General features: G+C 42.7%; 1 protein-coding gene and 4 pseudogenes across 1 annotated transcript; all 5 read left to right on the top strand.

Annotated features, from left to right (window-relative positions):
- The first annotated feature begins 1,104 nt into the window (after positions 1 to 1,104).
- Positions 1,105 to 4,484, top strand: LOC149276425 (proprotein convertase subtilisin/kexin type 4 pseudogene; annotated as a pseudogene).
- An 8,293-nt stretch (positions 4,485 to 12,777) lies between these two features.
- On the top strand, positions 12,778 to 17,668 carry LOC149276424 (proprotein convertase subtilisin/kexin type 4-like). Its single transcript, XM_089503684.1, has 3 exons — positions 12,778 to 13,907; positions 14,118 to 14,386; positions 17,607 to 17,668. The coding sequence occupies exons 1-3, from the start codon at positions 12,778 to 12,780 to the stop codon at positions 17,666 to 17,668; spliced, it is 1,461 nt and encodes a 486-aa protein (XP_089359810.1).
- A 6,782-nt stretch (positions 17,669 to 24,450) lies between these two features.
- LOC149276423 (proprotein convertase subtilisin/kexin type 4 pseudogene) lies at positions 24,451 to 27,830 on the top strand (annotated as a pseudogene).
- Positions 27,831 to 41,279: 13,449 nt separating this feature from the next.
- On the top strand, positions 41,280 to 44,607 carry LOC149276422 (proprotein convertase subtilisin/kexin type 4 pseudogene; annotated as a pseudogene).
- A 13,520-nt stretch (positions 44,608 to 58,127) lies between these two features.
- The window catches only part of LOC149276421 (proprotein convertase subtilisin/kexin type 4 pseudogene), a 3,084-nt pseudogene continuing 263 nt past the window's right edge, over positions 58,128 to 60,948 (top strand).

Raw genomic sequence — 60,948 nt, 5'->3', positions numbered from 1 at the left:
ATCATGGAGGACATCCTTATTGATCCCACAGGTCCCCCCAGGGTTATATACGTGTGTATGCATTTGCTAACACTGTGGGTATCACACTGGGAAAAAAAGGGATCATTAAAACATATTTCACTTTGTACATGAAACATAGCAATGGGAATCAAAAAAAAAAAGAAACATAGGAATAGAGTTTGACTGCAGACTCGCATCTTCACTCAGGAGTCGGGATAACAATATGCCGATCCCATTCATATCTATATTCCCTTACTGTGTTAACCGCCACCACTCAGTCAGGACATACAGCTACATGCCATGGATTTGATGTTTTTATATCCGGAGCCATCTTGGTCAGTGGCGTAAGTACAGGGGCCGACCCTGCGACTGCTTGTCTTCTCGTGCCTTTTTTACACCATTTTGAACCCTTAATCACGTCGCTTCTTTAAATGTCACTTTATTACTCTGTTAGATTATCTTGATTAGAGTCCCCAAGGGTTTTGTTTATACTTGGCGTTCTCTTGGCAATATATATATATATATATATATATAATTATATATATATATACTCTACCATTCAAAAGTACGAGGTCACATAGATCTGTCTCTCTTTTTGTAAGAAAACGAATGTTGTCTATTAAAATGACATGAAATGCATCAGAAATACAGCACAGGCATCATTAATGTTATAAATGACTGAATGATTGTAGCTGCGTTCCAACGGCACGTTGTGTTTAATCCAAGTTTAAATTTAAAAGGCTAATCAATAATTAGAAAACCCCTTTTGCAATTGTTACAGCTAGACATTTATTTTCCAAGTGACCCCACATTTTAGAATGGTAGTCTGTGTGTGATATATATATATGTGTGTGTGTGTGTGTATATACCGTGTATATATATATATATATATATATATATATAATCACACACTACTGTTTCAGAATTATATATTGACATCATAACTGTAAGCGTTGTCTAGCCGGCTTGTCGCTGAGAGTTCCGAGCCCCGCCCTGCTATTGTGATGTAACAGATGTGCCACGCCCTTCTACTGTGACATAGTGTAGGTTATAAAAGCACTGGCCGTTAGGCCAACAGATGCTTTTGTAAGCTGACAGTACAAGATGAGGAGCATAGCTCTGGTTTTCGTTGTTACTGTTCTGATCCATGTGATCTTTACTTTGGAGATTTACACAAATAGCTGGGCTGTGCACATACCTGATGGCTCTGTAGAGGCAGAACGTATTGCACAGAAATTCGGTTTCATCAACCTTGGCCAGGTGGTGCTTGGCAGTGATTTCTACCATTTATCTCATCGTGGCATTCAAAGGAAATCCTTCAGCCCTCACTGGGGTAGAAATATTCAACTGAAAAAAGAACCCAAGGTTAGCTGGTTTGAGCAGCAGACGCTGAGGAGAAGGGAGAAAAGACAGCCTAGTATGGTTCCCACAGACCCCCTCTTCAGCTTGCAGTGGTACCTGGGTAAAAATCTTGACTTAGGCGTCCAGACTGCTTGGAACCGTGGATATACCGGACGAGGCGTGGTGGTGACCGTTCTGGATGAAGGGCTTGAAAAGGACCACCCCGATCTCGCATTAAACTATGATCCGGAAGCGAGTTATGATTTTAATGACGACGATCCTGACCCTCAGCCCCGATATAACTCATCTAATGAGACCAACCACGGGACCCGCTGTGCAGGCGAGGTGGCTGCGGTTGCCAATAATGATATCTGCGGCGCTGGAGTAGCATACAACGCTAGAATAGGAGGTGTGCGAATGCTGGATGGGATAGTCACAGACTTTGTTGAAGCTCAGTCGTTGAGTTTGAACCCACAGCATATTGACATTTATAGCGCCAGCTGGGGTCCCACTGATGATGGAAAGATACTGGATGGACCAGGAGTGTTGTCTTCTGAGGCTTTTTACAAAGGAATACTAAATGGCCGCCGTGGCCTTGGATCTATCTTTGTTTGGGCATCTGGAAACGGTGGCAGGAATGACAACTGCAACAGTGACGGCTACTCCAACAGTATCTACACTGTTGCTGTTGGGGGTGTCACAAATCATGGAACAGTCCCTTGGTACAGTGAGGCGTGTGCATGCAAACTTACAAGCACTTACAGCAGCGGTGGTGGTGAGGAAGAGACTTTTATCACCACTGATATACGCCACACGTGTACAGATAAACACACCGGGACTTCAGCCGCCACTCCACTTGCTGCCGGGATCCTTGCTTTGGCATTGGAGGCAAACCCAGCTCTTACATGGAGGGATATACAACATATCGTGGTAAGAGCGTCCAGTCCTGCCCACCTAATGGCTGACGATTGGGTCATAAATGGAGTGGGAAGAAAAGTGAGCCACTTTTTCGGCTACGGACTCTTGCATGCTGGACGAGTAGTGGAGCTGGCCGAAACATGGGAGACAACGCAGCCTCAAAGAAAGTGCCTCATAACAATTGTGAGCACCCCTAAAAGAGTGCATTCAGATCTGATTTTGACTTACAATGTCACTGCCTGTTCTGGGTCCCCCAATCACATAACATCCCTTGAGCATGTCCAAGCCCAAATGACCCTCAGCTACAGTCGCAGAGGTGACCTGGAAATCTATCTTACCAGTCCTATGGGCACCCGTTCTGTGCTGATGGGCAAGAGACCACATGATACCAGCACTGATGGGTACAGAGATTGGTCCTTCATGACCACACAATCTTGGGATGAAAATCCATTGGGCCTTTGGACCTTAGAATTTAGGAACAGAGGAAGCTACACCAACCACGGATTTCTACATCACGTCACGTTGATTTTGTACGGGACAGATGAACACATGATGTCCAGGAAAATCAAGAAGTCTGTCATGAGAAAGTGTCTGAGGCGGGATAGAAATGGGTCGTGCATAGAATGTTTGGCACCATATTATACCTTTGGAAAGCTCTGTCTATCTTACTGCCCTGCCAAATACTTTAAGTCTACGCAGAGAGCGGAGGTGTCAGAGCCCAGCAGCTTTCACCTTGTTCGTTCTTGTGCCGCTTGCCACCCATCCTGCTTTACGTGTAAAGGGTCGTCTGCCAATAATTGCACTTCCTGTTCCCCTTTATACGAATATAATGGAAAAGACAACTCATGCGTAAGATCTGACTCCCCAAGTGTAGACTTACAGAACGCCTCATTCATCCGGATCCCTCAAACAACATTAGTGGCAGTGATAATGAGTGCGGCCATTGTAATGGTTATGGGACCGCTGGTGGTTTTCATTCACTGGTATCTACGAAAAAGATCACGAGTAGACCCCAGTCCCGTCTGATGGGCAACCACCGTGCTCTAAATCAGATCTGGAATCTGCGCAGGGAGGAGATTTCCTTTGCTTTTGAACACTGATGAGGACAAATTCAACAAGGGAGAGTAGAGACCCAACCTGACGCGGATAGCACTGTTACACCAATAAAATTCCTTTTACTATTTGGCAAAAATACCTTTTCCTTGCTATATTTTACAAATTTAGATTTTAAGTACCTGGAAATTTTATGTTGAATAATAAAACAATTAAACCGTGCTCGCATGCTTGAAGGAAAAGCTTAGACCGATCTCAGATTTCATATCTTGTGTGGATTCCAAAACAAGAATCAAGCATTCTATAGCAATGCACATTGATTAAAGATTGGAAATACATCATTTTTATGTGACTTAATGTCACCACTGACATGTTTGGTTTTATTTTGCATTTAAGTGACTTAAAAGTTATGTAATACCCCAGATCCTTACATCACAATATAGAACGGAAAAGAAACACCTTCACGAGTGGGTAGGTCTTAAAAAATGAATATGAAATAAATTACAGTACCCTACAAATCTTGCTGCTCCCGCAGATCAACACTCCTCATAAGTGTTATAACAAATGATGTATAGGCAAAGGTCGGGGCGCATAGATATGTGGGAAAAAATAAAACAAATATAGTGTAATAAGTTAATACGAAAAAAATAAAAATAGAGATGTTTGTTGCACTCACAAGTGTATTAGAAATAGAAAGCTCGTCAAAAATCCATACTTTCTTTCGTCTTAGGAGCTTCTGTGTAGAAGATAAGAAACGAAATAGTGCAATAAAAAAGATATTGTTTAATGAATATAGATTAAAAACTTACAAACAAGTAGGCATAACAACTGGGTTATGCGTAAGAGCAGTGTCCTTTATAAAGATAAGTGGATGATCATCAAGTCCATGTAAAGTCCAGGTTTTCAATAGTTGTAAAGTTTTCCAAAATATCTCAACGCGTTTCACCAATTCTGGCTTCCTCAGGAGAAAATTTAAGAAATCAATCTGTATCCTGTCTGTGTTTTCGCGGTTCTTTTAAAGGTCCCGGCTCGCCGTCTTGTTCTATTTGCGTCATTTCGACGTCATCACGTTTAGTCTTTTTTCTTTTTTCTTTTCTTTTTTAATTCCTCAGGATGAAATAACGGCAGATGTTGTGGAACCCTCTGTTTCATTCTGTCAACGGGACTCGTAGTCGGCAGTATTCGTAAATCGGTAAGTGTGTAAAATAGATTTATACAGTTAAAAACATGACATATAGAATGTTTTTCATTTAACTATCTTTTCTAGTTACAGGGATATATCGGCAGAGCATCAAGGGACCAACAGAAGGAAAGACAGACAGGCTGATTCAAGATAGAAGACATCTGTGTATGTGGTTTGGCATCCGTCCAAACCTCAATAGGCAAGTGAAACAATGTAGCAACTTAGTAACAATATTAATTGGTACCAATTTACAGTGAATGTATTTTTATTTTCTTAGGAATCTATCCTGTTGGACAGAACTCCCACACGAAAGAAGACATAAGAGAGAGATGTAGAAGAAAGTATTCTGATTGTACTCTCGCTAATTGATTAATTGAATGCTGTCACGATTATGTTACTGATATCCATCTGTTCTGTGGTTGAACAATTAACCTTCAGATGGAACAAACATGGTGTAAAAATGATGTTATTAAAAGAGAGAAATCTTGTAAAAATATTGTTTAAAAATCATGTGTATAAAATCGTGTATATAAAAAGTATATGAATAAAAACGCTTATATGCAATTTTAATTAGTATGTGTGATAAAATATGTTGTAAATAAAAACTTAATAAAATAAATATAATTTAAAAAAGAAAAAATAAATTTTGATTGTTTGAAAAGGGAATTAATACACAAAAAATGAATGGATTCACAAAAAAATGGATATATCGAATTCTACATTCAATCCGTCTTTCTTGTAGGTTTGAAATTTATATATCCATTCAGTTTCTTTTCTTGATAGCATATCTTTTACATCTCCTCCCCGCCAGTGGGGGGATACTAAATCTATCCCTATTACTTTAAAATCGGAAAACGAGAATTTATTACATTTTATACAGTGTCTTGGGACATCTATATTCATTAAACAATATCGTTTTTATTGCACTATTTCGTTTCTTATCTTCTACACAGAAGCTCCTAAGACGAAAGAAAGTATGGATTTTTGACGAGCTTTCTATTTCTAATACACTTGTGAGTGCAACAAACATCTCTATTTTTATTTTTATCCTTACATCACATACAGAAAAATATTTTGTTATATCTTACAGAAAATATATTTTGAGCATGAATGTCTATGTGTAAGGGTGAGTGAGCATTGATAAAGTATTATATATTGGAAACAATATTTATTTTATTCAACAATCGTTTTGCTTCAGATAATAAACATATAGACAGTGTTATGAGAATCCACACGAATTCCGTACACAAAACAGATAAATGAAAAAGCGACAGATCACGAACAGTAGCGTAATCGCTGCCAGGAATAAAGATGGCGGGTGCGCATTGCTATTGGGAGGACGTGTCATCAGTTCTGACCAATAATGAGCGAGCATTCAGCCGCTAGAATGCGTGGACCAATCCCAGCGCTCTTTTCTCGCCAGTTGAGCAGGAAGCAGGAAGCGACGTTGTGTCAGAATGCTGTGAGGGACTCCGGTACGAGTGACAGGACATGAACCCGCTCCTGCTCCCTGTGTGTTTGGGGTTCGTGGTCGCCCCGCCGGTACAGAATGCCAAGGAGAGCCGGTTTAGTGAGCAGGTGACCGCATGCCTTTATGTTTAAATGGGCCGGTGTTGGGGCTCTTGGAAGTCTGTAGTACCGCCAAATACCTTTATTCTGCATCCGCGCTACCGGCTGTCACAGGTTTCACCTGCACATTCACACTCATTTGTAATGTTCGTGTTTGCGTGAATTAGTAATTATATGGCGTCATTAGAGCTCATTTATGTCATAAGAGAACTGAAACATGGTACATGCTAACAGGGAGGATAAAAAGGAAGGCCGTAGGCCGTAGACTATAATAAAAGGGGCATAAAAAGTGATTTTTTTTTGAATTTTTATAAACCCTACATCTTAAAGTTTTAAGACTATTACATTCCTCTTAGGATGTCCTCCTTCTAATAGGAATGTTTTGCTATAATTCTTGTGTCCCGGAGTAACACGAGCACTTTGTATGGTCAGGAGATTGTTGTGTACACCCGTGTAGTTTACGGTGTTGCCGTGTTGTTACTGTTATGTCGGCCGTGTGGAGATGTATGCGGGTCCGCGCCTGTGTGCGCCGCTGGAGATAGCGGTTTGTGTGATCATTAGAGGAGGTTCTGGGTCCCTGACCGTTATTCACAGTTAGTGTGCCAGAAGGGGTCCGCGATGTGTCTGTTCCAGATATTCTATGATTGCTTGTTTTTTTTTCCTTCTTTTAAGGATCGACATTATTATGTATCTCCAGTGCTGAGTGTACTTTTGTTTTGTTTTACTATGTTCTGTGGTCAGTATGGCTAGCAGGTAATCTCTTTAGTGCCGACAGATTATACTTCCAGGAGGTCTGCCCTTTCCCATCTTTCTCTGGGTTTAGATGAAGAGCTGGTATTCTTTTTTGGTGATTTTTAATGGAATAACTCTTGAGGCTCTTTATCTCACCCATCTTTCCTGCGTTCCAACGGCACGTTGTGTTTGCTAATCCAAGTTTAAAAGGCTAATCAATCGTTAAAAAAACCTTTTGCAATTGATACATGAAAGTGACCCCACATTTTGGGTCTTCTAATCGGGGTCGTCTTCTAATCAGACCTCAAATAGAGGTCTGATTATGAGACTAAGATCCAGATCCCCCGCACCGCTGCAGGGGACCTGGATCCTCCTGTCTCCCCCCCCATACACACACTTACCGGTGCTTCCTGCTGTGTTGCCGGGGCAGCGATCCGCGTACACAACGTCCGCTGCAGCCGGAAGGAGGTGTGGCTAGCAGCGGGGGTTGTCTGCGTCCGTCGCGTATACCTTCCCCGGCTGTCAGAGATCAGAGTTCCTCGCACCGGTGCGGGGAACTCTGATCTCTGACAGCCAGGGAAGCTATATGAGACGGACGCAGACAAACCCCGCTGCCAACAAACCCCGCTGCAGCGGAAGGAGATGTTAACCCGCTGCCCCGGCAAAACAGCAGGAAATTGGAAGCACCGGTAAGTAAGTAAGTGTGTGTGTGTGTGTGTGTGTGTGTGTTAAATGGGGGCATAGGGCATTTCTGGAATGCCTTATACCCCTATATGCCACTCTGGCACTTAGGGGGTTAAAAAGCATATTATGGGGCAGAGTGGCATATAGGGAGGTATAAGGCATTTCACCTCCCTATATGCCACTCTGCCCCATAATATGCCTTTTAACCCCCTAAATGCCAGAGTGGCATATAGGGGTATAAGGCATTTCTGGAGGCAGAGTGCTCTATACAATGCCTTTTAACTCCCTTAATTCCACTCTGCCTCCTGGAATGCCTTATACCTCCCTATATGCCACTCTGCCCCATAATATGCATTTTAACCCCCTAAATGCCAGAGTGGCATTTAGGGGTATAAGGCATTTCTGGAGGCAGAGTGGCACATAGGGGGTCAAAAGGCATACCATGGGGCACAGTGGCATATAGAGGGTTAAAAGGCATATCATGGGCCACAGTGCCATATTGGAGTGGCAAGCCTGGGGGCAGATGTGCGTAACTGGGGGACAGGTTGGAAAATACAAGGAAATAAAAACAAAAAAAATATTTTTCTCAATCATAGCTTTATAAAAAAAATAGTTTACATGAATTAACATTTTCTGGTAAAACTTTTTTCCTTTAGGGTCGTCTTATATTCAGGCTTTTTCTTTTTTTCCTAAATTAATATTCAGATTTGGGGGGTCGTCTTATAATCAGGGTCGTCTTATAATCGAGCAAATGCGGTAGTTAGATTAGATGGAATTATTATTACCCTTTATCTGTTCAGAGAAAGAAATTAAGATGCGCTGTACAATTAAATTGGAGCAGTTAACACATTAGTAGTTGAGAACCCTGCATGTGAGCCATTATCACCCTTTATAGCATTTTAAACAATTGCTGTGTTTTAGGGAGTGACAGATGAATGATTAAATGTTAAATGGTTAAATGTCCAATGTAATAAGATGTTTTGTGTTTTTTTCTGGAGTCAAACTAAGTGAAATTATATCTTTTTTTTTTTCCCCTACGGAATGACAGCACTGGGTCAGTGTTCATAGGAATAAAACGTAGATTTTGGTACACACATACTTAGTACAGTCACAGGTTCTAAGAGTCAGATTAAGTGAAAATATAGCTGTGTGCTAGAGAATGACAGATGAATCCCTATAGGGTATAATAAGAGAAAATAAGTTGTTTCACTGCCGAAACGCTGTGGCATATCCTATAGGTCGTCAGCACACATTTTCCCATTAATCTCTTCCGTGTCCCCATCTTCTTTCTTGGTCATCTTCTTCCTGATTTCTGCTCAGCTATGCTGGCTGGCGAAAAAGGTATGAGGACATTGAGAGTGTGATAGTGAATGGAGCACTAATAATAATAATAATAATAATAATAATAATAATAATAATAATAAAAAACAAAAAACAAAAAAAAAACCCTGAATCTCATCCAAACCGAAAGGTGCAGGAAAGGAAAAATTGAAATTGTGTCCAAATCATTTTTGGTCCATGTACTCAAGTCTAGTTAAACATTCAGTGATTAATATGCCCCCTTTAACTGCCTTGTATTGTATTATAAAAAATACAGCATGCTTTTTTTGGATGAGGCTGGCAGAGATAGTTTGAGTTTGGTAGAATTATGAATATTATGTGTTTTATTAATTTCATTATAAAATAAAAAATTATACCCCCTATATTATAACAGAAAAGTGTTAATTGGTTCTCTGCCTTAATAATCTTATTATTATTATTATTATCTTTTATTTATATAGCGCCAACAGTTTACGCAGCGCTTAATACAATACATAAATTCAAGGGGTCTGACGAGATAAACCGATACATTTGGTGGAGAGGACCCTGCAAGCTTACAATCTTGAGGGAATGGGGTGACAAACATAAGGCACAGAGGAAGGGTGAGAGGTGGTGTGGGGGTATCAGTGATGGGGTGAGAGGTAGTATGGTGGTCATGTCAATGACAAGGAAGTTCTAGAAGCTAAGATGGTAGATGGTAGTAGAAGTGTGGATCAGGGGGTCGCGGTGGATGGAATCTACTTGGTTTTTGCCAAGGCGTTTGACTCGGTTCCACACAATAGGTTAGTATTCAAACTGAAGGAAATTGGCCTAGATGCAAATTCTTGTTCTTGGGTAGAACATCGGCTTAGAGGTAGAGAACAGAGAGTTGTTATAAATGGTAAATTTTCAAGCTGGTCAAAAGTGGTAAGTGGTGTCCCTCAGGGTTCTGTTCTGGGACCAATTTTATTCAACATATTTATAAATGACCTGGCAGGAGGCATTGAAAGTCATGTTTCTGTGTTTGCAGATGACACAAAACTAGGTAAAGTTATACAGGGCGAGCAGGATATTAATGTGCTGCAGAGGGATCTAGATAGACTGGGGGACTGGGCACTCAAATGGCAGATGAAATTCAATGTAGATAAATGTAAAGTTATGCACTTCGGGGTAGCGAATGCACAAGCAACCTACACCCTAAACGGTAGTGAATTAGGGGTAATGACAAATGAGAAGGATTTGGGAATTGTTATAGACAACAAACTAGGCAACAATGTGCAGTGTCAGTCTGCGGTTGCTAAGGCCAGTAAGGTATTGTCGTGTATAAAAAGGGGCATCAAGTCGCGGAATAAAGATATAATTTTGCCTCTGTATAAATCAATGGTAAGGCCGCACCTTGAATATGCTGTGCAATTTTGGGCGCCTTTTCTAAAGAAGGATATCATAGCACTAGAAAGGGTGCAGAGGCGGGCTACAAAATTAATAAAAGGAATGGAGCAATATAGTTATGAAGAAAGGTTAACTAATTTAAATCTGTTTAGTTTAGAAAAACGTCGCCTCAGAGGGGATATGATAGCATTATATAAATATATTCGGGGCCAATACAAACCATTGTGTGGAAATCTGTTCATAAACAGGACTATGCATAGGACACGTGGTCATGCATTTAGACTGGAAGAAAGGAGATTTAGACTAAAGCAGAGGAAAGGGTTTTTTACAGTAAGGGCAGTAAGGATGTGGAATTCTCTGCCTGCAGAGGTAGTTTTATCAGAGTCTGTACAGACGTTTAAACTGCAACTGGATGGATACCTGGAAAAACATAATATTCAGGGATATAATCTTTAATTATGGGGAAACAGCTTATTGATCCAAGGAGAAATCTGACTGCCATTTTGGGGTCAAGAAGGAATTTTTTTCCCTGGTTAGTGCAAAATTGGAAAGAGCGAAGCCAGGGTTTTTTGCCTTCTTTTGGATCAAACAGCAACAAATTAACAGATATAGGAAAGGCTGAACTTGATGGACGCATGTCTTTTTTCAGCCTATGTAACTATGTAACTATGTAACCGGAGCAAAAGTGGTAGATGTGTTAATTTTTGCGTTTTAATCTAGGATGGTGGCCATTGAATCGAAATATCCTCTAGACTGTAAGTTTACGGACCGGTCTCTATTTACTTAACGTAAATGATCGTTTTTAATCTGTCAGTTCTAGTTTTGTCAGACTCTGAATGTATGGACTATAGGAATATATTCTAAATATATATTATATTATAAATAAAAGATAATATTCTTGATGTTTTTCAGCACGGAAACACGATCAGCACGGTCAAAGTGACAGTGTCCAGCTTACCGTGGAATGAGGAGAACTCTGGTCTCGTATATATATAAAGCTTCCGCATGAAGAGGACGTGTTGGCGGGTCACCGCCTGTTACCAGCCGCACTAAACATGTCGGTGTTTTAGCAGCAATCAAACGAGGGACTGGATTATAAACAAAACCGAACAACAAATACAGTGGGTTTTTTTTTACGTATTTATTTCATGCTTCTAGTGCCGTTCTGTACACCCAGTGCCCTCCGTGCGGTCTCCCATCTGTACCTCATCTCAAGGAGCTGCCGTGTTTGTGAGGGCGAAATGTTCACCATAAGCAGACATGGAAGTAGTTAACCCATTAAAACGGATAGTCGGCATAGAAAGTATAAATCAAGCTATTATGTGGCTTTTGTTTATATTATGACTAAAGATCTGAACAGTTTTCAATTATTACAGATTAAATGGAATATATGTATGTACTACATGTCTGTGCATAGATGTATAATAAATGTATGAAACGGATCAGGATTTTGTGTAGTTTTTCTCCTTAATAAAATTCCATGAACCCTGGTTGTGCCTCTCTCATCATGGAGGACATCCTTATTGATCCCACAGGTTCCCCCCAGGGTTATATACGTGTGTATGCATTTGCTAACACTGTGGGTATCACACTGGGAAAAAAAGGGATCATTAAAACATATTTCACTTTGTACATGAAACATAGCAATGGGAATCAAAAAAAAAAAGAAACATAGGAATAGAGTTTGACTGCAGACTCGCATCTTCACTCAGGAGTCGGGATAACAATATGCCGATCCCATTCATATCTATATTCCCTTACTGTGTTAACCGCCACCACTCAGTCAGGACATACAGCTACATGCCATGGATTTGATGTTTTTATATCCGGAGCCATCTTGGTCAGTGGCGTAAGTACAGGGGCCGACCCTGCGACTGCTTGTCTTCTCGTGCCTTTTTTACACCATTTTGAACCCTTAATCACGTCGCTTCTTTAAATGTCACTTTATTACTCTGTTAGATTATCTTGATTAGAGTCCCCAAGGGTTTTGTTTATACTTGGCGTTCTCTTGGCAATATATATATATATATATATATATATATATAATTATAATTATATATATATATACTCTACCATTCAAAAGTACGAGGTCACATAGATCTGTCTCTCTTTTTGTAAGAAAACGAATGTTGTCTATTAAAATGACATGAAATGCATCAGAAATACAGCACAGGCATCATTAATGTTATAAATGACTGAATGATTGTAGCTGCGTTCCAACGGCACGTTGTGTTTAATCCAAGTTTAAATTTAAAAGGCTAATCAATAATTAGAAAACCCCTTTTGCAATTGTTACAGCTAGACATTTATTTTTCAAGTGACCCCACATTTTAGAATGGTAGTCTGTGTGTGATATATATATATGTGTGTGTGTGTATATACCGTATATATATATATATATATATATAATCACACACTACTGTTTCAGAATTATATATTGACATCATAACTGTAAGCGTTGTCTAGCCGGCTTGTCGCTGAGAGTTCCGAGCCCCGCCCTGCTATTGTGATGTAACAGATGTGCCACGCCCTTCTACTGTGACATAGTGTAGGTTATAAAAGCACTGGCCGTTAGGCCAACAGATGCTTTTGTAAGCTGACAGTACAAGATGAGGAGCATAGCTCTGGTTTTCGTTGTTACTGTTCTGATCCATGTGATCTTTACTTTGGAGATTTACACAAATAGCTGGGCTGTGCACATACCTGATGGCTCTGTAGAGGCAGAACGTATTGCACAGAAATTCGGTTTCATCAACCTTGGCCAGGTGGTGCTTGGCAGTGATTTCTACCATTTATCTCATCGTGGCATTCAAAGGAAATCCTTCAGCCCTCACTGGGGTAGAAATATTCAACTGAAAAAAGAACCCAAGGTTAGCTGGTTTGAGCAGCAGACGCTGAGGAGAAGGGAGAAAAGACAGCCTAGTATGGTTCCCACAGACCCCCTCTTCAGCTTGCAGTGGTACCTGGGTAAAAATCTTGACTTAGGCATCCAGACTGCTTGGAACCGTGGATATACCGGACGAGGCGTGGTGGTGACCGTTCTGGATGAAGGGCTTGAAAAGGACCACCCCGATCTCGCATTAAACTATGATCCGGAAGCGAGTTATGATTTTAATGACGACGATCCTGACCCTCAGCCCCGATATAACTCATCTAATGAGACCAACCACGGGACCCGCTGTGCAGGCGAGGTGGCTGCGGTTGCCAATAATGATATCTGCGGCGCTGGAGTAGCATACAACGCTAGAATAGGAGGTGTGCGAATGCTGGATGGGATAGTCACAGACTTTGTTGAAGCTCAGTCGTTGAGTTTGAACCCACAGCATATTGACATTTATAGTGCCAGCTGGGGTCCCACTGATGATGGAAAGATACTGGATGGACCAGGAGTGTTGTCTTCTGAGGCTTTTTACAAAGGAATACTAAATGGCCGCCGTGGCCTTGGATCTATCTTTGTTTGGGCATCTGGAAACGGTGGCAGGAATGACAACTGCAACAGTGACGGCTACTCCAACAGTATCTACACTGTTGCTGTTGGGGGTGTCACAAATCATGGAACAGTCCCTTGGTACAGTGAGGCGTGTGCATGCAAACTTACAAGCACTTACAGCAGCGGTGGTGGTGAGGAAGAGACTTTTATCACCACTGATATACGCCACACGTGTACAGATAAACACACCGGGACTTCAGCCGCCACTCCACTTGCTGCCGGGATCCTTGCTTTGGCATTGGAGGCAAACCCAGCTCTTACATGGAGGGATATACAACATATCGTGGTAAGAGCGTCCAGTCCTGCCCACCTAATGGCTGACGATTGGGTCATAAATGGAGTGGGAAGAAAAGTGAGCCACTTTTTCGGCTACGGACTCTTGCATGCTGGACGAGTAGTGGAGCTGGCCGAAACATGGGAGACAACGCAGCCTCAAAGAAAGTGCCTCATAACAATTGTGAGCACCCCTAAAAGAGTGCATTCAGATCTGATTTTGACTTACAATGTCACTGCCTGTTCTGGGTCCCCCAATCACATAACATCCCTTGAGCATGTCCAAGCCCAAATGACCCTCAGCTACAGTCGCAGAGGTGACCTGGAAATCTATCTTACCAGTCCTATGGGCACCCGTTCTGTGCTGATGGGCAAGAGACCACATGATACCAGCACTGATGGGTACAGAGATTGGTCCTTCATGACCACACAATCTTGGGATGAAAATCCATTGGGCCTTTGGACCTTAGAATTTAGGAACAGAGGAAGCTACACCAACCACGGATTTCTACATCACGTCACGTTGATTTTGTACGGGACAGATGAACACATGATGTCCAGGAAAATCAAGAAGTCTGTCATGAGAAAGTGTCTGAGGCGGGATAGAAATGGGTCGTGCATAGAATGTTTGGCACCATATTATACCTTTGGAAAGCTCTGTCTATCTTACTGCCCTGCCAAATACTTTAAGTCTACGCAGAGAGCGGAGGTGTCAGAGCCCAGCAGCTTTCACCTTGTTCGTTCTTGTGCCGCTTGCCACCCATCCTGCTTTACGTGTAAAGGGTCGTCTGCCAATAATTGCACTTCCTGTTCCCCTTTATACGAATATAATGGAAAAGACAACTCATGCGTAAGATCTGACTCCCCAAGTGTAGACTTACAGAACGCCTCATTCATCCGGATCCCTCAAACAACATTAGTGGCAGTGATAATGAGTGCGGCCATTGTAATGGTTATGGGACCGCTGGTGGTTTTCATTCACTGGTATCTACGAAAAAGATCACGAGTAGACCCCAGTCCCGTCTGATGGGCAACCACCGTGCTCTAAATCAGATCTGGAATCTGCGCAGGGAGGAGATTTCCTTTGCTTTTGAACACTGATGAGGACAAATTCAACAAGGGAGAGTAGAGACCCAACCTGACGCGGATAGCACTGTTACACCAATAAAATTCCTTTTACTATTTGGCAAAAATACCTTTTCCTTGCTATATTTTACAAATTTAGATTTTAAGTACCTGGAAATTTTATGTTGAATAATAAAACAATTAAACCGTGCTCGCATGCTTGAAGGAAAAGCTTAGACCGATCTCAGATTTCATATCTTGTGTGGATTCCAAAACAAGAATCAAGCATTCTATAGCAATGCACATTGATTAAAGATTGGAAATACATCATTTTTATGTGACTTAATGTCACCACTGACATGTTTGGTTTTATTTTGCATTTAAGTGACTTAAAAGTTATGTAATACCCCAGATCCTTACATCACAATATACAACGGAAAAGAAACACCTTCACGAGTGGGTAGGTCTTAAAAAATGAATATGAAATAAATTACAGTACCCTACAAATCTTGCTGCTCCCGCAGATCAACACTCCTCATAAGTGTTATAACAAATGATGTATAGGCAAAGGTCGGGGCGCATAGATATGTGGGAAAAAATAAAACAAATATAGTGTAATAAGTTAATACGAAAAAAATAAAAATAGAGATGTTTGTTGCACTCACAAGTGTATTAGAAATAGAAAGCTCGTCAAAAATCCATACTTTCTTTCGTCTTAGGAGCTTCTGTGTAGAAGATAAGAAACGAAATAGTGCAATAAAAAAGATATTGTTTAATGAATATAGATTAAAAACTTACAAACAAGTAGGCATAACAACTGGGTTATGCGTAAGAGCAGTGTCCTTTATAAAGATAAGTGGATGATCATCAAGTCCATGTAAAGTCCAGGTTTTCAATAGTTGTAAAGTTTTCCAAAATATCTCAACGCGTTTCACCAATTCTGGCTTCCTCAGGAGAAAATTTAAGAAATCAATCTGTATCCTGTCTGTGTTTTCGCGGTTCTTTTAAAGGTCCCGGCTCGCCGTCTTGTTCTATTTGCGTCATTTCGACGTCATCACGTTTAGTCTTTTTTCTTTTTTCTTTTCTTTTTTAATTCCTCAGGATGAAATAACGGCAGATGTTGTGGAACCCTCTGTTTCATTCTGTCAACGGGACTCGTAGTCGGCAGTATTCGTAAATCGGTAAGTGTGTAAAATAGATTTATACAGTTAAAAACATGACATATAGAATGTTTTTCATTTAACTATCTTTTCTAGTTACAGGGATATATCGGCAGAGCATCAAGGGACCAACAGAAGGAAAGACAGACAGGCTGATTCAAGATAGAAGACATCTGTGTATGTGGTTTGGCATCCGTCCAAACCTCAATAGGCAAGTGAAACAATGTAGCAACTTAGTAACAATATTAATTGGTACCAATTTAAAGATCCAATGTATTCAGTGAATGTATTTTTATTTTCTTAGGAATCTATCCTGTTGGACAGAACTCCCACACGAAAGAAGACATAAGAGAGAGATGTAGAAGAAAGTATTCTGATTGTACTCTCGCTAATTGATTAATTGAATGCTGTCACGATTATGTTACTGATATCCATCTGTTCTGTGGTTGAACAATTAACCTTCAGATGGAACAAACATGGTGTAAAAATGATGTTATTAAAAGAGAGAAATCTTGTAAAAATATTGTTTAAAAATCATGTGTATAAAATCGTGTATATAAAAAGTATATGAATAAAAACGCTTATATGCAATTTTAATTAGTATGTGTGATAAAATATGTTGTAAATAAAAACTTAATAAAATAAATATAATTTAAAAAAGAAAAAATAAATTTTGATTGTTTGAAAAGGGAATTAATACACAAAAAATGAATGGATTCACAAAAAAATGGATATATCGAATTCTACATTCAATCCGTCTTTCTTGTAGGTTTGAAATTTATATATCCATTCAGTTTCTTTTCTTGATAGCATATCTTTTACATCTCCTCCCCGCCAGTGGGGGGATACTAAATCTATCCCTATTACTTTAAAATCGGAAAACGAGAATTTATTACATTTTATACAGTGTCTTGGGACATCTATATTCATTAAACAATATCGTTTTTATTGCACTATTTCGTTTCTTATCTTCTACACAGAAGCTCCTAAGACGAAAGAAAGTATGGATTTTTGACGAGCTTTCTATTTCTAATACACTTGTGAGTGCAACAAACATCTCTATTTTTATTTTTATCCTTACATCACATACAGAAAAATATTTTGTTATATCTTACAGAAAATATATTTTGAGCATGAATGTCTATGTGTAAGGGTGAGTGAGCATTGATAAAGTATTATATATTGGAAACAATATTTATTTTATTCAACAATCGTTTTGCTTCAGATAATAAACATATAGACAGTGTTATGAGAATCCACACGAATTCCGTACACAAAACAGATAAATGAAAAAGCGACAGATCACGAACAGTAGCGTAATCGCTGCCAGGAATAAAGATGGCGGGTGCGCATTGCTATTGGGAGGACGTGTCATCAGTTCTGACCAATAATGAGCGAGCATTCAGCCGCTAGAATGCGTGGACCAATCCCAGCGCTCTTTTCTCGCCAGTTGAGCAGGAAGCAGGAAGCGACGTTGTGTCAGAATGCTGTGAGGGACTCCGGTACGAGTGACAGGACATGAACCCGCTCCTGCTCCCTGTGTGTTTGGGGTTCGTGGTCGCCCCGCCGGTACAGAATGCCAAGGAGAGCCGGTTTAGTGAGCAGGTGACCGCATGCCTTTATGTTTAAATGGGCCGGTGTTGGGGCTCTTGGAAGTCTGTAGTACCGCCAAATACCTTTATTCTGCATCCGCGCTACCGGCTGTCACAGGTTTCACCTGCACATTCACACTCATTTGTAATGTTCGTGTTTGCGTGAATTAGTAATTATATGGCGTCATTAGAGCTCATTTATGTCATAAGAGAACTGAAACATGGTACATGCTAACAGGGAGGATAAAAAGGAAGGCCGTAGGCCGTAGACTATAATAAAAGGGGCATAAAAAGTGATTTTTTTTTGAATTTTTATAAACCCTACATCTTAAAGTTTTAAGACTATTACATTCCTCTTAGGATGTCCTCCTTCTAATAGGAATGTTTTGCTATAATTCTTGTGTCCCGGAGTAACACGAGCACTTTGTATGGTCAGGAGATTGTTGTGTACACCCGTGTAGTTTACGGTGTTGCCGTGTTGTTACTGTTATGTCGGCCGTGTGGAGATGTATGCGGGTCCGCGCCTGTGTGCGCCGCTGGAGATAGCGGTTTGTGTGATCATTAGAGGAGGTTCTGGGTTCCTGACCGTTATTCACAGTTAGTGTGCCAGAAGGGGTCCGCGATGTGTCTGTTCCAGATATTCTATGATAGTGCTTGTTTTTTTTTCCTTCTTTTAAGGATCGACATTATTATGTATCTCCAGTGCTGAGTGTACTTTTGTTTTGTTTTACTATGTTCTGTGGTCAGTATGGCTAGCAGGTAATCTCTTTAGTGCCGACAGATTATACTTCCAGGAGGTCTGCCCTTTCCCATCTTTCTCTGGGTTTAGATGAAGAGCTGGTATTCTTTTTTGGTGATTTTTAATGGAATAACTCTTGAGGCTCTTTATCTCACCCATCTTTCCTGCGTTCCAACGGCACGTTGTGTTTGCTAATCCAAGTTTAAAAGGCTAATCAATCGTTAAAAAAACCTTTTGCAATTGATACATGAAAGTGACCCCACATTTTGGGTCTTCTAATCGGGGTCGTCTTCTAATCAGACCTCAAATAGAGGTCTGATTATGAGACTAAGATCCAGATCCCCCGCACCGCTGCAGGGGACCTGGATCCTCCTGTCTCCCCCCCCATACACACACTTACCGGTGCTTCCTGCTGTGTTGCCGGGGCAGCGATCCGCGTACACAACGTCCGCTGCAGCCGGAAGGAGGTGTGGCTAGCAGCGGGGGTTGTCTGCGTCCGTCGCGTATACCTTCCCCGGCTGTCAGAGATCAGAGTTCCTCGCACCGGTGCGGGGAACTCTGATCTCTGACAGCCAGGGAAGCTATATGAGACGGACGCAGACAAACCCCGCTGCCAACAAACCCCGCTGCAGCGGAAGGAGATGTTAACCCGCTGCCCCGGCAAAACAGCAGGAAATTGGAAGCACCGGTAAGTAAGTAAGTGTGTGTGTGTGTGTGTGTGTGTGTGTGTGTTAAATGGGGGCATAGGGCATTTCTGGAATGCCTTATACCCCTATATGCCACTCTGGCACTTAGGGGGTTAAAAAGCATATTATGGGGCAGAGTGGCATATAGGGAGGTATAAGGCATTTCACCTCCCTATATGCCACTCTGCCCCATAATATGCCTTTTAACCCCCTAAATGCCAGAGTGGCATATAGGGGTATAAGGCATTTCTGGAGGCAGAGTGCTCTATACAATGCCTTTTAACTCCCTTAATTCCACTCTGCCTCCTGGAATGCCTTATACCTCCCTATATGCCACTCTGCCCCATAATATGCATTTTAACCCCCTAAATGCCAGAGTGGCATTTAGGGGTATAAGGCATTTCTGGAGGCAGAGTGGCACATAGGGGGTCAAAAGGCATACCATGGGGCACAGTGGCATATAGAGGGTTAAAAGGCATATCATGGGCCACAGTGCCATATTGGAGTGGCAAGCCTGGGGGCAGATGTGCGTAACTGGGGGACAGGTTGGAAAATACAAGGAAATAAAAACAAAAAAAATATTTTTCTCAATCATAGCTTTATAAAAAAAATAGTTTACATGAATTAACATTTTCTGGTAAAACTTTTTTCCTTTAGGGTCGTCTTATATTCAGGCTTTTTCTTTTTTTCCTAAATTAATATTCAGATTTGGGGGGTCGTCTTATAATCAGGGTCGTCTTATAATCGAGCAAATGCGGTAGTTAGATTAGATGGAATTATTATTACCCTTTATCTGTTCAGAGAAAGAAATTAAGATGCGCTGTACAATTAAATTGGAGCAGTTAACACATTAGTAGTTGAGAACCCTGCATGTGAGCCATTATCACCCTTTATAGCATTTTAAACAATTGCTGTGTTTTAGGGAGTGACAGATGAATGATTAAATGTTAAATGGTTAAATGTCCAATGTAATAAGATGTTTTGTGTTTTTTTCTGGAGTCAAACTAAGTGAAATTATATCTTTTTTTTTTTTCCCCTACGGAATGACAGCACTGGGTCAGTGTTCATAGGAATAAAACTTAGATTTTGGTACACACATACTTAGTACAGTCACAGGTTCTAAGAGTCAGATTAAGTGAAAATATAGCTGTGTGCTAGAGAATGACAGATGAATCCCTATAGGGTATAATAAGAGAAAATAAGTTGTTTCACTGCCGAAACGCTGTGGCATATCCTATAGGTCGTCAGCACACATTTTCCCATTAATCTCTTCCGTGTCCCCATCTTCTTTCTTGGTCATCTTCTTCCTGATTTCTGCTCGGCTATGCTGGCTGGCGAAAAAGGTATGAGGACATTGAGAGTGTGATAGTGAATGGAGCACTAATAATAATAATAATAATAATAATAAAAAAAAAAAAAAAAAAAAACCCTGAATCTCATCCAAACCGAAAGGTGCAGGAAAGGAAAAATTGAAATTGTGTCCAAATCATTTTTGGTCCATGTACTCAAGTCTAGTTAAACATTCAGTGATTAATATGCCCCCTTTAACTGCCTTGTATTGTATTATAAAAAATACAGCATGCTTTTTTTGGATGAGGCTGGCAGAGATAGTTTGAGTTTGGTAGAATTATGAATATTATGTGTTTTATTAATTTCATTATAAAATAAAAAATTAAAACCCCCTATATTATAACAGAAAAGTGTTAATTGGTTCTCTGCCTTAATAATCTTATTATTATTATTATTATCTTTTATTTATATAGCGCCAACAGTTTACGCAGCGCTTAATACAATACATAAATTCAAGGGGTCTGACGAGACAAACCGATACATTTGGTGGAGAGGACCCTGCAAGCTTACAATCTTGAGGGAATGGGGTGACAAACATAAGGCACAGAGGAAGGGTGAGAGGTGGTGTGGGGGTATCAGTGATGGGGTGAGAGGTAGTATGGTGGTCATGTCAATGACAAGGAAGTTCTAGAAGCTAAGATGGTAGATGGTAGTAGAAGTGTGGATCAGGGGGTCGCGGTGGATGGAATCTACTTGGTTTTTGCCAAGGCGTTTGACTCGGTTCCACACAATAGGTTAGTATTCAAACTGAAGGAAATTGGCCTAGATGCAAATTCTTGTTCTTGGGTAGAACATCGGCTTAGAGGTAGAGAACAGAGAGTTGTTATAAATGGTAAATTTTCAAGCTGGTCAAAAGTGGTAAGTGGTGTCCCTCAGGGTTCTGTTCTGGGACCAATTTTATTCAACATATTTATAAATGACCTGGCAGGAGGCATTGAAAGTCATGTTTCTGTGTTTGCAGATGACACAAAACTAGGTAAAGTTATACAGGGCGAGCAGGATATTAATGTGCTGCAGAGGGATCTAGATAGACTGGGGGACTGGGCACTCAAATGGCAGATGAAATTCAATGTAGATAAATGTAAAGTTATGCACTTCGGGGTAGCGAATGCACAAGCAACCTACACCCTAAACGGTAGTGAATTAGGGGTAATGACAAATGAGAAGGATTTGGGAATTGTTATAGACAACAAACTAGGCAACAATGTGCAGTGTCAGTCTGCGGTTGCTAAGGCCAGTAAGGTATTGTCGTGTATAAAAAGGGGCATCAAGTCGCGGAATAAAGATATAATTTTGCCTCTGTATAAATCAATGGTAAGGCCGCACCTTGAATATGCTGTGCAATTTTGGGCGCCTTTTCTAAAGAAGGATATCATAGCACTAGAAAGGGTGCAGAGGCGGGCTACAAAATTAATAAAAGGAATGGAGCAATATAGTTATGAAGAAAGGTTAACTAATTTTAATCTGTTTAGTTTAGAAAAACGTCGCCTCAGAGGGGATATGATAGCATTATATAAATATATTCGGGGCCAATACAAACCATTGTGTGGAAATCTGTTCATAAACAGGACTATGCATAGGACACGTGGTCATGCATTTAGACTGGAAGAAAGGAGATTTAGACTAAAGCAGAGGAAAGGGTTTTTTACAGTAAGGGCAGTAAGGATGTGGAATTCTCTGCCTGCAGAGGTAGTTTTATCAGAGTCTGTACAGACGTTTAAACTGCAACTGGATGGATACCTGGAAAAACATAATATTCAGGGATATAATCTTTAATTATGGGGAAACAGCTTATTGATCCAAGGAGAAATCTGACTGCCATTTTGGGGTCAAGAAGGAATTTTTTTCCCTGGTAAGTGCAAAATTGGAAAGAGCGAAGCCAGGGTTTTTTGCCTTCTTTTGGATCAAACAGCAACAAATTAACAGATATAGGAAAGGCTGAACTTGATGGACGCATGTCTTTTTTCAGCCTATGTAACTATGTAACTATGTAACCGGAGCAAAAGTGGTAGATGTGTTAATTTTTGCGTTTTAATCTAGGATGGTGGCCATTGAATCGAAATATCCTCTAGACTGTAAGTTTACGGACCGGTCTCTATTTACTTAACGTAAATGATCGTTTTTAATCTGTCAGTTCTAGTTTTGTCAGACTCTGAATGTATGGACTATAGGAATATATTCTAAATATATATTATATTATAAATAAAAGATAATATTCTTGATGTTTTTCAGCACGGAAACACGATCAGCACGGTCAAAGTGACAGTGTCCAGTTTACCGTGGAATGAGGAGAACTCTGGTCTCGTATATATATAAAGCTTTCGCATGAAGAGGACGTGTTGGCGGGTCACCGCCTGTTACCAGCCGCACTAAACATGTCGGTGTTTTAGCAGCAATCAAACGAGGGACTGGATTATAAACAAAACCGAACAACAAATACAGTGTTTTGTTTTTAACGTATTTATTTCATGCTTCTAGTGCCGTTCTGTACACCCAGTGCCCTCCGCGCGGTCTGCCATCTGTACCTCATCTCAAGGAGCTGCCGTGTTTGTGAGGGCGAAATGTTCACCATAAGCATACATGGAAGTAGTTAACCCATTAAAACGGATAGTCGGCATAGAAAGTATAAATCAAGCTATTATGTGGCTTTTGTTTATATTATGACTAAAGATCTGAACAGTTTTCAATTATTACAGATTAAATGGAATATATGTATGTGCATAGATGTATAATAAATGTATGAAACGGATCAGGATTTTGTGTAGTTTTTCTCCTTAATAAAATTCCATGAACCCTGGTTGTGCCTCTCTCATCATGGAGGACATCCTTATTGAACCCACAGGTCCCCCCAGGGTTATATACGTGTGTATGCATTTGCTAACACTGTGGGTATCACACTGGGAAAAAAAGGGATCATTAAAACATATTTCACTTTGTACATGAAACATAGCAATGGGAATCAAAAAAAAAAAGAAACATAGGAATAGAGTTTGACTGCAGACTCGCATCTTCACTCAGGAGTCGGGATAACAATATGCCGATCCCATTCATATCTATATTCCCTTACTGTGTTAACCGCCACCACTCAGTCAGGACATACAGCTACATGCCATGGATTTGATGTTTTTATATCCGGAGCCATCTTGGTCAGTGGCGTAAGTACAGGGGCCGACCCTGCGACTGCTTGTCTTCTCGTGCCTTTTTTACACCATTTTGAACCCTTAATCACGTCGCTTCTTTAAATGTCACTTTATTACTCTGTTAGATTATCTTGATTAGAGTCCCCAAGGGTTTTGTTTATACTTGGCGTTCTCTTGGCAATATATATATATATATATATATAATTATAATTATATATATATATACTCTACCATTCAAAAGTACGAGGTCACATAGATCTGTCTCTCTTTTTGTAAGAAAACGAATGTTGTCTATTAAAATGACATGAAATGCATCAGAAATACAGCACAGGCATCATTAATGTTATAAATGACTGAATGATTGTAGCTGCGTTCCAACGGCACGTTGTGTTTAATCCAAGTTTAAATTTAAAAGGCTAATCAATAATTAGAAAACCCCTTTTGCAATTGTTACAGCTAGACATTTATTTTCCAAGTGACCCCACATTTTAGAATGGTAGTCTGTGTGTGATATATATATATGTGTGTGTGTGTATATACCGTGTATATATATATATATATATATATATATATATATATATATATAATCACACACTACTGTTTCAGAATTATATATTGACATCATAACTGTAAGCGTTGTCTAGCCGGCTTGTCGCTGAGAGTTCCGAGCCCCGCCCTGCTATTGTGATGTAACAGATGTGCCACGCCCTTCTACTGTGACATAGTGTAGGTTATAAAAGCACTGGCCGTTAGGCCAACAGATGCTTTTGTAAGCTGACAGTACAAGATGAGGAGCATAGCTCTGGTTTTCGTTGTTACTGTTCTGATCCATGTGATCTTTACTTTGGAGATTTACACAAATAGCTGGGCTGTGCACATACCTGATGGCTCTGTAGAGGCAGAACGTATTGCACAGAAATTCGGTTTCATCAACCTTGGCCAGGTGGTGCTTGGCAGTGATTTCTACCATTTATCTCATCGTGGCATTCAAAGGAAATCCTTCAGCCCTCACTGGGGTAGAAATATTCAACTGAAAAAAGAACCCAAGGTTAGCTGGTTTGAGCAGCAGACGCTGAGGAGAAGGGAGAAAAGACAGCCTAGTATGGTTCCCACAGACCCCCTCTTCAGCTTGCAGTGGTACCTGGGTAAAAATCTTGACTTAGGCATCCAGACTGCTTGGAACCGTGGATATACCGGACGAGGCGTGGTGGTGACCGTTCTGGATGATGGGCTTGAAAAGGACCACCCCGATCTCGCATTAAACTATGATCCGGAAGCGAGTTATGATTTTAATGACGACGATCCTGACCCTCAGCCCCGATATAACTCATCTAATGAGACCAACCACGGGACCCGCTGTGCAGGCGAGGTGGCTGCGGTTGCCAATAATGATATCTGCGGCGCTGGAGTAGCATACAACGCTAGAATAGGAGGTGTGCGAATGCTGGATGGGATAGTCACAGACTTTGTTGAAGCTCAGTCGTTGAGTTTGAACCCACAGCATATTGACATTTATAGCGCCAGCTGGGGTCCCACTGATGATGGAAAGATACTGGATGGACCAGGAGTGTTGTCTTCTGAGGCTTTTTACAAAGGAATACTAAATGGCCGCCGTGGCCTTGGATCTATCTTTGTTTGGGCATCTGGAAACGGTGGCAGGAATGACAACTGCAACAGTGACGGCTACTCCAACAGTATCTACACTGTTGCTGTTGGGGGTGTCACAAATCATGGAACAGTCCCTTGGTACAGTGAGGCGTGTGCATGCAAACTTACAAGCACTTACAGCAGCGGTGGTGGTGAGGAAGAGACTTTTATCACCACTGATATACGCCACACGTGTACAGATAAACACACCGGGACTTCAGCCGCCACTCCACTTGCTGCCGGGATCCTTGCTTTGGCATTGGAGGCAAACCCAGCTCTTACATGGAGGGATATACAACATATCGTGGTAAGAGCGTCCAGTCCTGCCCACCTAATGGCTGACGATTGGGTCATAAATGGAGTGGGAAGAAAAGTGAGCCACTTTTTCGGCTACGGACTCTTGCATGCTGGACGAGTAGTGGAGCTGGCCGAAACATGGGAGACAACGCAGCCTCAAAGAAAGTGCCTCATAACAATTGTGAGCACCCCTAAAAGAGTGCATTCAGATCTGATTTTGACTTACAATGTCACTGCCTGTTCTGGGTCCCCCAATCACATAACATCCCTTGAGCATGTCCAAGCCCAAATGACCCTCAGCTACAGTCGCAGAGGTGACCTGGAAATCTATCTTACCAGTCCTATGGGCACCCGTTCTGTGCTGATGGGCAAGAGACCACATGATACCAGCACTGATGGGTACAGAGATTGGTCCTTCATGACCACACAATCTTGGGATGAAAATCCATTGGGCCTTTGGACCTTAGAATTTAGGAACAGAGGAAGCTACACCAACCACGGATTTCTACATCACGTCACGTTGATTTTGTACGGGACAGATGAACACATGATGTCCAGGAAAATCAAGAAGTCTGTCATGAGAAAGTGTCTGAGGCGGGATAGAAATGGGTCGTGCATAGAATGTTTGGCACCATATTATACCTTTGGAAAGCTCTGTCTATCTTACTGCCCTGCCAAATACTTTAAGTCTACGCAGAGAGCGGAGGTGTCAGAGCCCAGCAGCTTTCACCTTGTTCGTTCTTGTGCCGCTTGCCACCCATCCTGCTTTACGTGTAAAGGGTCGTCTGCCAATAATTGCACTTCCTGTTCCCCTTTATACGAATATAATGGAAAAGACAACTCATGCGTAAGATCTGACTCCCCAAGTGTAGACTTACAGAACGCCTCATTCATCCGGATCCCTCAAACAACATTAGTGGCAGTGATAATGAGTGCGGCCATTGTAATGGTTATGGGACCGCTGGTGGTTTTCATTCACTGGTATCTACGAAAAAGATCACGAGTAGACCCCAGTCCCGTCTGATGGGCAACCACCGTGCTCTAAATCAGATCTGGAATCTGCGCAGGGAGGAGATTTCCTTTGCTTTTGAACACTGATGAGGACAAATTCAACAAGGGAGAGTAGAGACCCAACCTGACGCGGATAGCACTGTTACACCAATAAAATTCCTTTTACTATTTGGCAAAAATACCTTTTCCTTGCTATATTTTACAAATTTAGATTTTAAGTACCTGGAAATTTTATGTTGAATAATAAAACAATTAAACCGTGCTCGCATGCTTGAAGGAAAAGCTTAGACCGATCTCAGATTTCATATCTTGTGTGGATTCCAAAACAAGAATCAAGCATTCTATAGCAATGCACATTGATTAAAGATTGGAAATACATCATTTTTATGTGACTTAATGTCACCACTGACATGTTTGGTTTTATTTTGCATTTAAGTGACTTAAAAGTTATGTAATACCCCAGATCCTTACATCACAATATAGAACGGAAAAGAAACACCTTCACGAGTGGGTAGGTCTTAAAAAATGAATATGAAATAAATTACAGTACCCTACAAATCTTGCTGCTCCCGCAGATCAACACTCCTCATAAGTGTTATAACAAATGATGTATAGGCAAAGGTCGGGGCGCATAGATATGTGGGAAAAAATAAAACAAATATAGTGTAATAAGTTAATACGAAAAAAATAAAAATAGAGATGTTTGTTGCACTCACAAGTGTATTAGAAATAGAAAGCTCGTCAAAAATCCATACTTTCTTTCGTCTTAGGAGCTTCTGTGTAGAAGATAAGAAACGAAATAGTGCAATAAAAAAGATATTGTTTAATGAATATAGATTAAAAACTTACAAACAAGTAGGCATAACAACTGGGTTATGCGTAAGAGCAGTGTCCTTTATAAAGATAAGTGGATGATCATCAAGTCCATGTAAAGTCCAGGTTTTCAATAGTTGTAAAGTTTTCCAAAATATCTCAACGCGTTTCACCAATTCTGGCTTCCTCAGGAGAAAATTTAAGAAATCAATCTGTATCCTGTCTGTGTTTTCGCGGTTCTTTTAAAGGTCCCGGCTCGCCGTCTTGTTCTATTTGCGTCATTTCGACGTCATCACGTTTAGTCTTTTTTCTTTTTTCTTTTCTTTTTTAATTCCTCAGGATGAAATAACGGCAGATGTTGTGGAACCCTCTGTTTCATTCTGTCAACGGGACTCGTAGTCGGCAGTATTCGTAAATCGGTAAGTGTGTAAAATAGATTTATACAGTTAAAAACATGACATATAGAATGTTTTTCATTTAACTATCTTTTCTAGTTACAGGGATATATCGGCAGAGCATCAAGGGACCAACAGAAGGAAAGACAGACAGGCTGATTCAAGATAGAAGACATCTGTGTATGTGGTTTGGCATCCGTCCAAACCTCAATAGGCAAGTGAAACAATGTAGCAACTTAGTAACAATATTAATTGGTACCAATTTAAAGATCCAATGTATTCAGTGAATGTATTTTTATTTTCTTAGGAATCTATCCTGTTGGACAGAACTCCCACACGAAAGAAGACATAAGAGAGAGATGTAGAAGAAAGTATTCTGATTGTACTCTCGCTAATTGATTAATTGAATGCTGTCACGATTATGTTACTGATATCCATCTGTTCTGTGGTTGAACAATTAACCTTCAGATGGAACAAACATGGTGTAAAAATGATGTTATTAAAAGAGAGAAATCTTGTAAAAATATTGTTTAAAAATCATGTGTATAAAATCGTGTATATAAAAAGTATATGAATAAAAACGCTTATATGCAATTTTAATTAGTATGTGTGATAAAATATGTTGTAAATAAAAACTTAATAAAATAAATATAATTTAAAAAAGAAAAAATAAATTTTGATTGTTTGAAAAGGGAATTAATACACAAAAAATGAATGGATTCACAAAAAAATGGATATATCGAATTCTACATTCAATCCGTCTTTCTTGTAGGTTTGAAATTTATATATCCATTCAGTTTCTTTTCTTGATAGCATATCTTTTACATCTTTTACAGTGTCTTGGGACATCTATATTCATTAAACAATATCGTTTTTATTGCACTATTTCGTTTCTTATCTTCTACACAGAAGCTCCTAAGACGAAAGAAAGTATGGATTTTTGACGAGCTTTCTATTTCTAATACACTTGTGAGTGCAACAAACATCTCTATTTTTATTTTTATCCTTACATCACATACAGAAAAATATTTTGTTATATCTTACAGAAAATATATTTTGAGCATGAATGTCTATGTGTAAGGGTGAGTGAGCATTGATAAAGTATTATATATTGGAAACAATATTTATTTTATTCAACAATCGTTTTGCTTCAGATAATAAACATATAGACAGTGTTATGAGAATCCACACGAATTCCGTACACAAAACAGATAAATGAAAAAGCGACAGATCACGAACAGTAGCGTAATCGCTGCCAGGAATAAAGATGGCGGGTGCGCATTGCTATTGGGAGGACGTGTCATCAGTTCTGACCAATAATGAGCGAGCATTCAGCCGCTAGAATGCGTGGACCAATCCCAGCGCTCTTTTCTCGCCAGTTGAGCAGGAAGCAGGAAGCGACGTTGTGTCAGAATGCTGTGAGGGACTCCGGTACGAGTGACAGGACATGAACCCGCTCCTGCTCCCTGTGTGTTTGGGGTTCGTGGTCGCCCCGCCGGTACAGAATGCCAAGGAGAGCCGGTTTAGTGAGCAGGTGACCGCATGCCTTTATGTTTAAATGGGCCGGTGTTGGGGCTCTTGGAAGTCTGTAGTACCGCCAAATACCTTTATTCTGCATCCGCGCTACCGGCTGTCACAGGTTTCACCTGCACATTCACACTCATTTGTAATGTTCGTGTTTGCGTGAATTAGTAATTATATGGCGTCATTAGAGCTCATTTATGTCATAAGAGAACTGAAACATGGTACATGCTAACAGGGAGGATAAAAAGGAAGGCCGTAGGCCGTAGACTATAATAAAAGGGGCATAAAAAGTGATTTTTTTTTGAATTTTTATAAACCCTACATCTTAAAGTTTTAAGACTATTACATTCCTCTTAGGATGTCCTCCTTCTAATAGGAATGTTTTGCTATAATTCTTGTGTCCCGGAGTAACACGAGCACTTTGTATGGTCAGGAGATTGTTGTGTACACCCGTGTAGTTTACGGTGTTGCCGTGTTGTTACTGTTATGTCGGCCGTGTGGAGATGTATGCGGGTCCGCGCCTGTGTGCGCCGCTGGAGATAGCGGTTTGTGTGATCATTAGAGGAGGTTCTGGGTCCCTGACCGTTATTCACAGTTAGTGTGCCAGAAGGGGTCCGCGATGTGTCTGTTCCAGATATTCTATTATAGTGCTTGGTTTTTTTTCCTTCTTTTAAGGATCGACATTATTATGTATCTCCAGTGCTGAGTGTACTTTTGTTTTGTTTTATTATGATCTGTGGTCAGTATGGCTAGCAGGTAATCTCTTTAGTGCCGACAGATTATACTTCCAGGAGGTCTGCCCTTTCCCATCTTTCTCTGGGTTTAGATGAAGAGCTGGTATTCTTTTTTGGTGATTTTTAATGGAATAACTCTTGAGGCTCTTTATCTCACCCATCTTTCCTGCGTTCCAACGGCACGTTGTGTTTGCTAATCCAAGTTTAAAAGGCTAATCAATCGTTAAAAAAACCTTTTGCAATTGATACATGAAAGTGACCCCACATTTTGGGTCTTCTAATCGGGGTCGTCTTCTAATCAGACCTCAAATAGAGGTCTGATTATGAGACTAAGATCCAGATCCCCCGCACCGCTGCAGGGGACCTGGATCCTCCTGTCTCCCCCCCCATACACACACTTACCGGTGCTTCCTGCTGTGTTGCCGGGGCAGCGATCCGCGTACACAACGTCCGCTGCAGCCGGAAGGAGGTGTGGCTAGCAGCGGGGGTTGTCTGCGTCCGTCGCGTATACCTTCCCCGGCTGTCAGAGATCAGAGTTCCTCGCACCGGTGCGGGGAACTCTGATCTCTGACAGCCAGGGAAGCTATATGAGACGGACGCAGACAAACCCCGCTGCCAACAAACCCCGCTGCAGCGGAAGGAGATGTTAACCCGCTGCCCCGGCAAAACAGCAGGAAATTGGAAGCACCGGTAAGTAAGTAAGTGTGTGTGTGTGTGTGTGTGTGTGTTAAATGGGGGCATAGGGCATTTCTGGAATGCCTTATACCCCTATATGCCACTCTGGCACTTAGGGGGTGTGACAGGGCCAGGCTAGCTGGCTCATGTGTCATATGAAGTTTAGCCGGGTCACGGAGCACTTTTGTGTCCGGTTCTGTATACCGTGACCCGGTAATATATTATATTGTGTTTAGTGTGTAACCGGCCCAGAGACTGATGTGGATTCAGCCCCAGCCTTCAAAGAGACGATCCTATAATCTGGCTGGGGCTCTTAATCAGCCAGCACAGCCCTGACTGCCCAGACGGCACCCGCACTACAGGGGGGATAACACAGGTGGGGGAACCCATTGTATTCTGTAATCCCCTCACCTGATACATCCCCTGTATACTGATGGGATTTGTGATGGGATGTGGCTGATGGGATTGGGGGCTGGGTTTTGTGTTCATTGAATTAAGGATCTATATAAATTTGGTTTGTTGTGCAATAAAGAGTTCTTCTTCTTGGTTTACTACGAATGGTGGTCTGGATGATCCGTGGATAGCTGAGTGCGATCCGTATGAGGGACTGACTGGTGATTCCTCAGCCCTCAAACAGGGGTACCCAGCCTTGGGTACGGTGACCCTGTAACATTGGTTGGCAGCGGTGGGAAGAATCCCACGACTTGGGTGAAATCCAAACCACCAACTGGGATTGCAGACGAGAGACACCGAGAGAGCTCCTGGAGGTTTGTAGCAAAGGAAAGGCTACTCTGATTGCGGACTGGAGAGAGATGGACCGGCACCAGGATGCCCCAGAGGAGAGCCTCGGACTGAGTGCTCTACAAAAGAACATTCTTTGGCACTTATCCCTGTACCCAGGAGGGGCTACATCGGATCAAGTGACGGCGGTGATTAAAATGTGTCACCAGGAACTAAGCCAGAGTGGGTCTGTATCTCCCAGACTAGGGGAACAGACCGCCAAAATATCATACCAGGATATGCAACCCTTCCGAGACCCAGAGGATGAGACAGACCGGGTTACAGCCGAGGTGTGTGAGCTGGAACACCAGCAATGGCAGTTAGAGTCTGCGCCTGCAGACTGGAGGGATGATTTCTCCCATCCCCACTTTGAAACTTACTGGGCACAATACTGGACAATGTGGGATATACGAGTTCCACTCCTGGGGGAGAACCCGTTGCCGGAGTGGGAAGAAGAATTGAGAGGTCTCATATATGCAGAGCTCGACCTCCAGAGCCGCTACCAGGGATTCTCCCAGCACTTAGCAGGTGAAGACCACAGCGACCCTCTGATGCTGTATAGCCCCGTCGACCCAGGACTGATATATGATGCCTTCCAATTTGACTCGTCCTTCGGAAGCCCCTGCCAGTATCGCAGGGATACAATCTGGGACAACCGTGCAGAAGTCCTGGTTTATACTATTCCCCCCGATCTGGAGGCTGTTATGGATTGCCTGGTCCAAGAGGAATGGCAGCTCGAGAGGGACTATAAAGAATTGCTGCGGAGAGTGGAGCTCCAGGAGTTACAAGGAGACTGGGAGCATGATACTACAACTTGCGGGAGTGGGACCGAGGTCCTCTTCACCTACTCCTCGGCCCCTGCCCTGGCGAGAAGAACCGAGGTCCTCGCCAGCAAAAAGAAGCGGAGGAGGAAGCCAAAAGCTCCGACCCAAGTCCTCACCAAACCCTTATCTATGCCCGTAGAAGCCAGGGCCCCAGATTGTCCCCCTGATTTCCCGAGTGTCCTGGAAGAAGCCCGGGTCACTGCCCCAGAGGTTCCCTATGAAGTCCCCGGTGACCCGGTAGAGGCACCATTCCCCGACCTAGCGAGGGCACCAGAGGGGCTGCCGAGTTCCCTGGGTCCTCTCAGTAGCCTGGCGCAGGCCCTGGTTCCTATCCCTGTGTTTTCCGAAGTGATCCCTGATTCCCCAAGTGTCCTGGTAGGAGCCCAGGTCACTGTCCCAGAGTGTTCCTCTGACTCTCTCCGTGCCCAGGCAGAGGCACCTGTCCCAGAGAGGAAGATCGAGGGTCTGCTTAACCCTCCCGGTGGTCCAGTATTGGCACCTGTCCCTGCCCCGGAGTATTCCCCTGGGTCCCCTGAGTACCCCGCAGAGCTGCTTAGCTCGCCCAATAACCCTGTAAGGGCACCTGTTCCTGTCCCAGAGTGTCCCCTAGGTCACTCCAGTGTCCCGGTAGAGGCCTCGCTTACTACCTCTACGTGTTTCCCTGGTTCCCCGAGTGCCCCCGGCCCGATCAGCAGGGTTTTCCTTCCATGCAACCGCCCTGGCCTGGCAGCTGCCCCAGACTCAGTTCCCAAGACTAGGGAGCAAGAGTCTCCAGGTGCCCCTGTTACCCTGGTGAGGGGGATAGCCATGTGCCCCCGGCTGAGCTGGGACCGTCCTCCAATTCACAGAGGACTACTGACTATCTTTTTGGGCAACCGGGGCCCTGGCCCACCTTCAATGGATGCTTCTGACAAAGGGGGCCATGAACTAAGGCCTGCACCTTTGAACTTTGTCCACTCGGACAGCCTGCAGCAGACCCGTGTGGATCTGCCTGGTCTGCCGGACCGTTGGTCAAGGGGGAGATCTGTGACAGGGCCAGGCTAGCTGGCTCATGTGTCATATGAAGTTTAGCCGGGTCACGGAGCACTTTTGTGTCCGGTTCTGTATACCGTGACCCGGTAATATATTATATTGTGTTTAGTGTGTAACCGGCCCAGAGACTGATGTGGATTCAGCCCCAGCCTTCAAAGAGACGATCCTATAATCTGGCTGGGGCTCTTAATCAGCCAGCACAGCCCTGACTGCCCAGACGGCACCCGCACTACAGGGGGGATAACACAGGTGGGGGAACCCATTGTATTCTGTAATCCCCTCACCTGATACATCCCCTGTATACTGATGGGATTTGTGATGGGATGTGGCTGATGGGATTGGGGGCTGGGTTTTGTGTTCATTGAATTAAGGATCTATATAAATTTGGTTTGTTGTGCAATAAAGAGTTCTTCTTCTTGGTTTACTACGAATGGTGGTCTGGATGATCCGTGGATAGCTGAGTGCGATCCGTATGAGGGACTGACTGGTGATTCCTCAGCCCTCAAACAGGGGTACCCAGCCTTGGGTACGGTGACCCTGTAACAGGGGGTTAAAAAGCATATTATGGGGCAGAGTGGCATATAGGGAGGTATAAGGCATTTCACCTCCCTATATGCCACTCTGCCCCATAATATGCCTTTTAACCCCCTAAATGCCAGAGTGGCATATAGGGGTATAAGGCATTTCTGGTGGCAGAGTGCTCTATACAATGCCTTTTAACTCCCTTAATTCCACTCTGCCTCCTGGAATGCCTTATACCTCCCTATATGCCACTCTGCCCCATAATATGCATTTTAACCCCCTAAATGCCAGAGTGGCATTTAGGGGTATAAGGCATTTCTGGAGGCAGAGTGGCACATAGGGGGTCAAAAGGCATACCATGGGGCACAGTGGCATATAGAGGGTTAAAAGGCATATCATGGGCCACAGTGCCATATTGGAGTGGCAAGCCTGGGGGCAGATGTGCGTAACTGGGGGACAGGTTGGAAAATACAAGGAAATAAAAACAAAAAAAATATTTTTCTCAATCATAGCTTTATAAAAAAAATAGTTTACATGAATTAACATTTTCTGGTAAAACTTTTTTCCTTTAGGGTCGTCTTATATTCAGGCTTTTTCTTTTTTTCCTAAATTAATATTCAGATTTGGGGGGTCGTCTTATAATCAGGGTCGTCTTATAATCGAGCAAATGCGGTAGTTAGATTAGATGGAATTATTATTACCCTTTATCTGTTCAGAGAAAGAAATTAAGATGCGCTGTACAATTAAATTGGAGCAGTTAACACATTAGTAGTTGAGAACCCTGCATGTGAGCCATTATCACCCTTTATAGCATTTTAAACAATTGCTGTGTTTTAGGGAGTGACAGATGAATGATTAAATGTTAAATGGTTAAATGTCCAATGTAATAAGATGTTTTGTGTTTTTTTCTGGAGTCAAACTAAGTGAAATGATATCTTTTTTTTTTTCCCCCTACGGAATGACAGCACTGGGTCAGTGTTCATAGGAATAAAACGTAGATTTTGGTACACACATACTTAGTACAGTCACAGGTTCTAAGAGTCAGATTAAGTGAAAATATAGCTGTGTGCTAGAGAATGACAGATGAATCCCTATAGGGTATAATAAGAGAAAATAAGTTGTTTCACTGCCGAAACGCTGTGGCATATCCTATAGGTCGTCAGCACACATTTTCCCATTAATCTCTTCCGTGTCCCCATCTTCTTTCTTGGTCATCTTCTTCCTGATTTCTGCTCGGCTATGCTGGCTGGCGAAAAAGGTATGAGGACATTGAGAGTGTGATAGTGAATGGAGCACTAATAATAATAATAATAATAATAATAATAAAAAAAAAAACTAAAAAAAAACCCTGAATCTCATCCAAACCGAAAGGTGCAGGAAAGGAAAAATTGAAATTGTGTCCAAATCATTTTTGGTCCATGTACTCAAGTCTAGTTAAACATTCAGTGATTAATATGCCCCCTTTAACTGCCTTGTATTGTATTATAAAAAATACAGCATGCTTTTTTTGGATGAGGCTGGCAGAGATAGTTTGAGTTTGGTAGAATTATGAATATTATGTGTTTTATTAATTTCATTATAAAATAAAAAATTAAAACCCCTATATTATAACAGAAAAGTGTTAATTGGTTCTCTGCCTTAATAATCTTATTATTATTATTATTATCTTTTATTTATATAGCGCCAACAGTTTACGCAGCGCTTAATACAATACATAAATTCAAGGGGTCTGACGAGACAAACCGATACATTTGGTGGAGAGGACCCTGCAAGCTTACAATCTTGAGGGAATGGGGTGACAAACATAAGGCACAGAGGAAGGGTGAGAGGTGGTGTGGGGGTATCAGTGATGGGGTGAGAGGTAGTATGGTGGTCGTGTCAATGACAAGGAAGTTCTAGAAGCTAAGATGGTAGATGGTAGTAGAAGTGTGGATCAGGGGGTCGCGGTGGATGGAATCTACTTGGTTTTTGCCAAGGCGTTTGACTCGGTTCCACACAATAGGTTAATATTCAAACTGAAGGAAATTGGCCTAGATGCAAATTCTTGTTCTTGGGTAGAACATCGGCTTAGAGGTAGAGAACAGAGAGTTGTTATAAATGGTAAATTTTCAAGCTGGTCAAAAGTGGTAAGTGGTGTCCCTCAGGGTTCTGTTCTGGGACCAATTTTATTCAACATATTTATAAATGACCTGGCAGGAGGCATTGAAAGTCATGTTTCTGTGTTTGCAGATGACACAAAACTAGGTAAAGTTATACAGGGCGAGCAGGATATTAATGTGCTGCAGAGGGATCTAGATAGACTGGGGGACTGGGCACTCAAATGGCAGATGAAATTCAATGTAGATAAATGTAAAGTTATGCACTTCGGCAGGCCCGGACTGGGACAAAAAATAGGCCCGGGCATTTAAGCCTGAGCAGCCCATATTAATTTATTTATTTATTGTTAAAGCCCACCCTTCATGTACCATCTTTGCATTTAATCATTCACACAAATCATTAACACATTCATTAATGCAGTCTCACAAATCATTCAAGCAATTCATCCACACATGAATTCATTAATTGTCATACGCATTCACACAATTCATCCACACATTTATTCATTCATTCATTCATATACGCATTCACACTACCCCCTCTCCACATCTTATCTGCCCCTTCTCACTATGTAACCCCCTTCCCCACTTCTCACTGCACCCCCCTCCCTCACCCTACTTACCTTGTTGCCGGAGCAAGCAGCAACTGCGACCGCGCCTGTGGCAGGGCAGGATTGACTTAGGGGCTGATGGAGCTGAAGCTCCAGGCCCCCACCTTAAAATAGGCCCAGTCAGGACCAGACTGGCTGGTCCTATATGGCCACATTAATGCAGAGCCCCTTAAGCCCGCCGCAACTACCCCCTCCTAACTATCTACCCTCTCCCTCTTTAAAGTTCTGCGGCGGGGTCCTGCGGCGGGGGTGCAAGGCCTCTGCCTCCCAGCTCTGCCACTGTATGGAACAGTATAGAATGATGGGAGTTATGATGTACTTTTAGAGCATAATTATATAATGAAAAATTCATTGGAAATGGTACAGCATAACACCCATCACTCTCACGCATTTACCAATCCACACGTACATCAATCCACACGTATACACCAATCCACGCGCATACACCAATCCACACACATATATACCAATCCATACATATATACCAATCCACCCATATATACCAATCCACACATATACCAATCCACACATATATACTAATCCACACATATACCAATCCACACGTACACACCAATCCACACGTACACACCAATCCACACGTACACACCAATCCACACGTATATACACCAACCCACACGTATATACACCAACCCACACGTATATACCAATCCACACACATATACCAATCCACACACATACACCAATCCACACGTATATACACCAACCCACACGTATATACACCAACCCACACACATACCACACAACACGTATATACCACACAACACGTATATACTAATCCACACACATATACCAATCCACACACATATACCAATCCACACGTATATACCACACAACACGTATATACCAATCCACACACACATATACCAATCCACACACACATATACCAATCCACACATATACCAATCCACACATATACACCAATCCACACATATACACCAATCCACACATATACACCAATCCACACATATACACCAATCCACACATATACACCAATCCACACGTATATATATACCAAACCACACATACATACCAATCCACTCTCACTTAATGCTTTCCTACCTTTCCTTTCTTCTTTCCCTCTTCTTCAGTTCTTCTGTCTTCTCTGTCTTCTTCCGGGTCAGAGGGCACGGACAGCGGTGGGCGCGGCTTCAGTGATGTGCGCCGGGATCTGACAACAGACCCCGGCGTACAGCAGCTGTTGCCGCGCGGCTCACAAGGGAGCGGTATCGGAGGTCTTTAACAGACCTCCGGCTCCCTTGAGTGATTACTCAAGGGAGCCGGAGGTCTGTTAAAGACCTCCGATACCGCTCCCTTGCGAGCCTGCTCCTCCAGCGGCGGACATTACTGTCCGTCTCTGGAGGAGTGCCGGGTGCCGCAAGTCGGCACCCCCTGATGAGCGGCACCCGGTGCGGACCGCCCCCCGCCGCGTGGCGCCCTGTGCGGTCGCACACCCCAAACACCTGATTAAAACATCAGGTTTTTTTTTCCAACTTTATTTAACAACCTCCATCCACATGGAGGATGTTAAATAAAGTTGAAAAAAAAACCTGATGTTTTTATTTAAACCCTGTGCGGCCGCAGACCTGTAAGGCCGGCCTTGGTGGGGACTTCCCGGCCCCCTAGAGTGGCGGACCTGCAGTTGCGGCGGGCTTAAGGGGCAGGTGCCCCTTATGCCCTGCGTTAATGCGGCCGTAGGTAGGGGCCTGGAGCTGCAGCTCCATCAGCCCCTAAGTAAATGCGGCCCTGCCGTGGCCCGGCCCACCGGGCAAATGCCCGGTGTGCCCGATGGCCAGTCCGGGCCTGCACTTCGGGGTAGCGAATGCACAAGCAACCTACACCCTAAACGGTAGTGAATTAGGGGTAATGACAAATGAGAAGGATTTGGGAATTGTTATAGACAACAAACTAGGCAACAATGTGCAGTGTCAGTCTGCGGTTGCTAAGGCCAGTAAGGTATTGTCGTGTATAAAAAGGGGCATCAAGTCGCGGAATAAAGATATAATTTTGCCTCTGTATAAATCAATGGTAAGGCCGCACCTTGAATATGCTGTGCAATTTTGGGCGCCTTTTCTAAAGAAGGATATCATAGCACTAGAAAGGGTGCAGAGGCGGGCTACAAAATTAATAAAAGGAATGGAGCAATATAGTTATGAAGAAAGGTTAACTAATTTTAATCTGTTTAGTTTAGAAAAACGTCGCCTCAGAGGGGATATGATAGCATTATATAAATATATTCGGGGCCAATACAAACCATTGTGTGGAAATCTGTTCATAAACAGGACTATGCATAGGACACGTGGTCATGCATTTAGACTGGAAGAAAGGAGATTTAGACTAAAGCAGAGGAAAGGGTTTTTTACAGTAAGGGCAGTAAGGATGTGGAATTCTCTGCCTGCAGAGGTAGTTTTATCAGAGTCTGTACAGACGTTTAAACTGCAACTGGATGGATACCTGGAAAAACATAATATTCAGGGATATAATCTTTAATTATGGGGAAACAGCTTATTGATCCAAGGAGAAATCTGACTGCCATTTTGGGGTCAAGAAGGAATTTTTTTCCCTGGTAAGTGCAAAATTGGAAAGAGCGAAGCCAGGGTTTTTTGCCTTCTTTTGGATCAAACAGCAACAAATTAACAGATATAGGAAAGGCTGAACTTGATGGACGCATGTCTTTTTTCAGCCTATGTAACTATGTAACTATGTAACCGGAGCAAAAGTGGTAGATGTGTTAATTTTTGCGTTTTAATCTAGGATGGTGGCCATTGATTCGAAATATCCTCTAGACTGTAAGTTTACGGACCGGTCTCTATTTACTTAACGTAAATGATCGTTTTTAATCTGTCAGTTCTAGTTTTGTCAGACTCTGAATGTATGGACTATAGGAATATATTCTAAATATATATTATATTATAAATAAAAGATAATATTCTTGATGTTTTTCAGCACGGAAACACGATCAGCACGGTCAAAGTGACAGTGTCCAGTTTACCGTGGAATGAGGAGAACTCTGGTCTCGTATATATATAAAGCTTTCGCATGAAGAGGACGTGTTGGCGGGTCACCGCCTGTTACCAGCCGCACTAAACATGTCGGTGTTTTAGCAGCAATCAAACGAGGGACTGGATTATAAACAAAACCGAACAACAAATACAGTGTTTTGTTTTTAACGTATTTATTTCATGCTTCTAGTGCCGTTCTGTACACCCAGTGCCCTCCGCGCGGTCTGCCATCTGTACCTCATCTCAAGGAGCTGCCGTGTTTGTGAGGGCGAAATGTTCACCATAAGCATACATGGAAGTAGTTAACCCATTAAAACGGATAGTCGGCATAGAAAGTATAAATCAAGCTATTATGTGGCTTTTGTTTATATTATGACTAAAGATCTGAACAGTTTTCAATTATTACAGATTAAATGGAATATATGTATGTGCATAGATGTATAATAAATGTATGAAACGGATCAGGATTTTGTGTAGTTTTTCTCCTTAATAAAATTCCATGAACCCTGGTTGTGCCTCTCTCATCATGGAGGACATCCTTATTGAACCCACAGGTCCCCCCAGGGTTATATACGTGTGTATGCATTTGCTAACACTGTGGGTATCACACTGGGAAAAAAAGGGATCATTAAAACATATTTCACTTTGTACATGAAACATAGCAATGGGAATCAAAAAAAAAAAGAAACATAGGAATAGAGTTTGACTGCAGACTCGCATCTTCACTCAGGAGTCGGGATAACAATATGCCGATCCCATTCATATCTATATTCCCTTACTGTGTTAACCGCCACCACTCAGTCAGGACATACAGCTACATGCCATGGATTTGATGTTTTTATATCCGGAGCCATCTTGGTCAGTGGCGTAAGTACAGGGGCCGACCCTGCGACTGCTTGTCTTCTCGTGCCTTTTTTACACCATTTTGAACCCTTAATCACGTCGCTTCTTTAAATGTCACTTTATTACTCTGTTAGATTATCTTGATTAGAGTCCCCAAGGGTTTTGTTTATACTTGGCGTTCTCTTGGCAATATATATATATATATATATATAATTATAATTATATATATATATACTCTACCATTCAAAAGTACGAGGTCACATAGATCTGTCTCTCTTTTTGTAAGAAAACGAATGTTGTCTATTAAAATGACATGAAATGCATCAGAAATACAGCACAGGCATCATTAATGTTATAAATGACTGAATGATTGTAGCTGCGTTCCAACGGCACGTTGTGTTTAATCCAAGTTTAAATTTAAAAGGCTAATCAATAATTAGAAAACCCCTTTTGCAATTGTTACAGCTAGACATTTATTTTCCAAGTGACCCCACATTTTAGAATGGTAGTCTGTGTGTGATATATATATATGTGTGTGTGTGTATATACCGTGTATATATATATATATATATATATATATATATATATATAATCACACACTACTGTTTCAGAATTATATATTGACATCATAACTGTAAGCGTTGTCTAGCCGGCTTGTCGCTGAGAGTTCCGAGCCCCGCCCTGCTATTGTGATGTAACAGATGTGCCACGCCCTTCTACTGTGACATAGTGTAGGTTATAAAAGCACTGGCCGTTAGGCCAACAGATGCTTTTGTAAGCTGACAGTACAAGATGAGGAGCATAGCTCTGGTTTTCGTTGTTACTGTTCTGATCCATGTGATCTTTACTTTGGAGATTTACACAAATAGCTGGGCTGTGCACATACCTGATGGCTCTGTAGAGGCAGAACGTATTGCACAGAAATTCGGTTTCATCAACCTTGGCCAGGTGGTGCTTGGCAGTGATTTCTACCATTTATCTCATCGTGGCATTCAAAGGAAATCCTTCAGCCCTCACTGGGGTAGAAATATTCAACTGAAAAAAGAACCCAAGGTTAGCTGGTTTGAGCAGCAGACGCTGAGGAGAAGGGAGAAAAGACAGCCTAGTATGGTTCCCACAGACCCCCTCTTCAGCTTGCAGTGGTACCTGGGTAAAAATCTTGACTTAGGCATCCAGACTGCTTGGAACCGTGGATATACCGGACGAGGCGTGGTGGTGACCGTTCTGGATGATGGGCTTGAAAAGGACCACCCCGATCTCGCATTAAACTATGATCCGGAAGCGAGTTATGATTTTAATGACGACGATCCTGACCCTCAGCCCCGATATAACTCATCTAATGAGACCAACCACGGGACCCGCTGTGCAGGCGAGGTGGCTGCGGTTGCCAATAATGATATCTGCGGCGCTGGAGTAGCATACAACGCTAGAATAGGAGGTGTGCGAATGCTGGATGGGATAGTCACAGACTTTGTTGAAGCTCAGTCGTTGAGTTTGAACCCACAGCATATTGACATTTATAGCGCCAGCTGGGGTCCCACTGATGATGGAAAGATACTGGATGGACCAGGAGTGTTGTCTTCTGAGGCTTTTTACAAAGGAATACTAAATGGCCGCCGTGGCCTTGGATCTATCTTTGTTTGGGCATCTGGAAACGGTGGCAGGAATGACAACTGCAACAGTGACGGCTACTCCAACAGTATCTACACTGTTGCTGTTGGGGGTGTCACAAATCATGGAACAGTCCCTTGGTACAGTGAGGCGTGTGCATGCAAACTTACAAGCACTTACAGCAGCGGTGGTGGTGAGGAAGAGACTTTTATCACCACTGATATACGCCACACGTGTACAGATAAACACACCGGGACTTCAGCCGCCACTCCACTTGCTGCCGGGATCCTTGCTTTGGCATTGGAGGCAAACCCAGCTCTTACATGGAGGGATATACAACATATCGTGGTAAGAGCGTCCAGTCCTGCCCACCTAATGGCTGACGATTGGGTCATAAATGGAGTGGGAAGAAAAGTGAGCCACTTTTTCGGCTACGGACTCTTGCATGGTGGACGAGTAGTGGAGCTGGCCGAAACATGGGAGACAACGCAGCCTCAAAGAAAGTGCCTCATAACAATTCTGAGCACCCCTAAAAGAGTGCATTCAGATCTGATTTTGACTTACAATGTCACTGCCTGTTCTGGGTCCCCCAATCACATAACATCCCTTGAGCATGTCCAAGCCCAAATGACCCTCAGCTACAGTCGCAGAGGTGACCTGGAAATCTATCTTACCAGTCCTATGGGCACCCGTTCTGTGCTGATGGGCAAGAGACCACATGATACCAGCACTGATGGGTACAGAGATTGGTCCTTCATGACCACACAATCTTGGGATGAAAATCCATTGGGCCTTTGGACCTTAGAATTTAGGAACAGAGGAAGCTACACCAACCACGGATTTCTACATCACGTCACGTTGATTTTGTACGGGACAGATGAACACATGATGTCCAGGAAAATCAAGAAGTCTGTCATGAGAAAGTGTCTGAGGCGGGATAGAAATGGGTCGTGCATAGAATGTTTGGCACCATATTATACCTTTGGAAAGCTCTGTCTATCTTACTGCCCTGCCAAATACTTTAAGTCTACGCAGAGAGCGGAGGTGTCAGAGCCCAGCAGCTTTCACCTTGTTCGTTCTTGTGCCGCTTGCCACCCATCCTGCTTTACGTGTAAAGGGTCGTCTGCCAATAATTGCACTTCCTGTTCCCCTTTATACGAATATAATGGAAAAGACAACTCATGCGTAAGATCTGACTCCCCAAGTGTAGACTTACAGAACGCCTCATTCATCCGGATCCCTCAAACAACATTAGTGGCAGTGATAATGAGTGCGGCCATTGTAATGGTTATGGGAACGCTGGTGGTTTTCATTCACTGGTATCTGCGAAAAAGATCACGAGTAGACCCCAGTCCCGTCTGATGGGCAACCACCGTGCTCTAAATCAGATCTGGAATCTGCGCAGGGAGGAGATTTCCTCTGCTTTTGAACACTGATGAGGACAAATTCAACAAGGGAGAGTAGAGACCCAACCTGACGCGGATAGCACTGTTACACCAATAAAATTCCTTTTACTATTTGGCAAAAATACCTTTTCCTTGCTATATTTTACAAATTTAGATTTTAAGTACCTGGAAATTTTATGTTGAATAATAAAACAATTAAACCGTGCTCGCATGCTTGAAGGAAAAGCTTAGACCGATCTCAGATTTCATATCTTGTGTGGATTCCAAAACAAGAATCAAGCATTCTATAGCAATGCACATTGATTAAAGATTGGAAATACATCATTTTTATGTGACTTAATGTCACCACTGACATGTTTGGTTTTATTTTGCATTTAAGTGACTTAAAAGTTATGTAATACCCCAGATCCTTACATCACAATATAGAACGGAAAAGAAACACCTTCACGAGTGGGTAGGTCTTAAAAAATGAATATGAAATAAATTACAGTACCCTACAAATCTTGCTGCTCCCGCAGATCAACACTCCTCATAAGTGTTATAACAAATGATGTATAGGCAAAGGTCGGGGCGCATAGATATGTGGGAAAAAATAAAACAAATATAGTGTAATAAGTTAATACGAAAAAAATAAAAATAGAGATGTTTGTTGCACTCACAAGTGTATTAGAAATAGAAAGCTCGTCAAAAATCCATACTTTCTTTCGTCTTAGGAGCTTCTGTGTAGAAGATAAGAAACGAAATAGTGCAATAAAAAAGATATTGTTTAATGAATATAGATTAAAAACTTACAAACAAGTAGGCATAACAACTGGGTTATGCGTAAGAGCAGTGTCCTTTATAAAGATAAGTGGATGATCATCAAGTCCATGTAAAGTCCAGGTTTTCAATAGTTGTAAAGTTTTCCAAAATATCTCAACGCGTTTCACCAATTCTGGCTTCCTCAGGAGAAAATTTAAGAAATCAATCTGTATCCTGTCTGTGTTTTCGCGGTTCTTTTAAAGGTCCCGGCTCGCCGTCTTGTTCTATTTGCGTCATTTCAGGATGAAATAACGGCAGATGTTGTGGAACCCTCTGTTTCATTCTGTCAACGGGACTCGTAGTCGGCAGTATTCGTAAATCGGTAAGTGTGTAAAATAGATTTATACAGTTAAAAACATGACATATAGAATGTTTTTCATTTAACTATCTTTTCTAGTTACAGGGATATATCGGCAGAGCATCAAGGGACCAACAGAAGGAAAGACAGACAGGCTGATTCAAGATAGAAGACATCTGTGTATGTGGTTTGGCATCCGTCCAAACCTCAATAGGCAAGTGAAACAATGTAGCAACTTAGTAACAATATTAATTGGTACCAATTTAAAGATCCAATGTATTCAGTGAATGTATTTTTATTTTCTTAGGAATCTATCCTGTTGGACAGAACTCCCACACGAAAGAAGACATAAGAGAGAGATGTAGAAGAAAGTATTCTGATTGTACTCTCGCTAATTGATTAATTGAATGCTGTCACGATTATGTTACTGATATCCATCTGTTCTGTGGTTGAACAATTAACCTCAGATGGAACAAACATGGTGTAAAAATGATGTTATTAAAAGAGAGAAATCTTGTAAAAATATTGTTTAAAAATCATGTGTATAAAATCGTGTATATAAAAAGTATATGAATAAAAACGCTTATATGCAATTTTAATTAGTATGTGTGATAAAATATGTTGTAAATAAAAACTTAATAAAATAAATATAATTTAAAAAAGAAAAAATAAATTTTGATTGTTTGAAAAGGGAATTAATACACAAAAAATGAATGGATTCACAAAAAAATGGATATATCGAATTCTACATTCAATCCGTCTTTCTTGTAGGTTTGAAATTTATATATCCATTCAGTTTCTTTTCTTGATAGCATATCTTTTACATCTCCTCCCCGCCAGTGGGGGGATACTAAATCTATCCCTATTACTTTAAAATCGGAAAACGAGAATTTATTACATTTTATACAGTGTCTTGGGACATCTATATTCATTAAACAATATCGTTTTTATTGCACTATTTCGTTTCTTATCTTCTACACAGAAGCTCCTAAGACGAAAGAAAGTATGGATTTTTGACGAGCTTTCTATTTCTAATACACTTGTGAGTGCAACAAACATCTCTATTTTTATTTTTATCCTTACATCACATACAGAAAAATATTTTGTTATATCTTACAGAAAATATATTTTGAGCATGAATGTCTATGTGTAAGGGTGAGTGAGCATTGATAAAGTATTATATATTGGAAACAATATTTATTTTATTCAACAATCGTTTTGCTTCAGATAATAAACATATAGACAGTGTTATGAGAATCCACACGAATTCCGTACACAAAACAGATAAATGAAAAAGCGACAGATCACGAACAGTAGCGTAATCGCTGCCAGGAATAAAGATGGCGGGTGCGCATTGCTATTGGGAGGACGTGTCATCAGTTCTGACCAATAATGAGCGCGCATTCAGCCGCTAGAATGCGTGGACCAATCCCAGCGCTCTTTTCTCGCCAGTTGAGCAGGAAGCAGGAAGCGACGTTGTGTCAGAATGCTGTGAGGGACTCCGGTACGAGTGACAGGACATGAACCCGCTCCTGCTCCCTGTGTGTTTGGGGTTCGTGGTCGCCCCGCCGGTACAGAATGCCAAGGAGAGCCGGTTTAGTGAGCAGGTGACCGCATGCCTTTATGTTTAAATGGGCCGGTGTTGGGGCTCTTGGAAGTCTGTAGTACCGCCAAATACCTTTATTCTGCATCCGCGCTACCGGCTGTCACAGGTTTCACCTGCACATTCACACTCATTTGTAATGTTCGTGTTTGCGTGAATTAGTAATTATATGGCGTCATTAGAGCTCATTTATGTCATAAGAGAACTGAAACATGGTACATGCTAACAGGGAGGATAAAAAGGAAGGCCGTAGGCCGTAGACTATAATAAAAGGGGCATAAAAAGTGATTTTTTTTTTGAATTTTTATAAACCCTACATCTTAAAGTTTTAAGACTATTACATTCCTCTTAGGATGTCCTCCTTCTCATAGGAATGTTTTGCTATAATTCTTGTGTCCCGGAGTAACACGAGCACTTTGTATGGTCAGGAGATTGTTGTGTACACCCGTGTAGTTTACGGTGTTGCCGTGTTGTTACTGTTATGTCGGCCGTGTGGAGATGTATGCGGGTCCGCGCCTGTGTGCGCCGCTGGAGATAGCGGTTTGTGTGATCATTAGAGGAGGTTCTGGGTCCCTGACCGTTATTCACAGTTAGTGTGCCAGAAGGGGTCCGCGATGTGTCTGTTCCAGATATTCTATTATAGTGCTTGTTTTTTTTTCCTTCTTTTAAGGATCGACATTATTATGTATCTCCAGTGCTGAGTGTACTTTTGTTTTGTTTTATTATGTTCTGTGGTCAGTATGGCTAGCAGGTAATCTCTTTAGTGCCGACAGATTATACTTCCAGGAGGTCTGCCCTTTCCCATCTTTCTCTGGGTTTAGATGAAGAGCTGGTATTCTTTTTTGGTGATTTTTAATGGAATAACTCTTGAGGCTCTTTATCTCACCCATCTTTCCTGCGTTCCAACGGCACGTTGTGTTTGCTAATCCAAGTTTAAAAGGCTAATCAATCGTTAAAAAAACCTTTTGCAATTGATACATGAAAGTGACCCCACATTTTGGGTCTTCTAATCGGGGTCGTCTTCTAATCAGACCTCAAATAGAGGTCTGATTATGAGACTAAGATCCAGATCCCCCGCACCGCTGCAGGGGACCTGGATCCTCCTGTCTCCCCCCCCATACACACACTTACCGGTGCTTCCTGCTGTGTTGCCGGGGCAGCGATCCGCGTACACAACGTCCGCTGCAGCCGGAAGGAGGTGTGGCTAGCAGCGGGGGTTGTCTGCGTCCGTCGCGTATACCTTCCCCGGCTGTCAGAGATCAGAGTTCCTCGCACCGGTGCGGGGAACTCTGATCTCTGACAGCCAGGGAAGCTATATGAGACGGACGCAGACAAACCCCGCTGCCAACAAACCCCGCTGCAGCGGAAGGAGATGTTAACCCGCTGCCCCGGCAAAACAGCAGGAAATTGGAAGCACCGGTAAGTAAGTAAGTGTGTGTGTGTGTGTGTTAAATGGGGGCATAGGGCATTTCTGGAATGCCTTATACCCCTATATGCCACTCTGGCACTTAGGGGGTGTGACAGGGCCAGGCTAGCTGGCTCATGTGTCATATGAAGTTTAGCCGGGTCACGGAGCACTTTTGTGTCCGGTTCTGTATACCGTGACCCGGTAATATATTATATTGTGTTTAGTGTGTAACCGGCCCAGAGACTGATGTGGATTCAGCCCCAGCCTTCAAAGAGACGATCCTATAATCTGGCTGGGGCTCTTAATCAGCCAGCACAGCCCTGACTGCCCAGACGGCACCCGCACTACAGGGGGGATAACACAGGTGGGGGAACCCATTGTATTCTGTAATCCCCTCACCTGATACATCCCCTGTATACTGATGGGATTTGTGATGGGATGTGACTGATGGGATTGGGGGCTGGGTTTTGTGTTCATTGAATTAAGGATCTATATAAATTTGGTTTGTTGTGCAATAAAGAGTTGTTCTTCTTGGTTTACGACGAATGGTGGTCTGGATGATCCGTGGATAGCTGAGTGCGATCCGTATGAGGGACTGACTGGTGATTCCTCAGCCCTCAAACAGGGGTACCCAGCCTTGGGTACGGTGACCCTGTAACATTGGTTGGCAGCGGTGGGAAGAATCCCACGACTTGGGTGAAATCCAAACCACCAACTGGGATTGCAGACGAGAGACACCGAGAGAGCTCCTGGAGGTTTGTAGCAAAGGAAAGGCTACTCTGATTGCGGACTGGAGAGAGATGGACCGGCACCAGGATGCCCCAGAGGAGAGCCTCGGACTGAGTGCTCTACAAAAGAACATTCTTTGGCCTTATCCCTGTACCCAGGAGGGGCTACATCGGATCAAGTGACGGCGGTGATTAAAATGTGTCACCAGGAACTAAGCCAGAGTGGGTCTGTATCTCCCAGACTAGGGGAACAGACCGCCAAAATATCATACCAGGATATGCAACCCTTCCGAGACCCAGAGGATGAGACAGACCGGGTTACAGCCGAGGTGTGTGAGCTGGAACACCAGCAATGGCAGTTAGAGTCTGCGCCTGCAGACTGGAGGGATGATTTCTCCCATCCCCACTTTGAAACTTACTGGGCACAATACTGGACAATGTGGGATATACGAGTTCCACTCCTGGGGGAGAACCCGTTGCCGGAGTGGGAAGAAGAATTGAGAGGTCTCATATATGCAGAGCTCGACCTCCAGAGCCGCTACCAGGGATTCTCCCAGCACTTAGCAGGTGAAGACCACAGCGACCCTCTGATGCTGTATAGCCCCGTCGACCCAGGACTGATATATGATGCCTTCCAATTTGACTCGTCCTTCGGAAGCCCCTGCCAGTATCGCAGGGATACAATCTGGGACAACCGTGCAGAAGTCCTGGTTTATACTATTCCCCCCGATCTGGAGGCTGTTATGGATTGCCTGGTCCAAGAGGAATGGCAGCTCGAGAGGGACTATAAAGAATTGCTGCGGAGAGTGGAGCTCCAGGAGTTACAAGGAGACTGGGAGCATGATACTACAACTTGCGGGAGTGGGACCGAGGTCCTCTTCACCTACTCCTCGGCCCCTGCCCTGGCGAGAAGAACCGAGGTCCTCGCCAGCAAAAAGAAGCGGAGGAGGAAGCCAAAAGCTCCGACCCAAGTCCTCACCAAACCCTTATCTATGCCCGTAGAAGCCAGGGCCCCAGATTGTCCCCCTGATTTCCCGAGTGTCCTGGAAGAAGCCCGGGTCACTGCCCCAGAGGTTCCCTATGAAGTCCCCGGTGACCCGGTAGAGGCACCATTCCCCGACCTAGCGAGGGCACCAGAGGGGCTGCCGAGTTCCCTGGGTCCTCTCAGTAGCCTGGCGCAGGCCCTGGTTCCTATCCCTGTGTTTTCCGAAGTGATCCCTGATTCCCCAAGTGTCCTGGTAGGAGCCCAGGTCACTGTCCCAGAGTGTTCCTCTGACTCTCTCCGTGCCCAGGCAGAGGCACCTGTCCCAGAGAGGAAGATCGAGGGTCTGCTTAACCCTCCCGGTGGTCCAGTATTGGCACCTGTCCCTGCCCCGGAGTATTCCCCTGGGTCCCCTGAGTACCCCGCAGAGCTGCTTAGCTCGCCCAATAACCCTGTAAGGGCACCTGTTCCTGTCCCAGAGTGTCCCCTAGGTCACTCCAGTGTCCCGGTAGAGGCCTCGCTTACTACCTCTACGTGTTTCCCTGGTTCCCCGAGTGCCCCCGGCCCGATCAGCAGGGTTTTCCTTCCATGCAACCGCCCTGGCCTGGCAGCTGCCCCAGACTCAGTTCCCAAGACTAGGGAGCAAGAGTCTCCAGGTGCCCCTGTTACCCTGGTGAGGGGAATAGCCATGTGCCCCCGGCTGAGCTGGGACCGTCCTCCAATTCACAGAGGACTACTGACTATCTTTTTGGGCAACCGGGGCCCTGGCCCACCTTCAATGGATGCTTCTGACAAAGGGGGCCATGAACTAAGGCCTGCACCTTTGAACTTTGTCCACTCGGACAGCCTGCAGCAGACCCGTGTGGATCTGCCTGGTCTGCCGGACCATTGGTCAAGGGGGAGATCTGTGACAGGGCCAGGCTAGCTGGCTCATGTGTCATATGAAGTTTAGCCGGGTCACGGAGCACTTTTGTGTCCGGTTCTGTATACCGTGACCCGGTAATATATTATATTGTGTTTAGTGTGTAACCGGCCCAGAGACTGATGTGGATTCAGCCCCAGCCTTCAAAGAGACGATCCTATAATCTGGCTGGGGCTCTTAATCAGCCAGCACAGCCCTGACTGCCCAGACGGCACCCGCACTACAGGGGGGATAACACAGGTGGGGGAACCCATTGTATTCTGTAATCCCCTCACCTGATACATCCCCTGTATACTGATGGGATTTGTGATGGGATGTGGCTGATGGGATTGGGGGCTGGGTTTTGTGTTCATTGAATTAAGGATCTATATAAATTTGGTTTGTTGTGCAATAAAGAGTTCTTCTTCTTGGTTTACTACGAATGGTGGTCTGGATGATCCGTGGATAGCTGAGTGCGATCCGTATGAGGGACTGACTGGTGATTCCTCAGCCCTCAAACAGGGGTACCCAGCCTTGGGTACGGTGACCCTGTAACAGGGGGTTAAAAAGCATATTATGGGGCAGAGTGGCATATAGGGAGGTATAAGGCATTTCACCTCCCTATATGCCACTCTGCCCCATAATATGCCTTTTAACCCCCTAAATGCCAGAGTGGCATATAGGGGTATAAGGCATTTCTGGAGGCAGAGTGCTCTATACAATGCCTTTTAACTCCCTTAATTCCACTCTGCCTCCTGGAATGCCTTATACCTCCCTATATGCCACTCTGCCCCATAATATGCATTTTAACCCCCTAAATGCCAGAGTGGCATTTAGGGGTATAAGGCATTTCTGGAGGCAGAGTGGCACATAGGGGGTCAAAAGGCATACCATGGGGCACAGTGGCATATAGAGGGTTAAAAGGCATATCATGGGCCACAGTGCCATATTGGAGTGGCAAGCCTGGGGGCAGATGTGCGTAACTGGGGGACAGGTTGGAAAATACAAGGAAATAAAAACAAAAAAAATATTTTTCTCAATCATAGCTTTATAAAAAAAATAGTTTACATGAATTAACATTTTCTGGTAAAACTTTTTTCCTTTAGGGTCGTCTTATATTCAGGCTTTTTCTTTTTTTCCTAAATTAATATTCAGATTTGGGGGGTCGTCTTATAATCAGGGTCGTCTTATAATCGAGCAAATGCGGTAGTTAGATTAGATGGAATTATTATTACCCTTTATCTGTTCAGAGAAAGAAATTAAGATGCACTGTACAATTAAATTGGAGCAGTTAACACATTAGTAGTTGAGAACCCTGCATGTGAGCCATTATCACCCTTTATAGCATTTTAAACAATTGCTGTGTTTTAGGGAGTGACAGATGAATGATTAAATGTTAAATGGTTAAATGTCCAATGTAATAAGATGTTTTGTGTTTTTTTCTGGAGTCAAACTAAGTGAAATTATATCTTTTTTTTTTCCCCCTACGGAATGACAGCACTGGGTCAGTGTTCATAGGAATAAAACGTAGATTTTGGTACACACATACTTAGTACAGTCACAGGTTCTAAGAGTCAGATTAAGTGAAAATATAGCTGTGTGCTAGAGAATGACAGATGAATCCCTATAGGGTATAATAAGAGAAAATAAGTTGTTTCACTGCCGAAACGCTGTGGCATATCTTATAGGTCGTCAGCACACATTTTCCCATTAATCTCTTCCGTGTCCCCATCTTCTTTCTTGGTCATCTTCTTCCTGATTTCTGCTCGGCTATGCTGGCTGGCGAAAAAGGTATGAGGACATTGAGAGTGTGATAGTGAATGGAGCACTAATAATAATAATAATAATAATAATAATAATAAAAAAAAAAACTAAAAAAAAACCCTGAATCTCATCCAAACCGAAAGGTGCAGGAAAGGAAAAATTGAAATTGTGTCCAAATCATTTTTGGTCCATGTACTCAAGTCTAGTTAAACATTCAGTGATTAATATGCCCCCTTTAACTGCCTTGTATTGTATTATAAAAAATACAGCATGCTTTTTTTGGATGAGGCTGGCAGAGATAGTTTGAGTTTGGTAGAATTATGAATATTATGTGTTTTATTAATTTCATTATAAAATAAAAAATTAAAACCCCTATATTATAACAGAAAAGTGTTAATTGGTTCTCTGCCTTAATAATCTTATTATTATTATTATTATCTTTTATTTATATAGCGCCAACAGTTTACGCAGCGCTTAATACAATACATAAATTCAAGGGGTCTGACGAGACAAACCGATACATTTGGTGGAGAGGACCCTGCAAGCTTACAATCTTGAGGGAATGGGGTGACAAACATAAGGCACAGAGGAAGGGTGAGAGGTGGTGTGGGGGTATCAGTGATGGGGTGAGAGGTAGTATGGTGGTCGTGTCAATGACAAGGAAGTTCTAGAAGCTAAGATGGTAGATGGTAGTAGAAGTGTGGATCAGGGGGTCGCGGTGGATGGAATCTACTTGGTTTTTGCCAAGGCGTTTGACTCGGTTCCACACAATAGGTTAGTATTCAAACTGAAGGAAATTGGCCTAGATGCAAATTCTTGTTCTTGGGTAGAACATCGGCTTAGAGGTAGAGAACAGAGAGTTGTTATAAATGGTAAATTTTCAAGCTGGTCAAAAGTGGTAAGTGGTGTCCCTCAGGGTTCTGTTCTGGGACCAATTTTATTCAACATATTTATAAATGACCTGGCAGGAGGCATTGAAAGTCATGTTTCTGTTTTTGCAGATGACACAAAACTAGGTAAAGTTATACAGGGCGAGCAGGATATTAATGTGCTGCAGAGGGATCTAGATAGACTGGGGGACTGGGCACTCAAATGGCAGATGAAATTCAATGTAGATAAATGTAAAGTTATGCACTTCGGCAGGCCCGGACTGGGACAAAAAATAGGCCCGGGCATTTAAGCCTGAGCAGCCCATATTAATTTATTTATTTATTGTTAAAGCCCACCCTTCATGTACCATCTTTGCATTTAATCATTCACACAAATCATTAACACATTCATTAATGCAGTCTCACAAATCATTCAAGCAATTCATCCACACATGAATTCATTAATTGTCATACGCATTCACACAATTCATCCACACATTTATTCATTCATTCATTCATATACGCATTCACACTACCCCCTCTCCACATCTTATCTGCCCCTTCTCACTATGTAACCCCCTTCCCCACTTCTCACTGCACCCCCCTCCCTCACCCTACTTACCTTGTTGCCGGAGCAAGCAGCAACTGCGACCGCGCCTGTGGCAGGGCAGGATTGACTTAGGGGCTGATGGAGCTGAAGCTCCAGGCCCCCACCTTAAAATAGGCCCAGTCAGGACCAGACTGGCTGGTCCTATATGGCCACATTAATGCAGAGCCCCTTAAGCCCGCCGCAACTACCCCCTCCTAACTATCTACCCTCTCCCTCTTTAAAGTTCTGCGGCGGGGTCCTGCGGCGGGGGTGCAAGGCCTCTGCCTCCCAGCTCTGCCACTGTATGGAACAGTATAGAATGATGGGAGTTATGATGTACTTTTAGAGCATAATTATATAATGAAAAATTCATTGGAAATGGTACAGCATAACACCCATCACTCTCACGCATTTACCAATCCACACGTACATCAATCCACACGTATACACCAATCCACGCGCATACACCAATCCACACACATATATACCAATCCATACATATATACCAATCCACCCATATATACCAATCCACACATATACCAATCCACACATATATACTAATCCACACATATACCAATCCACACGTACACACCAATCCACACGTACACACCAATCCACACGTACACACCAATCCACACGTATATACACCAACCCACACGTATATACACCAACCCACACGTATATACCAATCCACACACATATACCAATCCACACACATACACCAATCCACACGTATATACACCAACCCACACGTATATACACCAACCCACACACATACCACACAACACGTATATACCACACAACACGTATATACCACACAACACGTATATACTAATCCACACACATATACCAATCCACACACATATACCAATCCACACGTATATACCACACAACACGTATATACCAATCCACACACACATATACCAATCCACACACACATATACCAATCCACACATATACCAATCCACACATATACACCAATCCACACATATACACCAATCCACACATATACACCAATCCACACATATACACCAATCCACACATATACACCAATCCACACGTATATATATACCAAACCACACATACATACCAATCCACTCTCACTTAATGCTTTCCTACCTTTCCTTTCTTCTTTCCCTCTTCTTCAGTTCTTCTGTCTTCTCTGTCTTCTTCCGGGTCAGAGGGCACGGACAGCGGTGGGCGCGGCTTCAGTGATGTGCGCCGGGATCTGACAACAGACCCCGGCGTACAGCAGCTGTTGCCGCGCGGCTCACAAGGGAGCGGTATCGGAGGTCTTTAACAGACCTCCGGCTCCCTTGAGTGATTACTCAAGGGAGCCGGAGGTCTGTTAAAGACCTCCGATACCGCTCCCTTGCGAGCCTGCTCCTCCAGCGGCGGACATTACTGTCCGTCTCTGGAGGAGTGCCGGGTGCCGCAAGTCGGCACCCCCTGATGAGCGGCACCCGGTGCGGACCGCCCCCCGCCGCGTGGCGCCCTGTGCGGTCGCACACCCCAAACACCTGATTAAAACATCAGGTTTTTTTTTCCAACTTTATTTAACAACCTCCATCCACATGGAGGATGTTAAATAAAGTTGAAAAAAAAACCTGATGTTTTTATTTAAACCCTGTGCGGCCGCAGACCTGTAAGGCCGGCCTTGGTGGGGACTTCCCGGCCCCCTAGAGTGGCGGACCTGCAGTTGCGGCGGGCTTAAGGGGCAGGTGCCCCTTATGCCCTGCGTTAATGCGGCCGTAGGTAGGGGCCTGGAGCTGCAGCTCCATCAGCCCCTAAGTAAATGCGGCCCTGCCGTGGCCCGGCCCACCGGGCAAATGCCCGGTGTGCCCGATGGCCAGTCCGGGCCTGCACTTCGGGGTAGCGAATGCACAAGCAACCTACACCCTAAACGGTAGTGAATTAGGGGTAATGACAAATGAGAAGGATTTGGGAATTGTTATAGACAACAAACTAGGCAACAATGTGCAGTGTCAGTCTGCGGTTGCTAAGGCCAGTAAGGTATTGTCGTGTATAAAAAGGGGCATCAAGTCGCGGAATAAAGATATAATTTTGCCTCTGTATAAATCAATGGTAAGGCCGCACCTTGAATATGCTGTGCAATTTTGGGCGCCTTTTCTAAAGAAGGATATCATAGCACTAGAAAGGGTGCAGAGGCGGGCTACAAAATTAATAAAAGGAATGGAGCAATATAGTTATGAAGAAAGGTTAACTAATTTTAATCTGTTTAGTTTAGAAAAACGTCGCCTCAGAGGGGATATGATAGCATTATATAAATATATTCGGGGCCAATACAAACCATTGTGTGGAAATCTGTTCATAAACAGGACTATGCATAGGACACGTGGTCATGCATTTAGACTGGAAGAAAGGAGATTTAGACTAAAGCAGAGGAAAGGGTTTTTTACAGTAAGGGCAGTAAGGATGTGGAATTCTCTGCCTGCAGAGGTAGTTTTATCAGAGTCTGTACAGACGTTTAAACTGCAACTGGATGGATACCTGGAAAAACATAATATTCAGGGATATAATCTTTAATTATGGGGAAACAGCTTATTGATCCAAGGAGAAATCTGACTGCCATTTTGGGGTCAAGAAGGAATTTTTTTCCCTGGTAAGTGCAAAATTGGAAAGAGCGAAGCCAGGGTTTTTTGCCTTCTTTTGGATCAAACAGCAACAAATTAACAGATATAGGAAAGGCTGAACTTGATGGACGCATGTCTTTTTTCAGCCTATGTAACTATGTAACTATGTAACCGGAGCAAAAGTGGTAGATGTGTTAATTTTTGCGTTTTAATCTAGGATGGTGGCCATTGAATCGAAATATCCTCTAGACTGTAAGTTTACGGACCGGTCTCTATTTACTTAACGTAAATGATCGTTTTTAATCTGTCAGTTCTAGTTTTGTCAGACTCTGAATGTATGGACTATAGGAATATATTCTAAATATATATTATATTATAAATAAAAGATAATATTCTTGATGTTTTTCAGCACGGAAACACGATCAGCACGGTCAAAGTGACAGTGTCCAGCTTACCGTGGAATGAGGAGAACTCTGGTCTCGTATATATATAAAGCTTCCGCATGAAGAGGACGTGTTGGCGGGTCACCGCCTGTTACCAGCCGCACTAAACATGTCGGTGTTTTAGCAGCAATCAAACGAGGGACTGGATTATAAACAAAACCGAACAACAAATACAGTGTTTTGTTTTTAACGTATTTATTTCATGCTTCTAGTGCCGTTCTGTACACCCAGTGCCCTCCGCGCGGTCTGCCATCTGTACCTCATCTCAAGGAGCTGCCGTGTTTGTGAGGGCGAAATGTTCACCATAAGCATACATGGAAGTAGTTAACCCATTAAAACGGATAGTCGGCATAGAAAGTATAAATCAAGCTATTATGTGGCTTTTGTTTATATTATGACTAAAGATCTGAACAGTTTTCAATTATTACAGATTAAATGGAATATATGTATGTGCATAGATGTATAATAAATGTATGAAACGGATCAGGATTTTGTGTAGTTTTTCTCCTTAATAAAATTCCATGAACCCTGGTTGTGCCTCTCTCATCATGGAGGACATCCTTATTGATCCCACAGGTCCCCCCAGGGTTATATACGTGTGTATGCATTTGCTAACACTGTGGGTATCACACTGGGAAAAAAAGGGATCATTAAAACATATTTCACTTTGTACATGAAACATAGCAATGGGAATCAAAAAAAAAAAGAAACATAGGAATAGAGTTTGACTGCAGACTCGCATCTTCACTCAGGAGTCGGGATAACAATATGCCGATCCCATTCATATCTATATTCCCTTACTGTGTTAACCGCCACCACTCAGTCAGGACATACAGCTACATGCCATGGATTTGATGTTTTTATATCCGGAGCCATCTTGGTCAGTGGCGTAAGTACAGGGGCCGACCCTGCGACTGCTTGTCTTCTCGTGCCTTTTTTACACCATTTTGAACCCTTAATCACGTCGCTTCTTTAAATGTCACTTTATTACTCTGTTAGATTATCTTGATTAGAGTCCCCAAGGGTTTTGTTTATACTTGGCGTTCTCTTGGCAATATATATATATATATATATATATAATTATATATATATATACTCTACCATTCAAAAGTACGAGGTCACATAGATCTGTCTCTCTTTTTGTAAGAAAACGAATGTTGTCTATTAAAATGACATGAAATGCATCAGAAATACAGCACAGGCATCATTAATGTTATAAATGACTGAATGATTGTAGCTGTGTTCCAACGGCACGTTGTGTTTAATCCAAGTTTAAATTTAAAAGGCTAATCAATAATTAGAAAACCCCTTTTGCAATTGTTACAGCTAGACATTTATTTTCCAAGTGACCCCACATTTTAGAATGGTAGTCTGTGTGTGATATATATATATGTGTGTGTGTGTATATACCGTGTATATATATATATATATATATATATATAATCACACACTACTGTTTCAGAATTATATATTGACATCATAACTGTAAGCGTTGTCTAGCCGGCTTGTCGCTGAGAGTTCCGAGCCCCGCCCTGCTATTGTGATGTAACAGATGTGCCACGCCCTTCTACTGTGACATAGTGTAGGTTATAAAAGCACTGGCCGTTAGGCCAACAGATGCTTTTGTAAGCTGACAGTACAAGATGAGGAGCATAGCTCTGGTTTTCGTTGTTACTGTTCTGATCCATGTGATCTTTACTTTGGAGATTTACACAAATAGCTGGGCTGTGCACATACCTGATGGCTCTGTAGAGGCAGAACGTATTGCACAGAAATTCGGTTTCATCAACCTTGGCCAGGTGGTGCTTGGCAGTGATTTCTACCATTTATCTCATCGTGGCATTCAAAGGAAATCCTTCAGCCCTCACTGGGGTAGAAATATTCAACTGAAAAAAGAACCCAAGGTTAGCTGGTTTGAGCAGCAGACGCTGAGGAGAAGGGAGAAAAGACAGCCTAGTATGGTTCCCACAGACCCCCTCTTCAGCTTGCAGTGGTACCTGGGTAAAAATCTTGACTTAGGCATCCAGACTGCTTGGAACCGTGGATATACCGGACGAGGCGTGGTGGTGACCGTTCTGGATGATGGGCTTGAAAAGGACCACCCCGATCTCGCATTAAACTATGATCCGGAAGCGAGTTAAGATTTTAATGACGACGATCCTGACCCTCAGCCCCGATATAACTCATCTAATGAGACCAACCACGGGACCCGCTGTGCAGGCGAGGTGGCTGCGGTTGCCAATAATGATATCTGCGGCGCTGGAGTAGCATACAACGCTAGAATAGGAGGTGTGCGAATGCTGGATGGGATAGTCACAGACTTTGTTGAAGCTCAGTCGTTGAGTTTGAACCCACAGCATATTGACATTTATAGCGCCAGCTGGGGTCCCACTGATGATGGAAAGGTACTGGATGGACCAGGAGTGTTGTCTTCTGAGGCTTTTTACAAAGGAATACTAAATGGCCGCCGTGGCCTTGGATCTATCTTTGTTTGGGCATCTGGAAACGGTGGCAGGAATGACAACTGCAACAGTGACGGCTACTCCAACAGTATCTACACTGTTGCTGTTGGGGGTGTCACAAATCATGGAACAGTCCCTTGGTACAGTGAGGCGTGTGCATGCAAACTTACAAGCACTTACAGCAGCGGTGGTGGTGAGGAAGAGACTTTTATCACCACTGATATACGCCACACGTGTACAGATAAACACACCGGGACTTCAGCCGCCACTCCACTTGCTGCCGGGATCCTTGCTTTGGCATTGGAGGCAAACCCAGCTCTTACATGGAGGGATATACAACATATCGTGGTAAGAGCGTCCAGTCCTGCCCACCTAATGGCTGACGATTGGGTCATAAATGGAGTGGGAAGAAAAGTGAGCCACTTTTTCGGCTACGGACTCTTGCATGCTGGACGAGTAGTGGAGCTGGCCGAAACATGGGAGACAACGCAGCCTCAAAGAAAGTGCCTCATAACAATTGTGAGCACCCCTAAAAGAGTGCATTCAGATCTGATTTTGACTTACAATGTCACTGCCTGTTCTGGGTCCCCCAATCACATAACATCCCTTGAGCATGTCCAAGCCCAAATGACCCTCAGCTACAGTCGCAGAGGTGACCTGGAAATCTATCTTACCAGTCCTATGGGCACCCGTTCTGTGCTGATGGGCAAGAGACCACATGATACCAGCACTGATGGGTACAGAGATTGGTCCTTCATGACCACACAATCTTGGGATGAAAATCCATTGGGCCTTTGGACCTTAGAATTTAGGAACAGAGGAAGCTACACCAACCACGGATTTCTACATCACGTCACGTTGATTTTGTACGGGACAGATGAACACATGATGTCCAGGAAAATCAAGAAGTCTGTCATGAGAAAGTGTCTGAGGCGGGATAGAAATGGGTCGTGCATAGAATGTTTGGCACCATATTATACCTTTGGAAAGCTCTGTCTATCTTACTGCCCTGCCAAATACTTTAAGTCTACGCAGAGAGCGGAGGTGTCAGAGCCCAGCAGCTTTCACCTTGTTCGTTCTTGTGCCGCTTGCCACCCATCCTGCTTTACGTGTAAAGGGTCGTCTGCCAATAATTGCACTTCCTGTTCCCCTTTATACGAATATAATGGAAAAGACAACTCATGCGTAAGATCTGACTCCCCAAGTGTAGACTTACAGAACGCCTCATTCATCCGGATCCCTCAAACAACATTAGTGGCAGTGATAATGAGTGCGGCCATTGTAATGGTTATGGGAGCGCTGGTGGTTTTCATTCACTGGTATCTACGAAAAAGATCACGAGTAGACCCCAGTCCCGTCTGATGGGCAACCACCGTGCTCTAAATCAGATCTGGAATCTGCGCAGGGAGGAGATTTCCTCTGCTTTTGAACACTGATGAGGACAAATTCAACAAGGGAGAGTAGAGACCCAACCTGACGCGGATAGCACTGTTACACCAATAAAATTCCTTTTACTATTTGGCAAAAATACCTTTTCCTTGCTATATTTTACAAATTTAGATTTTAAGTACCTGGAAATTTTATGTTGAATAATAAAACAATTAAACCGTGCTCGCATGCTTGAAGGAAAAGCTTAGACCGATCTCAGATTTCATATCTTGTGTGGATTCCAAAACAAGAATCAAGCATTCTATAGCAATGCACATTGATTAAAGATTGGAAATACATCATTTTTATGTGACTTAATGTCACAACTGACATGCTTTTTTTTTGCATTTAAGTGACTTAAAAGTTATGTAATAGCCCAGAGGCTATTCCACTTTACATCACACGTAATCATACAGAAAAATATTTTGTTATATCTTACAGAAAATATATTTTGAGCATGAATGTCTATGTGTAAGGGTGAGTGAGCATGGATAAAGTATTATATATTGGAAACAATATTTATTTTATTCAACAATCGTTTTGCTTCAGATAATAAACATATAGACAGTGTTAT

This window comes from Sceloporus occidentalis, unplaced genomic scaffold (assembly GCF_023333645.1).
Source record: "Sceloporus occidentalis isolate IW3139 unplaced genomic scaffold, rSceOcc1.0.p SCAF_240, whole genome shotgun sequence".
NCBI classification, from domain to species: domain Eukaryota; kingdom Metazoa; phylum Chordata; class Lepidosauria; order Squamata; family Phrynosomatidae; genus Sceloporus; species Sceloporus occidentalis.
This window is presented reverse-complemented; position numbering and strand designations above follow the sequence as displayed.

Bases quoted from the DNA above. Each gene is read 5' to 3' on its own strand.
- LOC149276424 (XM_089503684.1), top strand. From the start codon at position 12,778: ATGAGGAGCATAGCTCTGGTTTTCGTTGTTACTGTTCTGATCCATGTG. The intron at 13,908-14,117 runs CCCAGCTCTTAC...CATAACAATTGT, and splicing joins GCTTTGGCATTGGAGGCAAA to GAGCACCCCTAAAAGAGTGC. The intron at 14,387-17,606 runs GCCTTTGGACCT...TTTTCTCGCCAG, and splicing joins TTGGGATGAAAATCCATTGG to TTGAGCAGGAAGCAGGAAGC.